We start from the raw sequence: 69,423 nt of genomic DNA on the forward strand, positions 1-69,423 counted from the left end.
ACTTTATTCTAATTGATTATTGAGAGGACCTTGATGTCGCCTAGAGGGGGGTGAATAGGCATTTCTAAAAAATATTAGCAATTAAAAACATGCAGCGGACTAGCACACTGTGGAACCTCTGGGCTGAAACATGGAACCTCTAGGACACAGAGCCTCTGGGCTAAGTCGCGGACTTCTGGGCAGCACAGAGTACTCAGCAGCTGCTACACCAAGAGATCAAGAACTTAAGCCAAACTTGAAGGTGTGTTTGGTGATGCCCAGTGGCAAGTCCACGAAGTACCTGCACTCACAAACACGCAAAACCAAGTAGATCAAGTGGAACACAAATAATGCAATTCAAAACATAGGGGGCAAGACACACAATTTATCCCGTGGTTTAGCTCACCACCAAGGCTAGCTTAGTCCACGTTCTTAAGGAAGCCACAAAGGCTTTGGGTCTCTTCCAACCATATCCTCTTCACAAGTTCAACACCGAGGTTGAGCTTGAGGTTTCCACTATGATCTCCGGGTAATACAAACTTCTCACGGCTCACCACAAGCACGGGAGCTTGCCGAGCAACACCTAGCCGTCTAGGAGGCTTCACCTCCAAGAGTAACAAATGCGCAATGAATGCTTGACGCAGCCCAACAAGTGCTCAGGGGTTGATTTGCTCTTAATTGCTCTCTAACACTTGATTAGCCACTATTCACTCACTCTCAAAAAGAGAGGGGTTAGAGAGAGCTCTCACAAGGCTTGGAATAGGTTGGGAGTGAAATGGGAGCCAGCAGCTCAGGTAGAAGACGTGGGATGGGTATAAATACTCACCCCCACAAAAACTAGCCACTGGAGGTCAAAACTAGTCGTTATGACCTACAGACCCTAGAACCTCTGCGTAATCATGCGGAACCTCCACAGGTCTCTAGGACAGCACAAGTCACCAAATGTAAAAAGTCATAACTTTTTACTCTAAACTCCGTTTTGACTGAACTTGGACTTTCAAGAAAAGCTTGTTTTGAGGGCTATCCAACCTAGCAAAGAACAAGCCCTAAAACCAACAAGTGCAAGTGTTGTGCAATTGTGTTTCTCTCATGTTAGCACTTGGGTTTAGTTAGTTTGAGCACTTGAGACTTGTCTATGATTCATATTGCATCCCCCTTGATAGTACGACATACCTATACCGAAGATAAAGAGAATATAACTATTTCAACCACTTAAGTCTTCAATGTCTTCATATGTTATTTCTTCTCAATATCTCCTCCTAAGGGGTTGTAATCATCTTTGTTTCATCTCTTTGAGCAAACTAACCTTGAGCATGTGACTTGAACCATTTCCGTACATATGAGTTCAACTCATGGCTTCAAGTCACCTCAACAAAAGATTTGATCCTCAATATAACATGACTCCTCATAGCTTGATTAGTTTCTCGACTCAATGCAAGTACTCTCTTCTTCACCTTAGCCATGGTACCTCAGTGCTCAAGCCATCGCTTGCCCTTCACCTTCACTTAGTCCCTCGAAGCCCTTTCCTTGCTATCTTCACTTTATCAAGCTATACTTAAGTCACATCATACTAAGCATCCATTGAAAACCATTTATTCAATATTGTGATCCTTGCTTGAATATCTTCTAGATATGGATACTCAGATCAATCAAGCTTCAATTTGATTCACATAGAGACATATATGAATCAACATCAATATGGTCAAGCAAATTCACGATTCCTTAGATCCTCTTCATTTTGTTTGACATTTCCACACTCACATCAATCTCTATCTTCATACTTCTAGCTTTATCAAATCAATGCAAAGTGATTTTCCAATCTTTGTCCATGCAAGCAAACCAATATAGTGACCGACTAATATCCAATATGAGTTGTATCCTTTATCATTTGACCTTTGCTTTATATTTTCTCACTTATGCATTATTGATTCATCTTCAACCTTGATCAAGGATTATTCACTATCAAACTCTTCTTGTTAATATAAAGCAAGCCACACTTGAGACCAATCTAAAATCATTAACTCATGTCTCTTTTGTTATTTTCCAAATATGCTTGCTTTCTCATGATACTATGATGTCCCACAATATAGAAGCCATTTCATCAACTCCATTTACATTATTGTCTTCTTCTTGACCTAGATTGTTTTCATAATCTTCCAACACAATAATACTCAATTTTGGCTTTTATTTCAACACTATGTGGAATACCATCAAGCTTGCCTTCTTGTTGAACCTTTGATACATCTTGTTATGCATTATACTTAATTTCCTGTTCAACACTTAGCAAACTTATTAGACCTTTAATGGTGTTGTCATTCAATTCACCAAAACCCACTAAAGGGCTAGATGCACTTACAATTATTTTACTATTTATTATGTTTCTAGTTTGCTCTAGTTGTATATTTGATATAGTCATGATTGATAATGAATGCATATATATGTTCGCAAAGCGCTTAGTTCTCATCACGAGGGAATTATGTGGTAGACTAAGTTTAAGCGTGGTGCTTACATGTCATTTACCTGTGGATGCATCCTATTGGTCGTGCCTTGTGGTATATCGCAGATATAACAATCTTGTTGAGTCATCTATAGTCCACACCCTGTCAATAACAATAATACAATGATATTACAAGGATTGTCTTGCTCTGTTCATGGTTTTTCTTGTTAATGTTCCTTATACATGAATTCAAAGTCATTATGCTATATATGATTGTAATATGCTAAAGTAGATGAAAATACTTAATAACTTAGTTGCTACTTAAGAATTTAATATCTTGACTAATCTCTTGTTTGCCTACCAATATGATGAGTAGTCTATTTCTAATCTCTGGGTTATGTCATTATCATTATTATCATTAGATTATTGGCTCACCCCTACCTTAGCAAGTGACTATGTGATTGGTTTCCTCATTAGTAATCATATTTGACAAATCCATCTCTGAGCCTGCTCCTTAGCTCCTCTCTGAGTTAAAATATAAATAACGATACCTAGAATACTCCCAGTGAAGTGCTGCAATGGTATTTGATCTGTGCGCTTTTGGATTACTTTTATATTATTTATCATATCAAGAGTTCAGTTTTCTAAACACCAACCCTATGTATTTCTGACGTCGCTGCTAGAGATGACAACCTAGTAACTAAAGTGACGTTAGAGATGCCAACGGTAGACACATGATGTAAATCTATAATAGGTGCCCACCACTGCTAGTTTTTAGAATCGATAATGGGAAATTGACAATGGAAGAGTTGAATATCACTGTTGGGTAAATAACCAACAGTGTGTTACCCTTTTTTTAAAAAAAGGCTCCATCAGCTATTGTCGTCGTCGTCCGTAAACTCGCCGCCTCCACAGAAATCGCGCGCTTGTAGCTAGTGCAGTTGTCACCATCGGACCCATAGTCCCTTATGTGTGCCACTTCAGTTGTCACCGCCCGCACATCATTGTCGCTACTAGGTCCACCACCTCAAGATGTCAACGGGGAATTCTGCGTCGGGGAGTGCTTCCCCATCCCCCGTCTCCACCAAATGTCACGGGGGAGATTTTCTCCCCATCTCCGCCCTCGTGCGGGGAATAATCCTCGTGGAGTTCCTCGTATCCGAGTTAGTTCATACCAGTTTATGTGATGTCAACTATTCATATGTTCATGAATTCATATTAATGGTATACAAACAAAATTCCTTCTACAAAGATTCACATTTGAGACTGAGAAAAGTGAAGGATTAGGGTTTCAACTTGGCTTATATATCACAGTTATTGGACCTTCCAAGTATACGAGCCTTCAGAGTGGGGTCCCCATGGGGAGCGGGGACGGGGGCATGCATACCATCCCCAGCCCCGTGAACTTCGATGGGACAACTTTAGCCCCATTTAATTTTCCATAGGAGCAAAATCTATACCATCCCCATCTCCTAATGGGTGAATTCCCTGCGGAGAATCAGAGAACGGGTGACATCTCTACCAGCACCCCATGCGCCTCTGTGCCGCTACCATCGAGCCCATATAGCCCCTGCTTGCGCACGTTATTGCCGACATGTAGAAATCATAGTCTCGATAGTTTTTACAAAACAATGTTTTATCAAATCATATATACATATATATATATATATATATATATATATATATATATATATATATATATATATGTATATATATATATATATGTATATATATATATATATGTATATATATATATATATATATATATCCATTCGCTACTAATTACACCCATTCATGTCTTGATTCTTGTATAGACATGGTTTCTAGTTTAGATCTGATTTCTATGATTTTTGCTCTTTTCTTCAATAACTATCTTGCCGCATCAGCAAAATACTTAGATGATAATATAACTAATGTCTATAGAAACTATGGTGGTTTCTATATTAGAAGTGCCCTTAAGCCCACTATCCCAAAAAATGATATAGGAGACAACCTCTCTAATTAATAAAGACGAGCACACATCTAGTGATGGTCGGCCTCTAGAAAAATGTCTACCTCTGAAAATCATTTTACAGAGGTGTAGGTTACTGCCTTAGGATGATGACCTAAATCATTGATTAATAGAGGTAACGCCTATAAATTGATTTTTAGAGATGGACATCTTAAGATATTCGTCTCCGAAATTCATTATTAACACCGTCTCTAAAAAATCGACTTTGTTAGAGGTGTACATCATAAGATTTCGTCTGTATACATAGTTGCACCAAAAAATAATTTATAACTTTTTTACATAAACTCAGATTAAGACAAACTTTATATAGAATTATAGCACTCAAAGCATCTAGATCTATGTAGTTGAATTTTTGTATATAAAATTGTGTTTTAAGTTCACGGATTTTAAAATTTAATATTTAAAATTTTCAAACAACTTTGTATGCTGACATGGTCTATACCAAAGTTCTACTTCTCAGTACAATCTACAACATTGTAGTCGAAATTTTAAGCTCATACACTTTGAAATTAATTTATGTAATTTCTAAACAACCTTAATTTTTCTCACCTAATCTAAATTTTTTCTATTGATAAGTTTTTGATTTGAAGTTGTTTACTGTCTCAAATTTTTGTTTAAAACTTGTGTATTTTGAGATTCAAAAATTGAATTTTTTTGGTGGGTGGTGGGTACAATCTCGTATGGAGACAGACCCTATATAAATTTTATAGTGCTTGACAAGAGTTTAAACTTTGCAGTTAAATTTTTTTAAATTAGAGTTCATTAAGTAGTCAAAATATCCAATATAAGACTATAGAATATTTGTACAAATGATAGAATCAATCAAGTGATTCTGTGGTGCATTACTAAGGATTTTTTTTTTGAGATATGGTGCAGTTCTAAGGATGTGATAGTGCTAAACTGTAGGTTGCGGGTTTGAGTTAATTTATTATTGGTTTTTTTTTAGGAAAAAAACATTAATGGAGGCGGGCTGCGAAGGTGCACGCTCCCGTCGCGGCGGACGGTGAACGGGCGGAGTGGGCTGGGCTGGCTAGTTGGGCTAAAGCCTGCTCGCATATTCTTCTCTCGTTTACCTATAGTTCCCCCCTGTACTCTCTCGCGGCCTTGTTTCCTGGCGGTGACGGCTGGTCTTCGCTTGGTCCTTCGCCGGCGACGAGCGTCCATCTGGTACGCCTCTTCCTTCCTCTCCGCTTCCCGGTGCTGTTTGGTTCGTAATCCATCGCAGCGGGATCGGTTACAGGCCCGTGGGATGCCGATACCGATCCTCCTCCGCTCCTCTCCTCTCGGCTCCGCAATCTGTGCTCGCAGCCTCTCTTGTGCACGAGGTCGCACTGCCACGCGACGCCAGGAACCTCCACCAGCCGGCGACTCCAGACTCCAGTAGCTAGCGCCGCATCCTCATCCTTACCGGTGAGGGCCACCCCTCCCCCCTTCTCGACCCCAATCTTTTCTGAAAAACCCTAACCTTGGGTGTCGCTGTCCGTGTTCTTGATTTTGGTCTGATTTCCAGTGAAAAAAACAAGCTTAGTGGATTGCGAGAGGGCCTCGGGGAGTAGGCGACCTTACATCAGTTGGATCGGATAGGATCAAATCAGGTTAAGGTGCGTTACCATTGTTCCCAGCCAAACAAAAGCTGTTTTCCATACAGTGTAACAGTTAGCACCGCAACTGATTTATACAACGTTGGCTTTGCCACCATTGAACCAAACAGCACCTTATCGCATCCCTTCATGGTCTGCTAAACCAAGCCCTAGAGTAAGCTATTTGTGTCCAGGTCATTTACATGCACATAATATGTATTGGGGGGGGGGGGGGGGGGGTTCTTTTTTTTTTGCAAGAAAATTATCGCATGTATATATTTAAGCACATATCCTATACCAGATCCGTCAGCTCCTGTCTTCTAGTTGAGAGAATAAGGGGGAACAGACTTTTGCCCTGGTCGGGAATTTGGGTGCTAATTTTGTTGTACTGATTTTCAGGGGTCGACTGAACTGAGCAGGCAGTTGCAAGAGCCATTATGGTAATATTTCCTCTTGTATGTACTGATGATTTGTTTCTTGCTAGAGCTGTGCCAGAGGTCTATTGATGCACTTTTCTTCTTTTGCAGTTGTTCTTCTCCTACTTCAAGGAGCTCGTGGGGAAGGAGGTCACAGTGGAGCTCAAGAATGACCTGGCAATACGTGGGACGCTCCACTCTGTTGACCAATACCTCAACATCAAGCTTGAGAACACCCGTGTTGTCGATCAGGACAAGTATCCCCACATGGTATGCCTGTTGTTGTGTCTTTTTTTTTTGTGTCAAATTGTTATGCTAGCACAGTATTCATGCCCTTCATCTTAATCCTATCGGTTAGAATTTGTAGGTTACTATATTGTTGCTCCTTCCTTGGTTGTTTAATGTTCATCCTTGTTTGATATCGACTTGGTGGGAAACTGCAGGGGAAGGCCATAGTAGTAGCCGTTACTCTCCTTTTCTAACATCTTTGAGTGTGGTGGAAGGTTCCTATTTCTACAAACTAGCTAATGCCCCGTGGGCAAAAAAGAAAATAAGAAAATGGTTCAGTACTAAGGCCCATCCATAGAGCTAATAGTTAGCTGCTATTAAATAGCTTTTTTTTTTAATCCAAACGGGTCCAGGTAATAGGCTAGCTAATTGTTAACTGAATACCAACTAACAACTGTCTCACTGGTTGGACCAAACCAACTAACAGCAGAATGGCAGCTCATGACTCCAAACAGGGCTTAACACAACTGCTACCATGCTTTGAATTAAATGATCTAGTTCACATGCATTGCAAAGTGAGCCATAGAAAATGTCAATGCTTTGCTCTGGTTGAAGAGACCTCATGATGCCAAAATCAAGATGCAAGGATTAATGTTAATGTGCGGCTTGATGTCTTTCATGCAATTTTTTTAAGAAAAAAAAAATCAGATCCAACAAGATTAACCCAATTATATTCTACTCATTTTTGGAATTGTTCTTGTTGGAATAACTAATTATAATTGTGTCCACCACCGAGATTTGTTCTTGTTGGAATTAGTAATTAATTGTGTCCATCACCAAGATATGAAACATCAGCCTTTTACTTTTCAGTTAAAAAAAATGAGAAAAGGGAAATTTCCTCCTGATTTTGATTTAGAGTTGAGTGTTACAAATAAAGCTAAACAGTCTTGTGAGGCATACCTAAAGAGTTGCCCTTATCGATTATCAACAAATAACTACCTATCAGTCCATCATTATACAAGCTGATCAGTAATATCATGCTAAATCAAAGGAAATAATGCAGTGAGAGAAACAATGCCATGCTGCAGGAATTCATGATTGCAGCTCTCATTTTGCTTTTCGTCTAGGATATAAAAGCGGCTGACGGAGTTATTAGATCCTTCCACTACTACATGGCTCCAGGGATACCGATTTCAACTGAGATTGCTCAATCTGATGGTTCAAAAACAAATACACTTTAGTAGTTATCAATGTTTTGGTAAACATTAGCTTGCAATTTAGAGAGCTAGACGGCATATGAACGCAGTTTGTTACCCTTAAGGGCATGTGCTCCCACATTCTACACCACTGGATTCGCATTGAAAAGTGTGCAAACACACATCTCAATGCACACACATCTCAATACATATTCGCATTGAGATGTGTGTTTGCACACTTCTCAATACAAATCCAGTGGTAAGAGAGAGTGGGAGCACATGCTCTCAAGGGCAAAAATAACTTTACCGACGGCATATCCAGTGAATATGCTAACGTAACTATGTATTGGGATACATGCACAGGTAAAGATTCATGTGTCAAAAGGTAAAGAAAACAATTACTCTTGCTAGCACATATTATACAATTTTCTTCACTTCACTCAAAATAATAATCATTCCTTTGGAAAATAAGACACCAATGCTAGTTCATACTTTGGAGATGTGATAAAACCATGATGTCTTTTTGCACAATCTTGAAATACTGAGCACTCTAGTTGTGCATGACAACCTACCTTCCAGAACAAACATATTGACTGATAGTGCAAACAAAATATGTATGAAGTGAAATTCACATATAACATGCAAATACAGAAATATTTATTTTGCAAAGCTGAGAGTCCTCTTACGAAGAGTCATTTTCCCACTACTTTTCATGCCATGTTTTTTTCCACCCACGACATTTGATATCCAATGTTGTCAGCATGTGCTCCTGCAACCAGGTCCTTCTAATCCCTTCAATTTTTCAGAAGTACCAAGACAGCGAACAGCGTCACATGCTAGCAACCAGCCAATGTTCCTAAAAAAACAAAGAGTTCACATATTATGCAACTCCCCCGAGCAAATATAGAAATTCCAACATATTGCACAACTGCAATTTTATTTTAATTGACCAACATCAAAATAGTCTATGCTCCATTGGTAAGTAAGAAAATATGTTAACTTATGATATGCTCAACTGGTAAGTAGGAAAATTGTACCAAGCTTCAATTGTTCAGCACATCCAAAATCAAAGCAAATTTATAGATAGTTTCTTCCTTTTCAATATTTCACTAACAACATAAGTTATACATTCGATCAAAAAGTAGCTTGCATAGCAAGAGAAGGTAACTTGCCCAGTGCCTTTTAGATAGAGATTCATCAAGAATATGTTGGAGGGGAAAATGATTTGTACTGTCCTTGAGTTAACAAGAATATGACAGAAGCAGTGGCCTCGATGGAGGCGGCACCTCGGTTGCCACCCCACTGTGCCCTCCACTTCCTCCAATGGACTGCTCATTGGGGCCTTGCTAACTCATAAACATCATCGTCACTCCTGCCACCTTCTCTGCCAGTGCCAATCACCCCCAACACTGTCCTTCTAACCAGCTAAACAAATAACTCTTTATTAGTAGTCACACAATGATATATTTATCTCTATTTGAAATATTATATTTTCTTTGAATGTGCTTTGTCAAAGTTTGACTTTGTAAACTGTGTCTATGTCCTAAGTGATTTGCATTTGAAATATTATGAGAACAATGGTGATGTGGGTTGCTGCTCAATCGGCTTGTAGCTACTACTTTCTAGACACTGTAAAGTTGATATATGTGCTGGATTCTCCTTTTGACCCACTGTGTGGGACCTTCCACCCAAAATCCAAAAACTTTTCAAGATTTCTAGTTACATCGAATCCTGCGGCACATGCATAGAACATTAAATATAGATAAAAAAACATATTTAATTGCACAGTTTGTAATTTGCGAGACAAATCTTTCAATCCTAGTTAGTCCAGATTTGGATAATAATTGTTAAATACAAACGAAAGTGCTACAGTGTTCAAATCCAAAAGGATTTTGGATCTAAACAAGGCCTTAGCCTTTTGTTTGGGCTACTGAAGTTGATTGGATTATATTTCTGCAGGTGGGTGTTTGTTGGGAACAATACTGTTTTGTCATAAACACATACTAGTATGTAGTATCGCTGAAGTGTGGTTTTCATACGTACAAGATGCTTGAAGTATTCTCAAAGCAAAGCAATCTCCTGTACCATATTCTGTGGGCAGGCATTTAAGAATGCTTACACTAGTGCTGCATCCTTTTGTGAGTACGCTATTGGTAGCATCCATTGTATTTGTTTTCTATACAAGGGAAAAAGTAGGCGCACTAACCAAACTGTAGCAAGCAATGGTGAATTATTGATGTTGAACATGCTGTTAACGCTCAAACCAATTTCCTTTGGCAGCTATCAGTGAGGAACTGCTTCATCAGAGGCTCGGTGGTGCGGTACGTGATGCTCCCACAGGACGGTGTGGATATCGACATCCTCCATGACGCCACCAGGAGGGAGGCGCGCGGAGGCTGATCGGCCCCGCCTGACCAGCGCTCACCACTCACCAGCTGCTTCCCTGGGACCCTGATCTGATCTGATTGTACGGAACATGCATGCATGGTGGTGTTGTAGACACAGTGCTGAGTGGCCGAACACCCCAACTTATTTTATCCACTAGTTATAGTTCCCTGGTACAGTGATACTTGTCGTGACAGACATTCCACAGGTTGGGTGACCTATAAGAAAATTTTTGATATTTAACCCTCGATGACAGACATTCCCTTCGTGCAATGACTGACCCATTGTCGAGGCTCGGGATGGAGACATTCCCTTCGTGCAATGACTGACCCATTGTCTGAGGCTCGGGATGGAGTAATATCTTGTTTTTTGTCCAAAAAAAAAACTTATCTTGTTTCGCTCCGCCTGCAAGTCATTCCGCAATGTTTTTCTCTCACAACAAGTCATTCCGCAATGTTTTTCTCTCACAACAAATTAGCCAATAGTATTTTTTATCATGCTTATCAGCCAAACAAACAAGGTGTAGTCGTGGCTGCCGCGTTCTTGACAGCCAAGAGGACGAGAGCAAGGGGGTCAGCAGAAGCGGGCCTTCGGTAGAAGGTCGAGATGGAGGAGGGTGATGAGCACGAGCTAGAGGTGCATGGTGGGGGAGAACTCGAAGAGTGGGCGGAAGTGAGGATCTAGACACTACTACAATAAACTTAATTGAGGCAGACAAAATTGATTTTCAAAGGCAAGCACACAAAACGCCTCGGATGAAAGGTCGTGGCTAATGAGGCGGCCTTTACCAAGGCCGGTTTAGTGCCCGCCTTGATAAATTGAATAAAAAACAAAAAAAAGGCAAGCGAGCCCGTCCATAGGCCCGCCAAGCTCATCCACGCCACCAGATTTCGCTAGCCGATTCTGCCGCCGTCGAATCCACGCCGCTCTGCACCGGGAGCGCCGCGCGGGGAGGTGGCTGCCAGATCCACCGCCCGGGAGGAGATCGGGGTTGGATCCGCCGCCAGGTAGGAAGTGGATCGAGGCTGGATCCGCCTCCCCACGCACGCCGCCGAGCAAGATGACCCAAGCTCACCGCTTTGTTGGAGTCATGCTGCCATGATGCAAGAGAGGAGGGGCGCTACCATGGTGGATGGAGGCAAAGGGATGAGGGAGAGGGAGGGAGGAGGGAGCTCGCTGGATCCTCACGGGGGAGGAGCACCTGCTGTTAGATCTGCTACTGGGAAAAGAGCAACAGCTGTTGTTGCACAAATCCACGTGCCCATGACCGACATGAGCACACCCTGCGCCGTTGGGGCCTCCAAGTGCGCAGGGAGAGGGTGGGGAACGCTGTTGCAGTGAAGACGGCGGGGGAGAGCGCCGCCGCGCTAGGAGAGCGAGGGGGGAGAAGGCTACTGCGCTCCGGAAGAGGTGCGTCGCCTGCGCGCTGCGCGCGGAGAGGAGGGGGAGACCGCAGGGAGAGGAAGGGGCACCACCTGCGCACCGCTAGCTCGGGAGAGGAGTGGGGCAACCACTGTGAGGGAAAGGCGCTCGTGAGTGGAGGCGCGGAGGGGGGAGGCAAATGACTAGAGAGTGAGAAACCATAAGTCCTACTTATATATGGAGACAGTGGTGAGCTGATGTGGGCTCATGGGCTGAGCTTGATTTACTGAGGCGGTTATTTCATAGTACCCACCTCAGTTAATGATTTACTAAGGAGGTTATTTTACAACGCCCACCTCGGTTAATATGTATTAACCGTGACGGGTGTTTTTAGAATACCCGCCTCGGTTAATCAATTTTTGCTAGGTGGTTTTTATAACCGCCTCGGAGGGTGTTTTTAAAAGGTCGCGATAAATATTTTTTGTAGTAGTGAGAGACCACATCTGTCCGCGATAGAAGTCCTATCTGATGGCGTGCTGCGTCCAGTGATGGCGGGAGTCATCACGATCGTGAAGAAAAAACACATGGAACCGAGCAATTGTGTAGGGGTAATTTGGTCTTTTCCCATGGCTCGAGTAGTGAGAAGCGAATATTGAGCTTATAAAATGAGAGAAACATCTAAAAAATCACATGGGTCAAATTACTAAAGACATGTGAATTAGATGTTAGAGGACAGCGTATTGAGGGTTGAAAATTGAAATTTCTCGTAATGTCAGATGTCATGGCCCTGCATGTTTCTTGTGGGTTGCTGTGTCAGTAATGTTGTTTGATCAAAGGCACCCCACTGATTAAGCTGTGGTGTTCCGCCCTTCTAGCCATGTTTTCCCTGAGACATACTATATATTTTATCATGCCTTGCAAAAAGCATTGTTAATTGACCCGTTGGAGATAAGTGATGCTAGAGTTGAATGTATGGGTGAGTGTATCCTGACCGCTGAAGTTAAAACGATGGCAAAGGTCCATGCTGGAATGGATGTAAACTTTAATGGAATGTACGGTACACAAAGGCAAATGGGATTAAAGGTGGGTTTAAAGGCAGAGCGTGTTAGGGTCACCGGTGCGTCTAACTTCTGAGAGGATGATCTTAAGACTAGGTCGCATACAAGATATGAAGATTCTGCTTTATATCATTATTGGACATATGTTTTCTAACTCGTATGGATATAGATGGTGAGTCCACACGAACATGATAGAGAAGGATGCGAGAATATTGTGATTTTGTAAGTAAAAAAGATGGATGAAATAATTATTATGCTATTTAATAAAGTATAGATACAAGTTAGATATAAAATTCTAGATATAAATTAGATATATTATATACTACTATCTATATAAATAGACATTCCCTCCAATCCAAAATAAATAATGTTTTTGCCTTTAGATTTTACGTTTGATCATTTGTATTATTTAACTTTTTATAAAAATAAATAAATAAATATGTTATTATTAAAATATTTAATTCGTCATAAAATAGATGTCATTCTCACTTTCCGAGAAGTTAATTTTTTAAATTTGATCAGTTATATATTAAATAATATTAATATTTATAATACATAATTAATATCATTAGATAGATTGTTGAATATACTTTCATAATAAAATTATTTGGAGATATAAATATTGCACGTGCTTTCAATAAATCTAGTTAAAGTTAAAAAAATGACCGATAGACATCCCATAACGTCATCTATTTTTAGACGAAGGAAGTATCTCTAATATTAAAATAAGACATAACAAAAAAATATTTATACAAAAAAATTAAATAACATGGGCAATCAAATAAGATATTTGAAAAGTAACAAATGTCATACATTTTGGGACATAGAGAGTATATATAATATAAAATATCAATATACTCTCTCAATTCTAAATTATAAGATATTCTAAGAATCTTGGAGTGTCAAAGTATCTACCAAAATTTATATGATAACATAATAACATTTATTTTATTAATTATATTTTCATAGTATAACTATTTAATATCATAGTAAATATTTATAATTCTATCTATATTTTGGTTAAATTTGAAATGTTTTGACTCTCCAATATGTTAAAATGCCTTATAATTTGGAATGAAGGGAGTAAATTAGAAGACTGCTTTGCTTTGAGATATGTGCTCGGAAATCGGTCGGCACCCGGCAGTTCGATTTTCTCTGAGAAGCGTCTCCGTCACGAGCGTTTTGCAATTCATCCCCAAAGTTCGCCGGTGTTCGGGATGCCGCCCCCCTCCTCCGCGGAACGCCTCGCCGCCCACTGGGTCGCTGATGCCCTCGCTGCCGATGAGGCCATCGATTTCTCCGTAATAAAGAGTAAGCTACAAGCCTCGATCGCGTGTGTCGCGCGTTCGGTTCTCCTTCACTCCTTCGTTCTCTCACCTAGGGTTCCTGATGCTCCGCCAGCGCTGGTGGATCTCTCGCCTGAGTACCTCATCGGCGCCCCAGATTCCGTGCGGGAGCGGGTGGCGCTCCGGGGCCTCGAGAAGCATGGAACCTTCGCCGACGCCGCCGAAGGTGCTGCTGCAGTGGCGCCACCTCCGTCGAAGATTTTTAGGGTTGACGCCGTCCGCTCTTGCGAGGACTTGCTGGTTGAGCTCACCGAGCAGGTATTTAGAGCCTATGCAACCATGTGCATTTTCGATGTGGGTGTTTCTGACTTCTGATTTGTCTATCCATTTTATTACGTGAAGAGCTTGCATTTCTGTTAATGTTGATTATTTTACCCCGTCACTTTTGGAACAATTCGAAGGAAGCTATATAGTTATTTGTTGTAGCCACTTGGTTTCTGTTTCAGTTGAAACTGTCCTGGTTTAGTTGTCAATTGTGATTGGTAGAAACTTTGTGCTAGGGCAGGGAAATTCACTAAAACTGTGAAGCCTGTGTTTAGTGAGGATAAACGAATGTACAGATATCATTTTTGTTTTGAAAACTTAATAATCTGGACAGTGTATCTGTTCACAAGCTATTCTTGTTGACCAATGTCATCTGTCACAATGGGTTGAAAGAAAAACAATTGGAATAGATCTGTAGCATTTTCATTCCATGATAGAAACTGAAATTATCCATTTTCATCTAAACTGATTCAAAGATTATCTTCAACAAGTAACTGAATATGTAATTTTTATTGATGATTCAAGAGTGATCATATGATGTGTAATCATTTTTTGATTTGTTCGTCATTATGATATTCAAATTGTGGAGTGTACTTCATCAAAAGTGCGGGTTCGATCTAAAATTGTGGAGTGTACTTCATCAAAGTTTGCCGATGCCCATCTTGCAGCTCTCGCTGCCATCTTTGGATGTAAAGCTGATGACAGCGTGTAAGTTCATTCAGCAGAGTTGTTGGCTGGTCTTATGGACAGCCGTGTATTGGTCGGGTCTTTCATTTTATTTTGTCTCCATGACATGGTCGTTTAGTCCTATATAGCAGAGGTGCTGTTAGTGGTTGTTTGTAGTGATTGGTGGCGCGTCTTTAGCTAATCCCCTGCTGGGCATGCATGTGCTGGGTTTGGGAGAAGGCATTCTGCATCTATCCCTTGTATTATTCACCTTTTTCTTCTTAATTAGTGAAATGACACAGCACTCATGCATAGTTCGAGAAAAAAATACATGATTCCGATTTTTAAAAAGAATTACTGCATTGCTTTACCAGGAAATTGTTTAAGTGCTCTGTTTAGTGCCTAAAGATAAGGATATCATCTTATTTGTAATTCATCGCATAAGAAGTCATGTATACCTACCGTGGAGATTTTACATGTATGTGGCTACCGGCTACTGCTTATTGGTGCTTCTTTGTGATTCAAGTGTAGCTTGTCTTGTCATTTGTGAAACAATCTTCAAGCGTTTTTTAATTTTGTTTATTGTCTTCCAAAACTACGTCATTTTGCAATTTGGTTGTCATTAAGTCATTCCCAGTTTCCAGATTCAAGGTATATGTTACTTAGAGTGTAAAATTTGCAGGTTGGAAGCTCTGGAATTCGGGATATAATTATGCCTTTTAGACAAGATATTCAAAACTTTATTTGTATCAAGAAACCTACACTACCAGAGTCTTCTTTGGAATTGGTAAGTTGCAAAGGTATTTTTAAAATGAAAAATTGGAGGTCTCCCCAAAATACTACCAACCTGTTGTTTTACATGCAGCTTAGAGAAGTGGACCCAGAGATCCAATCTATGGCTGCATCATCATCAGTGGAGCAGAATGGTATCAAGAAACACGACAATCATCAGTCCTTATGCAATGTCCACCATCTTAACTCCAATATTGATACACCTAGGCCCACTATTGCCAGTACTGAGCTTCAGCCTGGGAATTTAACAAATTTAGTCAACAACCTTGAAAAAGGTAATTTCAAGCAGTGTCCAGTCGAATCAACTGTTGATCTTGATAAGCCACTTGAAACAGACAGAAGGTTCTACAATCAAGCACGGGAATATGCTATAAATGCTGCTACTGTTGGCACAAGGGCTTCAGAAAAGGATCCTTCTAATGTGAACAGTAACATGTCAGGTTCTTCTACTAGCTGCAATACGACTTTGCAGGGAAACATTGCAGAACCCTTATCAAAGAAGAGTATGGTAGATGAAACCACTGTGGTTCAAGCACAACCTTGTAAAGGAAAATCACCAAATCCACCAGATTATAATAATGTGATAAAGAGACCAAATGATGATAGCATCAGTTATCAATCATTGAAGGATCCCAGATATGAAAGCAAAACCTTGCAGGCTACGATGACTCCATCTTTTGACAAAAGCAATGATGTTTTACCAATCAATACATCTGAAGCAAGCGATTTTCCTGAGCCTATTGGTACAGAGGATACAACAATGGTTCAACAGCTGAATAGCTGCAAAACTCACCTCAATCATTTGCAGCATGACAGTGGTCTGAAGGTAAACCAAGATCTAGATGGCACTGCCAGCATTCAGCCTGTTGAAAAGTATTCCATTCATGAGGAATCAATTCTGCGAGCTACTAGCGTTATACCCTCTGTAAGCTGCAATGGTGCTATGCAAGAAGACAAATCTAAAAGCAATTTTGCATCAGGCAATACTACTGAGCATCCTGCAATTTTTGAAAAGCAGAAATGTGACAAGTCTCAACTGCAAGTTAGTTGTGCTGACAAAAGCAAACACGCTCTGCACGATGATGCCACCATGTTGGGAAAGAACAAGGACGTCTGTGGTGGTCTGAATGTGCAGGGTGCTCCAGAGTCTCATAGCCGCAATCTAACCTTGCATGATAAGATTTCAGAAGCCCACTGTTTATCTGATCAGAACATTGGAAAGAGCACAAATGACATCCAGAAACGTAGTTGCAATATATCTATTTCAATCTCTTGTCAGGATAGATACAGAAAAACAGCAAAACAAGATTCAAACAAGCAAACCATTGGGAAAACTGTGGCAGAAACATCACATGCCCATTCCTCAGATGATAGTATCAGTGGATTTGCTGCTGCTTGTCTGCTGTCAATGAGTGGTGAAATTCCACTATGCAGCCAGGATCAAGAAGCCAATGATTCCCACAGGGTCTCACCAGAACAAGATTTATGCATAAAATGTGGAAAAGGTGGCCACCTGCTTCAATGTAGCAGCTGCTTGTTATCTGCTCATGACAGCTGTTTTGGTTCATCATTGACATTTGAAGACCCTAGACAGTTACATTGCCCAGTATGCATCTATGCTAAAGCCACTGAAGAATACAAAAAAACAAAGAAAACATATATTGAAGCTAGGAAGAGCCTAGCTGCTTTCCTTGGTGCAGAGCAATTGCTCAAGCAACATGAGCAGCAAACTAGACCGCTTCCAAGAGCCGTCTACAGCGAGGGCCAATTGAATGGACATAGTAACTCATCAGAAAAGCAAACTAGCGTCAGTGAAACCACAATTGATGACCTTGCTCATCAGGGTGAAGAGTCTAATCGGCAGCGGAAGAAACAGAAAATAGATGTTACAAGTGATGTTTGTAATGAGGTAGTCATTGAAAAGGCATCTTCTGTTGGGAATTCTGATGTGGCACCCATGAATGCTTCTGTACTCCAGAACAAAAGCAATCAACTTCAGGATGCTGAACAAGACCATGCGGAAAACACAGAGGCTCATGAGGGAAGTTCATCCCAGAACAGATGCAGTCCTGCTGCAAATCCAGAAATTGAGACTGACAAAGAGGATGGCCCCACACATTCTCATCACCAGTCTAAAGACACTGATGAAATAGAATTTACATCTTCAAGTGACTCTGGCAAGCCATTATCACCCCCTTGGCGTACTACTAAGCATCACAGAGCAAGACTACAAGAGAGGGAAGCAACAGTATCAAGTAATTCTACAAAAGCGTTTGGGCAGAAGGATCAACACGAGCCTTTACCATCAAGGAAACGGAAATATGCATACCCACCCAAGCGTTAGTAAGTGTTTGAATGATGCCACTTCTTTCCCTACTTGTATGCACATTTACTGCAGTTTGCATAATGCAAAAGGTTCTTATTTTTTTCAAGAACGACTCTAATAAGCTTAAAACCAAATGACATTAAGCTCACTGATTTAGATGTGCGATAAATAAACCCCTTGTAGATAAGGCTCAGCCATGGGCGTTTGCTTAAACCATTTCCACAGTTCCACTATTTGGCACTCTGAGTTTAGCCTCCTTGAATGGCATGAATAACATGCTACTGCTCCACTTTTAGATTGCTTCAACTTGAATGTCTTAAAATGTTTCTGATATGACATTATACAATGTCATCATAAATTCATAATGATATGATGGAGTCATTTTTATTCTTCGTGAGTGATTTCACATTCGTGTAACTATCTACATGAGTTATTATGAATCGACTCTTCACACTAATGGAGTAAATGAGGAGTTTTTGTGAGTTCACCAATCATTTGGTGAAACTTTGTTTAGGCTACTGAAATTAGGTTGCATATGGGGATGATATAGGCATATAGCCAATGCATTTTTGTTCACTTAGTACTTATGGAGTGATGAATCAGCACATCTGCTGCCCTCTGTTGGGTGTCAATAATTGCTTAATAAAAGTATTGAAAAATGACACCTTTAGGACAGATTTATTGTCATTTTTGAGTGATCTGTTTATATTATGATGAAAAGTATGTATATGAAAATGTACCATTTTACTTGTGTCAAAAAAAAATACACCATTTTAGTGTGTACTTTCTCCCAATAACTGAGCATGTCCATGTGGCAGTTCCAATGCAACTGGAAGGCGATCCAGGCTTTGTTGGACAGTCAAGGAAGAAGCAGCTCTAAGGGTAATAATGATTCTTTTGTTGTGGGTTTGTATTTGATTTGCTCGCTCATACTAGATATTTACTTTTCATTGTGCTGATCCAGGAAGCAATGAAAATATTCACCCCAAGGGACAACGAGCCTATTCCGTGGATTCAGATACTGGAACACGGCAGAGACGTATTTGACGAGACACGCCTCCCAAGTGATCTGAGGGTCAAGTGGAGGAACATGAAAAATAGAGGAGACGTGTGACGCTGACAGTTTCCTCACCTCATTGAATATCCTCATGTAAGAATGTTTGTGCTATATTCTCGCCAAGTAGGGACCAGAAAGTTTTCGTCGTCCCCAGTTGATTTTCATGCATGCTAGTCGATGATATATTTTGTTTCGGATCATTAGGAAACTAAGAATTCTGGGAAGCTCGTCGGACTGTCATCCGAGCAACATCAGACAGTTGACTTTTTCCAGTCTTTTGTGCTATTTTGATCTAGTGGTATCGTTTTTTTTCTATAACTTAGAAATATTTCCGTGATCGCTGCCAGTTAAGCATGGCGGGTTTTAGTGCGCAACCAGCATGCTCTTACTCAGCAGGAAACAACGGATAACGGTGCCATCGTTGTGGACGATGATGTGTGCCTTCGACGTTAGGCCATCTGACAGTCTAAAATTTACGATGGAGAAAGGAAAATACTTTCTCCACTTTGGAATTATAAGATGTTTTGGTTTTTATAGATATATTGTTTTTATTAAGTATCTAGGCATAGTGTATGTCTTAAGTGTATAGAAAAAAGTTATGTATGTAGAAAATTCAAAATGCGCGACTCCTTTGGAACACAGGCATTTCATAGAAAATGTACCTGAATTTCACAGGGATTAAGTTATTTTCACAGAACAAGCACAAGAAACATAAAAATGTCTTCATTCCTAGGGTCTTAGAGCATGTCCAATATATGGAACCGTCTTGTTCCTATAATGTGACTTCACATATGTTGACTCTATGCATGACATGAGACATACACCCAAAAAAAAAACATAATATGCTCAACCACCTCTTTTCCCTGTCTCCCACGCCCACCAATACACATGGAAGGGGAAGGCGGTGTCCTCGATAGCCTTGAATCCCCCGAAGCTCCTCCAACTTCCTTTTGGCAGCGGGAGCAGCAATGGCAAGAAAGAGAAGAGATGGTGAGAGAGAGCATAATTTTTTTTATTGGGCCCGGTTCGATTCATGATAGTAGCTCTTTTTTTTTAAGGCCTTGTTTACTTCCATCCAAAAACCCAAAATTTTTCAAGATTCCCCGTCACATCGAATCTTTAGACGCATACATGAAGTATCAAATATAAACAAAAATAAAAACTAATTACACAGTTTGGTCGAAATTTAAAAGACGAATCTTTTGAGCCTAGTTATTCCATAATTGGACAATAATTACCATAAACAAACGAAAGTGCGAGAACTAAACAAGGCCTAAGTCGAGCGCACATTGTGAAGATGCAAGTCCTATCCTCGCATTAAATGTATGGGAGTGACATAGATACACCCATTGCAGATGCTTTTATCTTAGGGGTGTTTGATTTATGGTGTTAGAGTTTAATAGGTACTGTAACATTTTCGTTTTATTTGACAATTAATATCTAATCATAGACTAAGTAGATTTAAAAGATTCATTTCGCAAATTATTCTCTGTCTGTGTTTTTAGTTTCCATGCATGTGTCCAAATATTCGATGTGATGAAAGTTAAAAAAACCAGAGGCAACCAAACAAGGCCTTACTTTAATATTACACTTATCCTATATTTCATGTGCCGATTTCAGACAACCTTTTATACCACCGATAAGTATAAAATGTGTGTCATAACGTATCAAATGTGTCTCCTTATCTGATTGTAGAAACAATTGTTAATTGTTAATTGTCTTTATGTCAACACAAATCAAATTTTGTTGGGTTTGTAGTTTTGTCTAAGGGCACTCCTAATGCAGAAACCACTATAGTTTCTATAGACATTAATTATGATGCCACCTAAGTATTTTGCTGATGTGATAAGATAGTTATTGAAGAGAGAGAGCAAAAATCATAGAAACTGGGTCTAACTTAGAAACCATGTCTATGCGAGATCCAAGACATGAAGTGATATGATTGGTTGAGAATTGAGAGAGAATGAATATGATTGGATAATAAATTATTGTATAAAAACTATCCATTGGGACCATAGTTTCTATACATAATGTCTATAGAAATTAATAGCTATAGAAACTACATGTAGCATTGGGAGTGCCCTAAGTATTTCTAATGAGTTTTTTATTCACAAAACCAAAAAAATATAGATCGTGCTTACAGAAACTGCAACGAAGTAAAACTATAATTTTAATATAAAATGTTTGTAATAACCATCATTTGTGAATGAAGGAAACTAAAATTCAGGAACATAAATCTTAGCAGAAATTGCATTTCACCACTCTTTACCGCCTCGCATTTCCCTTTTCAAAATTTTAGCAAGTCACCTCTCATCGTCCCGGAAGAACTAACAGAAGCAAGCAGCTAGAAAAAAGCACGAACAGCAAAGGATGGCTAAGCCACCAAACGATAGACGACAAAGCTTTTTTTCATCATGATCACCAGGCTCGCATACCCTCCTGCAGCTCTTTTTATTCACAAAAACTGAAAATTATACATCGAGCTTACAGAAATTGCAATGAAGTAAAACTATAATTTTAATATAAAATGTTTGCAATAACCATCATTTGTGAACGAAGGAAACTAAAATTCAGGAACATAAAATTTTGCAAAAATCGCATTTCACCACTCTTCACCACCTCGCATTCCCCTTTTTCCAAATTTTAGCAAGTCGCATTTCACTTCACCCCGCTTCACCGTCTCGCATCTCTCTTTCCCTCCGCTTCGTCCCGCCAAAATCGAGAATCTTTGAGCTTCCCTCGTCTTCATTGTTAGCTAAATTGTTGCATAGAGGTAGTTGAGATTATGTTCCTAGTCATCTAGAGTCCAGGTGCAGGTTGAGCTCGGCCAAGGCGTGCTTGAGTCCGTGAACACAACCTGGGTGAGTCAGTTTGGTCAGGCGCCATGTCGTGCGCTGCAGCACGTGGTGCGCGCCGCAATGAAACGGCGTCGCACACGGTGTTCGTCATGGCGTGGGACTCTCGGAGCCTGTTCCGAGAACCCATTGTATCCAGCTATAAATACAACGAATAAAGGATGTTTGGGGCTGCGATACGGCAGCATAATATTCTCGTGTTTGTTCTTCTTTTGCATCTACCAATTGCCCTTGCCGCGGTGACTGCGTCCCCGGCGAGCCACCATAGCTACGCGCACTCGAGCTCTAGATCAAGCCTGGTTCCAACACGTGGTATCAGAGCCGAAGGTTGTCGAGGAGGAGGCGTGAGGCGTCGGTGAGTAAGTTGTTGAGGAAGATCGGAGAAGAAACTGCCAAGATCCATCGCCGTTCGAGATGGGAACATCAGGCGAGAAGGAGACCATGGACCGGGCGTTCACGCAGGCTGCAAACAATCTGATGTGGCCAATGCTTACCCGGACCAACTATCAAGAGTGGTCCTCGCATGTTCAGTGCAACCTGGAGGGCATGTACCTCTGGGATGCAATCGAGCCCGGGAAAGATCCGGAGAGACGGAGAGATCGGTTGGCTCTTGGGGCCATGCTCCGCGGTGTTCCGCAGGAGATGCACTCCATGCTCCTAAACAAGAAAATTGTGAAGGAGGCTTGGGAGGCGATCAAGACGATGCGTCTTGGTGCTGATCGTGTAAAGGAGGTCAATGCTCAGAAGCTCCTGGGAGAATTCGAGGCAATCTCGTTCAAGCCCGGGGAGACAATTGATGACTTCGCCATTCGGATCACGAAGTTGGCGACAGATCTGAAGGGTCTAGGAGAAACAAGCGTGGATGATTCAAGGGTGGTGAAGAAGTTCCTTAGGGTTGTACCACCTCGGTACAGCCAGGTCGCAGTAGCCATTGAGATGGTTAAGAACTTGAAGGAGCTCACCATTGAAGAGTTGATCGCTCACCTCCGTGCAGCCGAAGAGAGGTTTGAGCCCTCAGTTGATCAAGTCGCGGACAAGATGCCAAAGCTTTTGCTCACCGAGGAGGAGTGGGCAGCAAGAAGCAAGAACCGTGCCGGGTCAGATTCCCCATCTGGATCCGGCAACAAGGGAAAGAACCGGTACGTGAAGAAGGAAAAACCCAGAGCACGCGCCGACGGTGATGGGCGTGACTCAGGGCGAAAACTGACGTCGATGGGAACTCCACGTCGCAAGGGCCGCTGCCGCAAGTGTAACATCTACGGACACTTCGAGAAGGAGTGCAAGACGAAGATGGATGGGGAGGAGCGGCATGAAGCTGCTCACCATGTTGCTGGTGACCAGGAGGGAGCGTTATTGGTGGCACAAGTCTGCGACGTCGTGCGGGCGGCCACGTCGAGAGCACAACGTGTGTTCCTTTCCCAGGAACGCGTGTTTCCAGCGGAGCATGAGGAAGGAGCGTGGGTACTCGACACGGGCGCCACGAATCACATGACGGGGTGTCGCGAGGCGCTGGCTAGCTTGGACGATTCGGTCCGAGGGGCGGTGCGGTTCGGCGATGGCTCGATGGTGGAGATACATGGGCTCGGGGCTGTGACTCTCGCAGGGAAGAACAGCGATCATCGTGTACTCACGGAGGTATATTATATTCCATCCCTCAAATGCAATATCATTAGTCTCGGACAGTTGGAAGAACGTGGATGCAGGGTTGAGATTGATCGTGGTGTAATGACGGTGTTTGAGAGAAGCAAGCAAGGGACAGACCAGCTAGGAGTCTTGATCCGCGCTGAAAGGAGGAATCGCCTGTATACGTTGAAAGTGAAGGTGGCCTCACCTGTCTGTTTGCTGTCCAAGATGGACGATGAAGCATGGCTGTGGCATGCGCGCTATGGGCATCTGAACTTCATATCACTTCGTGATCTTGGCACCAAAAGGATGGTGGAAGGGATGCCGTTGATCAAAAGAGCTGAACAGGTCTGTGATGGCTGTGCACTGGGTAAGCAACACAGGACCCCGTTTCCCCGAGCGTCTGAATATCGTGCAAATGCAGTCCTTGAATTGGTGCATGGTGATCTGTGTGGGCAGATAACACCACCTACTCCAGGTGGGAAGGCATATTTTCTGCTAATTGTGGATGATCATAGCCGGTTCATGTGGCTGGAACTGCTAGCAACAAAAGATGAGGCGCTAACTTACTTCAAGAAGTTCAAGACTGCAGCAGAAGTTGAATCTGGGAGGCGTCTAAAAGCTCTCAGAACCGATCGTGGGGGTGAATTCAACTCTCAACTATTTTCTGCATACTGCAGTGAGCAAGGCATAAGGCACAACCTCACCACAGCTTACACACCTCAGCAGAACGGTGTCGTTGAAAGGTGAAATCAAACCGTGGTGGAGATGGCGAGGTCTATGCTGAAGAGCATGAATGTGCCAGGGCAGTTTTGGGGCGAGGCAGTGAAGACAGCGGTCTACTTGCTGAATCGATCTCCCACAAAGAGCTTGGAAGGGAAAACTCCGTTTGAGATGTGGTATGGACGGAAGCCTTCAGTCCGGCATCTACGCACGTTCGGGTGCAAAGTGTTCGCGAAACGAACAGGGCCGGGTATCACAAAGCTGGCAGATCGATCCACACCGGGTGTGTTCTTGGGATACGAGCCCGGTACAAAAGGATACAGGGTTTATGATCCTGTCAACAACAAGTTGTTGGTGACCAGGGATGTGCTCTTTGATGAGAAAAGCCAATGGAATTGGGGGGTGAAGACAAGTGAAACAGGTGACCGTGACCGTGCTGCGCTGCTGACTCCAGATTTCATCGTGGAGCTTGAGCTTGCTGACGATTTTCAGGCTGTTGTCGGGGCTGCCGATTCAGAAGATGCAGAACCTGCTGTTGCTGTACCTGAACATGTTTCTCCCGGGACTGCAATTCCATCGGGTGGTGGAGCGTTTGAGGGTTCCCCGCATACACCTAGCTCGACAACAGGACCCACACATCAGATACAGTGGACCACCCCTCCAACGGATGCGTCAGTTGGCACAGATGAGGCACCAAGAAGATACAGGACTTTGCCTGATCTTTTTGACAGTACAGAGGAGATTCAGAATTTTGAATACTCAGGCTTGTGTCTCATGGCAACCGAGGAACCTGCTACAGTTGAAGACGCACTTGCAGAGGACTGTTGGAGGGAAGCAATGGAAGCTGAGATGAAGGCAATACAGGACAACGAGACATGGGTTGTCAGTGACCTGCCACCTAATCAAAAGGCAATTGGCCTCAAATGGGTATACAAGGTCAAGAAAAATCCAGAGGGGAGAATTGTGAAGCACAAGGCTCGCTTGGTAGCCAAAGGCTATGCTCAGCGTCAGGGAGTTGATTTCGAGGAAGTCTTTGCACCTGTTGCAAGAATTGAAACAGTAAGGGTGGTGTTAGCACTAGCAGCTCAAAGTGGATGGGAGGTACACCATATGGATGTCAAGTCGGCATTCTTGAATGGAGATCTAACTGAAACTGTATTTGTTCAACAACCTCCTGGTTTCAATGTTGGCAGCAAAGGAAAAGTGCTTAGGCTGAAGAAAGCACTCTATGGGCTAAAACAGGCACCAAGAGCCTAGAATGCAAAACTCGATAAGGAGTTGATCTCTCTGGGATTTACTAGAAGTAAACTTGAACATGCAGTGTACAGGAGACAGAACAAGAACTCATTCTTGCTTGTGGGGGTGTATGTTGATGATCTAATCATCTCAGGACCAAATGTCCAGACAGTTCAAAGTGGAGATGAAGAAAAGATTTAGTATGAGTGATCTCGGGCTTCTCAGCTATTATCTTGGGATAGAGGTGAAGCAAGGTAGAGATGGAATCACCCTGAGTCAAAATGCTTATGCTATGAAAATTTTAGAATCTGCTGGTATGATGAAGTGTAACCCATGTGGTACACCAATGGAAGCAAGGCTCAAGTTAAGCAAGAAGTGTGAGGATGAGGTGATAGAACCTACTGCATATAGGAGTGTGATTGGAAGTCTCAGGTATTTGGTCAACACCAGGCCAGATATAGCTTTTGCTGTTGGGGTTGTCAGTAGATTTATGGAGGCTCCAACAAAGGATCATTGGGTTGCTGTGAAGCATATCCTCAGGTATTTGAAGGGCACAATTGGTTATGGATGCAAGTATGGGCGAGACACTGAACTGAAACCTTTCTTACTCGGGTTTAGTGACAGTGATTTTGCTGGGGATTCAGAAGATAGGAAGAGTACCACAGGTGTGGCGTATTTTCTTGGGAAGAATCTGGTGACTTGGGCATCTCAGAAACAAAAGATTGTGGCACTTTCGTCCTGTGAGGCAGAATATGTGGCAGGGGCAACAGCTGCTTGTCAAGGGATTTGGCTCAGTCGGCTTGTAGGTGAACTGATGGGAATAGGAGAGACGCCGGTGAAGCTCCTAATGGATAACATGTCTGCTATTGCACTAAGCAAGAATCCTGTGCATCACGACAGAAGCAAGCATATTGATACAAAGTATCACTTCTTGCTTGAGTGCATTGAGGAAGGAAAGGTGGAGGTGGATCATGTAGGCACTGCAAACCAGTTGGCCGACATCTTCACGAAGTCGCTTGGGCGAGTCAGATTTGTTGAGTTAAGGAGAGCGTTGGGCGTCGTCGACGTGCAACAAGTTTAGGGGGTATTTTGTTAGCTAAATTGTTGCATAGAGGTAGTTGAGATTATGTTCCTAGTCATCTAGAGTCCAGGTGCAGGTTGAGCTCGGCCAAGGCGTGCTTGAGTCCGTGAACACAACCTGGGTGAGTCAGTTTGGTCAGGCGCCATGTCGTGCGCTGCAGCACGTGGTGCGCGCCGCAATGAAACGGCGTCGCACACGGTGTTCGTCATGGCGTGGGACTCTCGGAGCCTGTTCCGAGAACCCATTGTATCCAGCTATAAATACAACGAATAAAGGATGTTTGGGGCTGCGATACGGCAGCATAATATTCTCGTGTTTGTTCTTCTTTTGCATCTACCAATTGCCCTTGCCGCGGTGACTGCGTCCCCGGCGAGCCACCATAGCTACGCGCACTCGAGCTCTAGATCAAGCCTGGTTCCAACATTCATTCCTCGTTCCCCGCCAAAAAGAAACCCTGCAATATAAACTCTCCCTCTAAATCCCCAATCCCCCGTCCCCTACTGCCCTCCAGTCCTCCATCGCCTGGCCTCTCGTCTCCCGCCCGCGCTTCAATCCTCTTCGCCGTCACGTCTCGTCCTTGTCCTCACCGTCGATTGGCCGCTATGGTGTGTGCTGCCGGCGACCCCCGCGACCCTCCGGAGATGCCTCTGAACCAGCCCGCCCTCTTCGTCGACGACCTGGCCGCCTTCCGCGCCGTCCTCGGCGCGGACCTCCCGGTGGCCGCCGCCGTCGACGCGCTCACCCGCTGCAGCGGTGACACCGAGCGCGCCATCAAATGGCTCCTCGACGATGCAACCGCCGCCGGCGGTGACGGCGGCCGAAATGGGATCCGAGAAAGTGGCGTCGAGGCGGAACCCGGCATTGGCGGCGCCTCCTGCCCCTCGCCGCCTCCGCCTCTGCTTCCAGTGAAGGTTGAAGCCGCCGACGAAGGTGAAGTCAAGGTCAATGTCAAGAGGGAGCCAATCGATGCTACCGACACCGACGAGGCGAAGGTAAAGGTTGAAGCCTGTGGCGAGGCAGAGGTGAAGGTGAAGGTTGAAGCCCCTGGTGGGGCCGAAGTCAAGGTGAAGAGGGAGCCAATCGAATCCGATGGCCACTTCCAAGAGCAATCTGGTCGTCGGGTGAAGCAGGAGGAGGTGGCCGACGAGGTCGATGTCAAGGAGGAGCAGTCGCGCGATTCGCCAATCAAAGGACAACTTTTGTCGCGGCGCCGTGTCAAGGAGGATCCGGAGAGTGACAGCAGTGAAGATGAGGTGGAGATCGTGGATCCCGCGCCGAGGTCCAAGAAGCGGCCCCGCAAAGACGACGGCGTGCCTTTCATCGATCTGACGACGTCTCACCCGGTGCCGTACCTGAACGCGAAGCCCATCCGCGCGCTGCCACCGCAAGCGGCCATGCCGGTGAGCGAGTGGAGGATGGTGGTGGCGCCGCCGCCGCCGGAGCTGGACGAGTACCCGCCGGACCGCCACGAATGGTGCTTCTTCAAGAAGTCGTACGCCACCGGGCTGTCGACTTGCCGCGGGAGAAAGCTGCTGGACGCCGGCGAGGTCGTGCACTTCGCGTTCCCGTCGTACGACAGGCTCCACGGCAGCCTCAGGGTGTCGGTCAGGCAGGCGGCTGCTCTGGCGGAGATCGTGCGCTTCTCGACCAACCGATCTGGAGAGGTTCGCTCTTGCAACTACATTCACTCTCATTCTTCTTACATTTGTGCATATCTCAGTTTTCATTATCCGATTGATGGTTAACTGCAGATTGGGAAGCTATCTCCCGTGTGGGCAAAGTGCCTTGCTCCGCTGGCAAGTTCTTCAAGGATTATGGTCCAGGGAAAGATAGTGTTCCCCATGATGGAGCTGAGGCTGATGCAGGAAGTTTTGCTTTATGTCAGGTAATGAGCTGAACTGAATATTCATCTATGTTTTGCTGTTTGATTTGTTGCTTCAGGCCTCCGATCCATTTTGCTGCTATGCTGTACTGATTAATGCTGAATTTGTTGGTTCGTTGCAGCTTCTACATCCATCGCTCCTCCATGTACCTGGTTGCTCCTGAAAATGTTCATCATCCCAACAATCCTCTCCGTGTGCTGTTCAAGTTACTTTGGCGATTCGGCGCTGAAAACTGAAGTCCTGGTGTGGCCAGAAGGTACCCAATGGACAACGGTAGCCGCTTGGAAGGTTTTAGGAGCTCACTAGGAATAGAGCAATGCGAATCGCTTCACTGTGTTGGCTAATTTTGCTCCAGGGAAACTTGGTTGTAGTCAATCCAGTGTCTATATGTGGTGCCATCGCTATTAGCTGTTCTTGTATCTATGCCTCACCCCCTAATCTATGATTTGTACTTCTACTTGCGATGCATGTGCATGTGCATTGCATCCTTTTGAGTCTGACTTGTAGACGGTCTAGCTGTGACCTGTGAGCCTATGAGCGATTCTTGTTTGGGTGCCCTGTACTGTTCTTGCTCCTTGAGAAATTGCTCTACAAAATTTGGCGAATTGAGTGCATCGATTATTTTTCTGTGATTTTTTCTGGGTCTGAATTGTTGAGGTGTTCTTATCTGTTCTTCCTGGGAAGCAGATGCAGATCCAGTGAATCTTTTTGTTGTTTCCTTTTCTGTTTTGGCTGATCGAGCTGTAAAACAGAGGAACCAAAACTTAGAAGATTGCAAGAGTGGTTGTTTGGATGTTCGCAGACTTTGAGTTGAGAGGCGCGGTTAATCGTTTGCGCTTCTCGATCAGGTCATCAAGATGGGATGCCATTCCAGAATGCTGTAAGGCTTCGTTTGGATAGGGCGGGTTAGGCGTGGATTGGGGGCCAAACCCGGCCACTGGTGGATCCTATCCACGCTGGGAGGACAACCCACGTGAGTGCAAAATTCGCATTTGGGAAGACGTGGACGGGAGCGAATCCAACTCTACCCCCCTCAAACCGCGTGGGTGTCGCGCATCTCCACTTATGGCCGGGAACGTCTCCGCGTGAGTCTCGCGTCGCTCCTCTCGGCGCCGACGCCGACGCCGACGCCGACGCTCCGCTCCGCAACCGAGACCGGCAGCGGCCAGTGGATCAGGTGCGCCTCCACCAGCCCACGTCCTCCATCTCCTCCTTCCAATCCCTTTCCCTTTTCCTCATCTCTTTTCTTCCTAGGGTTGGAGTCAGATCGAGACGGTGGCAAGATTCTGGGGTCTCCAAGATCGTGTGGTGACTGACACGGAGTGCATCCACGAGTTCGTGCCCTACGAGGGTGACACAGTGTCCAGAAACTTCGCCGTCGTCGACCACGACATCTTCTCGAGCTCCGACCTCCCAGGCATCGACCTCACGGTACGCACCAGATCCCTTGCCCCAGCCATACTCCAATATAGCATGGTTAAATTTGATGGGTGGATTAGTGTTCGGTTGGATTTGTGGGTTGTTTTGATGGGGATCTGGCCATCAGGTGGATTGAATTGGGGATCAGTGCTGCAGGTGCCTTGCGAGTAGTCTGGTTTGGATGATAATGTGCTGTTTTGCTGCAGGTTAGGACCCTACGGTTGTTTGGATTTTTGGTTTTGTGGGAAGGAGTATTTTTTGGGGTGAAATTTGACGTCAATTTCATTTCTTCCCAATTAAAAATAGTGAAAGTGTTAGTTTCATTCAGGAAGTTCAGTCCGGGTTCAGAAGCTTCAGAGTTTCAGAAGCTTCAGAGTTTCAGAAGCTAGTGTTATTTTTATCTAATAAAACTGAACCAGTCTGTACACCAGAATCGCACTTTGTTAGCTGTGCGGCAAGTCACGTAGTTGCAGTTTTCTCCTTCTGGGGAATTGGGTTTTTTTTGTGCGGCAAGTCACGTAGTTGCAGTTATTTTTAGCTAATAAAACAGAACCATGTCTGTTGTGGTGATTAGCTGCTCAATACCTGGTTTTCTCCTTCTGGGGAATTGGGTTAGCATTATATTAATCAAAAGCAACGTTGTGGTAACGTGGAGTACTGACTTCCCCCCACATGATACTCTGGTCCTTTTAAACGAGGAACAAGCGAAAAAAGAGATCCAGATGCTTTTTCCTCCTGTGCAGCAACAGATAGAGATACAATAATCCAGTACCGTTCCAAATAAGATAAATATGTGCGCTACAATGACCAGTGCAAAAATCAGTACCAAGATCAGAGGGAAACATCGCACATTTCACATATAAGTAACCTCAATTTGGACATTTGTTTGGACATTTGTTTTGAGCTAGTAGTTTCACTGTGCTATACTTATTCTTTGCTTGGATATGCATCTGTGCCTGAGTAGAAAGGAGGGCTGCCCTCTTGCCCCATATTTGGCAGTTTGGGCCTTTTCTGTTGAACTTTTAGATGTGTACTTCTGTGTAGTCCTTTCACATGTTTAGTAGTGAAGAATTCATTTTTGAGTGGAAACCATTTATTTCAGATGTGTGATAACTTGTTTCTATACATGTGTTTTGGTAGATTATCGGTAGCTTCTCCTTTCTCCTTTTTTGTGATGCCTTCTTTCAGAATCATAGATTTAGTTTCCTTCTTGTGTGATGCCTTCTAATGAACTACATGGTTTCATCATTGTATTAGTTATGGATGCTCTAGCTAAGAAAAGAAGGGATGATGATGATGATGAGATTATGCTTTTCCTTCTACCTGCTTTATATCTATTGGGTAGTACAAGGGAGCCCCGACAAAAAATACCTAGGCATACATCAAGGTTGTCCGGAAAGGAGCGTCTTGAAGAAGTACTCAATGGACATGTGAAAGATTGTTGTGTTGCCTTTCGTATGGAGCCTAACATCTTCAGAGCCATTGCAACCTATCTTAGAGATGAGCATTTGTTACGGGACACTAGGGGTATTAGAGTCGAGGAGCAGTTTGCGTTCTTCATGTATATGCTGTCTCACAATGCAAGCTATGAGGATATGCAGTATCAATTCAAACATAGTGGAGAAACCATCCATCGGCACATTAAGTCAATCTTCAACATAATCCAAAATCTTACTTGTAAGTTTGTGAAACCTATAGTGGCAACTGAAACTCATTGGAAAATCAGCACAGACCCTAGGTTCTTCCCTTACTTTAAGGTGAATCAATTATGACTCTCTACTTATCCATATACACCTCTTTTCCTTACTTATATATATAGCTAACATACACACTTCACTCTTTCAGAATTGCCTCGGTGCCATTGATGGGACCCATATTCCTATTACCATCTCTCAAGACAAGCAAGCTCCATATAGGAATAGAAAGGGCACACTTAGCCAAAATATCATGTTGGCTTGTGATTTCGATTTGAACTTCACCTTCATCTCATCAGGTTGGGAAGGGTCTGCAACTGATGCAAGGGTCCTTAGGTCTACTTTGCTTCATGGTTTTCGTGTACCTGAGGGCAAATTTTTCCTCGTCGATGGTGGCTATGCTAACACTCCATCATTCATTGCTCCTTATCGTGGTGTAAGGTACCACTTGAAGGAGTTTGGGCGTGGTCACCAACGACCAAGAAATTAGAAGGAACTGTTTAATCATCGTCATGCTGTTTTGAGGAATCATATAGAGAGAGCAATTGGAGTTCTAAAGAAGCGTTTTCCTATTTTAAAAGTAGGAACCTTACATCCTATCAAGAACCAAGTGAAGATACCAGCTGCTGCTGTGGTGTTCCATAATCTTATCCGTATGCACAATGGAGATGAAGGGTGGTTGACGAACCAGCCGGGTAACATCCTTCCTAGTAGTTTTATCGATGTCCCTGAAGGGGACAATACATACAATAATGATGTGCCATCATTTAGTAGCCAAATAGAAAATGGAAATTCCCAAAGAGATGCAATTGCATTGAGTATGTGGGCAGATTATACCCACAACCACTCATGATGCGTATGTAATTTTATTTCAGCCCTATGTAAGAGTTTCCCATGTGTAATACTGGATGCTTGTTTCAGTCATTTGTATGGATGATTATGTAATGGTTTATTTGTCCACCTATTTAATTTTCATCTTGACTATAAGTTGTTGTTGTGATGCCATCTGCTTATGTAATGGTCTATATACTCTCACTCAACTAAAGCAGGAATCAAAGCTATGCTTGGAAGGGGCTCTCCTAAGTTGCATCTAATGCAAGCTGCATCTTTAAAGAAGAAGAGACCATCACCTAAAGCAAGTGGAAAAGGTAATTAGCCATATAGTTTAGTTGAGATTGTTGCACTGTCTTGCATGCACCTTTTGTAATATCTTCATGTAAAGTGATGACCTTGTACATGTGCAGTGGACCGCTCAAGAGCGCATTGGAATTTAGGACTTGAAAAAGCATTGGTTGAGTTGCTCCATGACTACAACAATGATTGCTATAGGGGGCAAAATGGATGGTCTACAGATGCATGGAATAGAATAGTGAAATCTTTCCATCAGAACTTCAAGCATGTCTCATTTTCCAGGCAACAGATTCAGGACAAGGAGAAGGAACTTAAGAGGGAATATCGGATGCTCAAAGAAGCGAGGCAGCAAAGTGGGGCATCATGGGATGATAAGCTGTGCATGATTGTGGCTGATCCACCTGTCTGGGCAAACATCATCACAGTAATTTCTAAAAATACTTTTCTGTTACCTCCAAATTATGTTACTGCTGCTGTTATTTTGCCACTTATATCTCTGAAATATGTTGAATTTCAATTTTAACAGTCACATCCAAAGGCTGCCAAGTTCCAGTCCAAGCCTTTTCCTCTATTTGAGAGATTAGGAGAGTTATATGATGGCCACACAGCTGAGGGATCGTTGAACATGACATCTCTTGCTGACCCAACACCATCTGAGCCAAGTATCACACAAATGAGTGGTGGTGACGGATTACAAGCTGAAGAATTTGAATCCCCACTGGTGCCTCTTCATGATGAGGATGAGGATGATGAGGATGATGTGATGATATTAGACCAGCCCAGTAGACCTACGGCAACAAGAAAAGCAAATGTTCCTGCTGTCCCTAATGGAGGAAATAAGGTTCAGAAAAGGCAGAAGGAAGCTGCTATCTCTCATGGAGGAAAGAAGGTTCAGAAAAGGCAGAAGGAAGCTGAAGTAGCTCACATGATGGAGAAGTATCTGGAAGTAAAAACTAAGCAAGTTGAAGGTGAGGTTGCAGAGAAATCAAGGACAGGATCAGGAGCGGATGAGTACTCCATCAAGCAATGCATTAGTGTCATCAGCACCATGGTAGAACTCACCGGCGAAGAAAAGGCTGAAGCTTTTGATGTTTTCAAAGATGCTCAGAACCGGGAAATCTTCATGAATGCAGATTCACCAACACGTCTGATTTGGATAAGGAAGAAATGGTTAGTTTTTTAGTTGTCTTTGAGTTTGCTGACATCTTTTAATTACTTTCAAGAACTCACTAGAAAACTTTTGCTTTGAACCAGTATGCAGACATGAGGGAAACAATACTGAGTTTTGAGTGAGAGGTTAGTCTTTGTTTTTATCCAGTAAGAGCTTAGACAGTTATTGCACAAAATTTATATTTTGTGATGCCATCTGTCTAAGCATTCAGCAGATGGTTTCCCAAAGTTTATATTTTGTACTAATATATTATAGGTTTCTAGGTGTTGTGCCAATTCGACCAAGATCACTTGAAATGTTAGGCTTGAATCTATAAAATGCATCAGTACTTGAAATGTTCTGGCTCAGATTACATATTTTTGTACTAATCTATTTTGGAGCACACATTTAGCATTACTGCTGGTACATCATGACTAGCTATTGCACAAAATTTGCTGGAATTATTTAAGGATCTGTTTGCATGTACTAGTCTACTGTTACTTGAATTTTCTGTCTTTTTTGTATCAAGTACTAACTCTTGGCTGATATCTCTTCTCTGTTTGCTCTCATGGCTTAGGCTCTTAGCAACTAATCTATTTTTGGACCCTTCTTTAATATAGAACATTAGTGCATATTTGATTTTTTTGATGATGATAAAATGGCTTAGTAGTTGACATTGACATATATCCATTGGCAGTTCCTGACACATATGTTCACTGTGACTTTACAGGTCTGAGGAGGTCGAGTTATGAAAGACACCCTGCAACATTTACCCATGAAAAAAATAGTTGAATGTTCAGTCTTGTAGTTTTTAGATTTAAATTTCTAGAATATTTGATAATGATATTGGAGAGAGATAACGATATCCATATAGTCTAGCACGTTAAAACTATTATTTTATATCCAGATAAAAGAACATGTGCGCTGCCTGTATCCGACATGGACCGGCATGATAAGTTGTTCTATATCTAGATGTTTCTTGCTGGATTGGATTAAATGGAGCTTATCCAACACATTTCAGATTAGTAATTTGTTTTTTTCTGAATTTTTTGATGATTTTTTTGTTGTTTTGAGATTTTTTTGTTCATCTTTCAGTTTTTCTAATATTTTTTGTGATTTTAGAGATGAATTTTAGAATTATAGTTAGCGCTCTTAGTTTTCATGTCTTCAAATCTGTTTGCTTCAGCTTGTTATTGCTCTAAAAAGACAGCAGGCCTAGTTTTTTCTAGCCAACAGATGAAAACCCTGTCAATCCACTGTCTTCATCCAAATAGTCAATTAACCATTGGGGGTTCAAACCTCCGCATACACTGGATCGGGTGGCCCCCTTGGATCAATCCCACCCATGCGGGGGTGAGGTCTACCTTGGGTCGGCTCCACCAGTTGCCAAACGAAGCCTAACGGATAATTGGCCTTTTGGCTTTAGTTGAACAAATGGAGCTTTAGCCCTAAAACTCTAAAAAATGCTACTTGTTTGGGAGAAAACAGGGCAAAGAATCTGAACGTAAAGAGGACACAATCTCAAGTTTAGCACAATATTATTCCAATTCGGCTATTTAGAAGTTAGCTTTTTGATAAATTGGTGAAACAGAAATCATCAGTAGTATTTCTAGCCACGTGATTCATTCAAGGATTGTTGTTAGTAAAAATGGAGTGCTCGTTTTTTTAGAACCAGTGAATTACATTACAACTAATGGTTAATTCTTACTAGCTAAGTGTTTTTGAGGCAGCCATGTTATCTTATTCAGTTTGTTATCTGCCATTTTCGTGAGAATTTTGTAGTTAATATTTTTCAATCAGATGAAGTTGTCTTTTGGCTTTTGCAGAGCTTAGTCTTTGAATAATAGCACTCGGTTTTCTTTAAGTGATACTTTTCTTGTTTGTTTTTTTATCAACATGAAGGGGAGGTCAAATGTTTTTTCTTTCTTTTTTGACTGAGGAATCATTGTTCACTGTTGTCTTTCTTTTTAGAGATCTTTTATAATGGTTGAAATCGCTTCCTATCACTTCTCATCACCTCCGTAAAATAGTTATTTTTATTGATTTTATTGGTCGAAGGGCAATACGGTCATTCAATCAACCCTCACTCTCCCACCCCCGCCTGCGCCGCGTCTCGTCCCCCCACGCCGAAGCGGTCAGCTCGCCAAGCGTGCACCTCATGCGAGGTTGCTTCTCTCCCTCGCCCTAGCCGCCGCCGCCGCGGCTTCGCACGGCGTCACAGCGGCCACCCTGCCCTCCCCCACGCCGAACCTGGAGGGGATGCTCGCGCGCGGTGGGGCTGTACAAGGCCATCTCCCATGTCCTCGAGAACTTCGACGTCATCACCCACACCAATTCCAGTGCCTCCCCAAGTGGTAACTTCATCCCAGCCCTATCCCCTCTTATTGGCTACTGGTTGATGGCCGCAGTGGGTTCTAGGGTTTAATTAGGACGCATATGCTCATGTGGTGTTGCCTCTTAGTGGCTACAGGTTGATTACTGACTGGTGTCGTATGGCTGCCTCGGTGTGAATTGCAGGCAGGACGTTCTCAGGCAGTTCTCGATGGTGAGTATGGAGCTGTTCAACATTGTGGAGGACATTAAGAATGTGTCCAAGGTGTTTGTTGTGTACCTCCGAAATGTCAATGCTGAGAATGCTACAAGTATGTTTCTGTATTTTCTTCTTATTTTCCCCTTTATGGTTGTGCATATCTTCTGTTTATCTTTGTGTCAATTTAGTTATCACGTAATGGGATTTGTTTTTTCAGAAATCATAATTTTAATATGTAGTTTGATCTAACATAGGAGAGTTTAGCATCTGTTGGTTATGTTCCAGTTGCATTGTTTACTGATTCAGGTATGGAATAGAGCATCTCCAGTTCAGGGATACCAATTTCTAGAGACATCTTAAGAGTTCGTTAGCCTTGTCTATAAAATTTTGGTTCATTCATATAATATCTTTCTTTGCTTTCAAGTCATTTCTGTACCTTTCAGTAAGGCTAGATGTGGTCCGTCTCATCCAAGTGGGATTTCATGACCGGACTGTCCCTGAACGTATATTTATGCTCCTTTCACCGTATTCAAGGACGCCTAGTGTACTATTTAACTGAACAAAGGCACAAAGCATTGTTTCCACTCTACCATTAAATTTCAACCCAACAGAATGTAATTTCAGTCCATTTTGCAACATGAAGTTTTTTAAGAGACACATTGACTTGACAATCTGCTTATAACTGTTCGGAATGTTATTTGCATCCTGTAAATCTGTTGCATTAGTAATTTTTATTATCAGCAAGTGGCCTTAGTATGACCCTTCCCTACCATTTCATTGTGTTGTGTGCTGGCTTTTGCATTTTTTGTTATTCTTCTGCTATTTTTCACCAAGCATGTTACATCAGCTTTCTTTGTTACTGAATACTGAGTCCATACCTAAGCTTTACTCTCTCTGCATTTAATCCTTTTGGCCTTGTTCTTAATGATCCTTTTCAGTACAACACATTTTTTGTGTGGCTGCAAAGTTATTAATTCTAGAGGAGCAAGATGGAGGTTATTGTCATCATCTTAGTTGTCATTCTTTTGGCACTAGGAGCTCTCTTTGTGATCCCAAAGTCCCAAAATAAAGGTACAAATTGCATAACTTATTGTAGTAGCTTGACCTAGTTATATCTGAGCAACTCTTGAATTGCAGATAAACCAAAGGTAACTGATTCAGGAGCTGGATGGTAAACTCTTAAATTTTAGTTGGCTAGTCTTCTTAAGCCTACAAATGCGCTACAAGATAACTTTTTCTCAGATTTGCACCATAATACTTATAATACTTTTTGTATTTCTACATTCAGACATCTAGGAGCTTTACGAAGGAAGAGATATCTAAACATAACACAAGGAAGATTGTTGGATAATCATCAAGTACAAGGTTGTATAAACGCAGTGGCCACCTCAGTTTGTCCCTATTCAGTGCCCTATACTTGAAAATAGGGAAATTAAAATATTTTGGTCTTCTAAATTTATCTTTGGTGGTTGAACCAGGTCTGTGATGTCACTCATGTGTGAGGAACATCCAGGGGGAGATGCCATTCTAAATGATGCTGGTGTTGATTCCACGCAGGGTTTTTTTTGGGTTTGTAACTTCTTATTGCTTCTTATGCCTCGTAGCATTCTGTCATTGGTTCAGCACTTCAGTGCCTTTCATGAAATTGTTTCTTTAGAAATTAGAAATTAGCAATTCAGGGTGACATTGATTAACCTATGGCACTAATACATCATCAGTTGTTTAACCTATGCTTTCCGCTAGGATATCCAGAGATGGGCTGCAGGCGCTTGGGCCGGCCCGTTGAGGGCGGAAGTATGGAAGATGGCCGCAGCAGGGCTGGCCCAGGCGAGTCTTTGAAGTGGAAAATATTAAAAAATTAAAACACTAAACAGGAGTTTGAACTTGAGACCTCAGGGTTTGGAGCCATATAACACTACCAGTGACCTATAAAGCTTATAGTGTTATTAGATGCAAATATTTCTTCCTAATGTACTTCAACCTTGGCAGTTTTTGTTTGTTTTAAAATTTGTTGCAATCTTTATTATACAGAAATGAAATATATATTTTACATTTTTTGGCATGTAGTTTTTATATCATACATTTTCACTCTATCCTATGTCCTAGATTTGTTGGAGAAAAACATTTCTTTGCTAGGAATAATCCATCCTTCTATTCCTAAATTACCATAAAATAATTATAATAATTCTAAATTTTGTCAGCAAATTCTACAAATTTACATGGTTGCATGTTTTTGGTACTTACATAAAGAAGCTCAAATTATTTTAACAAAGTGACAAATACACATCATTCATGATTTGATATATCTCTCGCATATTTAAAATCATTTATTATCCAAAAAATATGTTTGAAGTTATCATATTTTGAAATTCAAATTTTGAATTGTTCAAACAAAGTCGGATAGAGAACATGAGTACATGACTAAAATAAAAGTTGTATATCTCGACGATTTGTACAACTTTGTTGTTGTTGACTTTTCCATTTGAAATCATTTTTTACCCCCAAATTTTATTTGAGGTTGTACTATTTTGAACTTCAAATTTCGAATGGTTCAAGCAAAGTTAGATGGAGAAACGAACAAAACAAAAGTTGTAGATTTTGATAAATGTACAACTTTGTTATTGATGACTTGCTCAATTGAAGTAATTTACTATTCCATTTTTTTAAAAGTTTATTATATAAATTTAAAATTAAAAACTTCAGACTATATTGGGCCTCAAAACAATGGTCAGATTTAGCCCAAATTAAGTTCTCTTTCTCAGCCGTTGAATAATGAAATGGATGGCTGCCATATACCTCCTGAAAACCCTAGGCCTTGTTTAGTTCACCCCGAAAACCAAAAACTTTTCAAAATTAGATGAATCGTTTAAACCTAGTTACTGTATGATTGGACAATGTTTATCAAATAAAAACGAAAGTGCTACAGTGTCGAAATCTAAAAAATTTTCGGATCTAAACAAGGCCCTACTCTCCTCTACTCCTGCAGATACCATCGCCCCCCTCCTGCGCCTCTTTCCCCATTCTCGCCATCCTCGTATCGAGCGCATCAGCGGCTTCCTCGGTGAGTCAAACCCTAGCCTCACACTCCAGATCGAGCCCCAAGAGGGAGAGGTCCAGAGCCCGGGGTGAGGCGGCGACTGCCCTCACCCCTGCCCATAACAGCGACGGATGCCTGACCCGAAAGCTGCCCTCATTCGGCTTAGGGCGATGTGGACGAGGCCGCCTAGCCTCGATCCGGGCTAGGGCTACGTGGAGGAGGCCGCCTGGCCTCGATCCAGCCTAGGGTTGCGCGGGGAGGTTGGAGCCGTGCCCAGGTCTTCTTCGGTGACGAGCACCCACCAGGTTTGCAGGCCCCTTCTCTTCCCTTCTTGCTATGCAAAACTGAGAATCTAGGTATTTTGGACCTACTTTTGCCGTTACTGGTAACATGTGTTGGATGAGAGGCATCGAGGGAGCGATTAGCTCATGAGAATTTTGCCTATTTGGGGTAGGGAAGCACTGTTCATGGATATTAGAAGGTTATGTTCAAGATTCTCGTATTTATGTGTGCTATTATGTGTATCTTATCCTTCAATAGTTTTCCATGACTCGCTGCCATTGGAGTGTTACAATGAATGATCGGTGCAGACCTGAACTTTTTGTGTGAAGGTGCCATGACTAATTTTGCTCTGAATTCCCATCTTTAGTATGCTCTGGACTATAAGAACCTGCAATTAGTCTAGAATAGTTGGGGTTTGCCAAATACAGAAGAAGATGGGCTAAAATTAGACTGGTTTGCTATTACTATGACAAATCACATGGGTGTCTGGAGGGCATGGGAAACACCTTCATTTTTCTCTACTGGCTCTGCCAAACAAAGTGCAAGCTCATAGGAGGGGCAAATATGCTGCTTTGTGAGTCTGATGAAATGACCTTCAGGATAGACAAGAAACCTCTCCTTTTGAGCAACATTTTTCTTCTATTCATAACACAACAGAACATGGTGAATGTGTTTGATCTCAAATGAGACAGGCCACCTATTTTTGGTAGGTCTTGTTTGCTTATGACTTGTCATATTGTTATGCATTTACTTGCATTGTTTCCATATAGTATCCAGTGGTTTCTGGTTGCTTCATATAATGTTTTGTACTTTAGAAATTCTTGGTTATGCTATGAAGTCTATGTTAGTTCCATTTATTTCACTCTTATGGCAAAAATGAACTTTATCTGGGCAATCCACACTCATACATGAACTTTATCTAATTAATGAACTTTATCTTCCAGAAGTCAGGTATTCCAGTACATCGAAGAGCTTGAAAAGAAGGTGGCTGCCGTGGCTGGGCAGATCAAGGACCTCCTAAAAAAGGTGGTTGCCATGTCTGGGCAGATCAAGGACCTTCAAAAGAAGGTGGATGCTGAGCCCTAGAAGCTTAACAACAAGTGATGTTTTAGGGAGCAGTGATACCTATACCCTGTCTGCATGTTAACTAAGTCAAGTTTGGTGATTTAAACGTCAGCTTTATTTAAACGTCAGCTCTATCAAAAAAGCGTTCTTTGTCTGATATAAACGTCAGCTCTATCTATCAGTATACTGGAGATTGTTTGTAGTCAACTTTGTTATCTTTATGTGTCTGATATAAACGTCAGCCCTATTATCTTGAGCTGCAAGTGTTCCAGGTCCGTGGACATGTATTAGATTACTGATTCTGAGAAATGTGTTTGTTTTGAATGGAAAATTGTGTTGCTCCCATCAGCATTTCCTAAGTTAACTAGGCCAAAATCAATAACCCTCGACGAGACAGGTGGTCAAAGTGTTGCTATGTATATTTGTAAAAACAATGGGTATTTTGGATTGGAGTATACTCTTTGCAGTTTGCACACTGGTCCATCATGTGAATTGTAATCTCAGGCAGTCGGGCTAAAATTCAATTCCTAGAAAGTATGTAGAACACTTTTTTGATAAGAGAAGAAGAGTCACACCATCGATATGGATGTCTGAGTTTTGTCAAAAATTAAAATTGTAATAACTTTAAGTTCGTAACATTTTTTGATTGGGAGATAACAAATGAATAGATGGCATGCGATCAACTAATATAAATATAATGGAACTCTAAAGTTCGCTATCATTGTTGTTTTCTCCCGCGGACGAACGACGATGCAGGAACGGTGTATGACAGCGGCAGAGACGAGAATGAACTCTAACAAGAAAATATACATCTCACTATACTACTTAATTATACACTCTAACTATACTACCCAAAATATTCTTTTTCATAATTATGGATTTACCCTTTTACCCTTCATTAAATAAAAGACCTACGAAAAGGGAATTACCACTCTTGTATTTAGGGTCCTAATCATCTCAATTTTTAGAGGCGATCAGAGGCGATAGGAGGTGACTTGACACATATAGGCCCACCGTCCATAGATACACCTATCGCCTTCCATCGCCTTACTTTTATCGCTTCTCATCGCCTCTCATGTTCTGGATCCACTGATCATAGACACATTTATTGCCTCTCATCGCCTCTCCAACCATTGTAAAAATATTCTTCTTTTTAATGTTCCAATGTAGATGGTTCTAATATGCAGGTTACCAAGTCTGCTGTCAAGAAGAATAGGGACCGTGTTCTTGTTATTACCCCCTCACCTCTCCCATGTCGTAGAGTTCTTGAATTGACAAAGGCATCGGCCGACCTCTGCGGTGAGGCAACGTTCTGCCCGTTTCTTCCTATCTTGTCCAGCGGCCAATGCTATGATGCTAATTGGAGAGCCAGATCTGGATTTTTTTTAGTACTGAATTTCATGCTGAAGAGAAAATCACTTGCTGCATGTTATAACTTTTTCTTTCTTGTCTGAAGAGACAAACTATCATGTACACGTTCTGTACCATGGCTTTTACCTACATGCTTGGTAAAAATATAGCTACTTGTTCAATCCTTTGTTTTGTTTTTTCTGTTGTCTTAGCAAATAGCAAGCAGTGGTTTAGATCTCTGCACAACTTTTTATTATAAACTAAGCTGATCTCTCGTGTGTACCAAAATCTGATTGTTGAGGGAAAATTAGTGATTACGAGGTGCTATCTAATTTGGTAACAGTTAAGCTAAGTTACCAGAATCATGTATATATACATATATAGGGAATGTTCGGTGTGGGAATTTGTATAGACTCTGTCCAGTTCTGCTTCCTTGCTTCTATTAGGCAATTCAGCAATTGCATGATAATACGCTCTAACTTGTCCTACTCTTGTATTGTATCACTGATTTGCCTATATATGCAATTAGTTAATGCATGCATCAATAGTTTGTCCATATCTAATACCTTGCCTGCAAGTTTTTGTTCATTTTTACTCATTTTTATTCAAATAGGAACTGAGGCATCTTTATGCTTGTAACATCTTATGCAACTGCATCATCGAAGTTCTTTGTTTATACTTGTTGTAAGGCTGCTAGCTGCTTTGTTTCAACTTCTGTATTTTCCCTAGCTCCTATTGCTCTAGTATTTTTTTGATTAATCAGAATGTGCTGTGCACAGGTTCTAGGAAATAGAAAGCTGGAATATGAGATTATAATCTTGGAGGAATTAGAGTTGCCATTTTTTTAACAGTTTCTTGCCCCTTCTTTTCTTAGAAGAAAATGAAGATATGCATATGCTCTTTTGGGACCGGACAGAATCCCTGCATGTTTTAACCGAACATGACAAATCAAGAGAGGGGATTAGAGGAAGTAATGGAATTTAATTCCCAAGAGGTTTGAGTGACATGGTAGGGATCCATTCAATCCCTCCATGGATTAGTCCCCCTTGGGGATTACATTCCTGCTAACTGAACATAGCCTAAAAATGGCCACAAGAAACAAGTAATTTGATTTATTAGGTTTTACTCCCTCCATTTATTTATTGAAGTCATCTTACCAAAAAAATTTCTCCAAGAATCAAAGTCATCTAAGCTAGGGACTACTATTTTCACATTTTCCCAAGCACATGCGGCTCCTTTTACTGGTCTAATTAATTCAATTGTCTACATGCAGCTTCTTTTACTAGCCGAGTTAATCTCTTCTTGGTCACTGCGTACAACCCTAAAATGACTCCGATAAATGGATGTGGGGAGTAACATCTTTTATTTTCTTTATTCTTTTTTCTTTCACCCAAAACAGATGCTAATTAAATAAATTATATGCTAAACGTGCCAACATGTCCTGGAATAAAAAAAAGTTTTGGATTTTGTGTGCTCACCACACCAGTCACCACTCACCAGTAGTGAGTAGTGACAGTAGTATCCTTCTTTTCCAGCAACAATTACATTTGGGTTTGGTTGGCAACATTTTGCGAGAGTAAAGGAAATTCCGCGATGCTGTATGTCGTGGCCCACTTTGCAGCAACTGATGACACCCAAACACTCTGGGCTGAAGCGCTGTATGGCGTGGCCCACTTTGCACGCTGGGCTGAAGCCTGAAGCGGAGAGTTTCTTGTGTTCCCCTACTCAGCCGTGCCGCCGCCGCCGCCGCCGGAGTGTGTCATCGCCGATTCGCCTGGTATGGCGGCGCCGCCCGGCGGAGCGGGGATAGTGTGGCAGACGCCGGCCAACCCGCCAGAGTCGCACGACTACATCATCCGCAACGGCAAGTAACCGCAGCCTCCTCTCGTCTCCTCTCCTTTCCTGGAAACCGCGCCGCACTAAACCCCGCCTGTGCTGATGATTGGTCGGTTCCCTCTGAAGGTCGGCGCTACGTGAGGCCTTACTACTTCGAGTTCATCTCCCATGTAATTTCCGGACCGCTTGTTCCTATACCTTATTTCTCTCTCTTGTGCTTCCTGTTCGACTCCAGACAGATTATCATGCTTATTAAGTGAGGATAGGGATACAGATTGAGGTAATCAGATGTTGTAGCTGTAGATATGCTCTCCAACCGAAATAATGGTGCTATATTATTGGACATACCTATCACACGTGCAATTTCTGAAGTTTGATCACAGTGCTTTGCTTAACCTGTCACATATACATGAGGGCAAATCCTCTCTGTTCTACACTGCTATGCCATACCATGCCAGATAGTTCATCCTTGGACTAGTATCAGGGCTTGTTTCTGTTCTTATGGAATGCTGGTTCAGTTTGGTTTGCTTTGCTCAACTATGGATAGGACAGATACATTACATTCTTAGCATTTTGTAAAATTTCTTGTTAATTCCTCATTTGGTTTGCAGGTGAAGAACAGATGGGCTGGAAAGACCATTGTTGACCTCTTCACTGATGAGTTCAAAGGGCGCTCCCGCGATTACTATGTATGATGCCATTATTTTCTTTGAATTTCATGTACCATACTGTTTCTTATCATCACGTCTCATTATGGTTATATCATTGTCTGCCATCCAGTCCTAGTTGTAGAAATATGTCCATAAGAGGCTTGCTACTGAATGGAGTTTCTGTTGTTTCTTGAATCCCATCATCTTGAACCATGTGTCTTCCTTTCATGATTTAAACCATGTGCTACAGATTTTGATCTCTGTTTTATTCATATAACTACAGTAACATTTGCATAGCTGCATCTAAGTGAAAGGTGAAATTGCTAGGTTCATGCAGTGAAGTGTGGGAGGCTTCAGGTTGATGGGCAAACGGTTCACACAGACTATATTGTGAAATCATCACAGAAGATAAGCCACTTCTTGCACAGGTCAGTTGTTTTGATCAATTTTGAAATTATCACCCCCACTAGACAAATGTTCGATAATTTCGCTTCATAAATTCAACATAGATTGCTCAATTACAAACAAATGTTCCAAAGTTTAGGAGCAGCATAACTGTTTACAATTTACTGCAGATACATTATCCTTTGCATGCTTGCTTATATCATAAAAATGGCAAGTGAATCGGCACGTAACTAACAGATATTTTGGTTAATGTCTCAGTTTGCTCTTTCTATTGGGATTATTTTTAGCTAATAAACCATAATATAGATAAAATGTTAGTTGTACTGATGAACTGTTGTTGCTTCCTTGACTTTTAAGTTAATGATGCCATTGAGTTTAACTTTGTGTGCCATCTTACCTTCATGTAGTTCTCTAGTCAACCAGATGCTTCCTGTGGCATGCCAGGATGGCAGGAACTTAGACTCTCTGTGTTCTGATTTAACAAAAATAATTTACATGTCTTTTTCTCATTTACAAATTTTAGTTCAAGGCTTTTCTAAAGGGGATTTTTTCTTCCAGGCACGAGCCACCTGTCTTGGCAGGTGATATTTCAATACTTCAGAATGAAGTTGATGTCGTAACTATTTGCAAACCAGCTTCCGTTCCAGTAAGTTTATATTCATAATGTACATGAAAGTTGTTATACTAGTATACTGCATGATGTATAAACATTTATGGATCTGGTCTTATTATATGACAATCCTATGTTCTTCAAATTGTTTCCTTTTTAAGTCTAGAAAATTTCCTGCCTTACTTATTGTTATTGTTACTAATCAAGTGTATTTGTCAACATGTCACATGTTTATTAAATATGTCACCTGAACTAAAATGCATTAGGTTTTTGTAGCAACACAAATTATATGTGCTAGTAAATAGTCAATACAGCACTCTTAAAGTTGTATCTGATGAGGCTTTTTCAGGCATTTGTACTGGTAGAATCTTAGAATTTTTTCTAGTAATTTGTTATTTGATCTGATGATGCCCGAGTTATCAAGTAACCATGAAGGGTTCTCCTGGATGAAAAGTAAATGAAGTTTGTTTGAAGATGAAATCAAATCTTGATTTTAGAAGTAACTATGGGAAAACTAGAATTCCTAGGTTGAATCAGTATCATTGTTCTCAGAAGAAAATAGCCTCCCAAATGCTAACCAAAGAGGACATGAACTTAGGTGGTGTGTACACGCATGCCTTCTGCTAACTGAGCTAGGTACCTACAGAAATACTTAATTGCTAATTAGTGTATGTTTGGTTGAAGTCAGAAGTCAGACGTTATATACATAAATCTAGTGGTTCCAATTTTGTAGGTTCATCCATGTGGCCAATACCGCAAGAATACTGTAGTCGGGATTCTGCAGGCTGAGCATGGGTTAACACCCCTATTTCGTATCCTTTTGCTTTAATTATCTGATTATTTGTCTTTTCCTTATGGTTTCTACCATTCTTCATAGATGTTAGAATTCCTTGACTACCATTTTATTTTTGCAGCGGTGCATCGGTTAGATCGTTTGGTTTCAGGCCTCCTTATATTTGCAAAAAATGCCGACAGAGCTGAATGTTTCAGGCAACAGGTAATTTAGAGACCATGACAGTATTCTTCTTTTTATCATATTGCTTATTATGTGCGTCTGCACTCTAGTATGTGGTTGTGTCCGCTGTATGGAATAGAGCCGGTTGCAGTGAATGGGAACAGCTCAATGGGAAGGCGAGGTTGTTCACTTAGCCACCCTGGAGATAAGAATGCTAGATAATAGAATGAAGAGATTAAATGTTTCTTTCTTGATCTCTCAGACAAGGGCACAAGGCACTCACCTGGAGGGCGCCAATTACAATCCATTCAAGCTAACTGGCTTGCTAAACAACTGATTTCTCATTTCTTGTATAAACAAACCATACCTGAGCCTAACAACCAAACCGAGTTAACTTGAAAGCAAAGCAAGTGACACTGATGGAGCCTATCATTTAGGGGCCATTAGGTCGAGGTTCACCGAGGATACTGCAGAAGCTGGCTGTCCAGTCCACTTGACCAAGAGCTGGTGAACACTGTGACAGAGGTGCACTTGACCGTGTTCTGGCACAATAGCACTGGGATGATAACACCATCCAGGGCAGCAGGGTAGCTGGAGGCAGGCAGAAGAACTTCTTGACGGCTCACATGGAACATGTCATGGATGTGTGCCCCTAGAGAACTCTCCAAGCGACATGCCACCGACTTCACTTGGGCTATGATCTTGTACGTCACAAAGAAGCGTGGTCACAGCTTGTTGGTGGATTTGATCATTGATGCCGAGGTGTGGTGACAGTCAGGTAACACGAGCGCAATCTGATCTAGTCTTTAAACAACAAACTCCGTTGTGATGGCCACGGACGGTAGTTCTTGGTGATCTGCCGAGCCTGCTACAGGTGGTGATGCACATGTGCCAGGAATTTCTCGTGGTCCTCCAGGGATTGAGTCACAGCCTCAACCTGAACACAACAGTTCATAAGAATGGGTTGATGCTGGGTCGTGACTGTAGAAAAGTGGGAATAGGTCTCTTGTAGCATCATGTGGTATTAAGTGTTGTAAAAGAGCTCTGCCCATGGCACCCAGCACACCCAGTTTCGTGTCCGATCCCCAATCATACAACAAAGATACATAGCAATAATTTTGTTAACCACCCTAGAACTAGGAACGACAGATAATAGATTGAAACAAATTGAATGTTCTGGCTTGATCTCCTAGATTAGGGGCTCCTGATATATATAGAGTGCCCTGTTACAATATATTTAAGTTAACCAACTTATTAACAAATCAGGTTCTTATATAAACAAACAAACCTGAGCCTAATAATGAAGCCTAGCTAGAAAGCAAAGCAAATAGCGCTGAAGGAGCATATTGCCTAAGGGGCTGTTGTGGTAGTCTTCTTGTGATGATGTTCCTAAATGCAGCTCCACATGACATTCACTACCGGATTCCAGTCCTTTGCCGAGAGCTTCGAGCGCTCGGCAAACGTTTTGCCGAGAGCAGCTCTCGGCAAAGAACCGCCGACAATATTGTCTGTCTGCATTCATGTTATGATTTGCTTGTTGATGTATTTCATCCTTTTACACATTATACATTTTTCTAATTTAAGCACTGTTATCGCAGATTGAAGCTGGTCTGCTGCAAAAAGAATATGTGGCCAAGGTTGTTGGGGTTTTTCCTGATGGTGAGGTATACCGTTTGTGTAATGCCTACATTTCTCCGGCTCCAAGGATAAATAGCTATTCTGTTGTGAAAATAAATAGTACAGGAAATTTGTAACATGTCAGATCTTTATTTTAATTTACTTTCTACTGATGCACTACGTCTTAGATTCCAAGTTGTCCAATGTTGCATAAGGTTTCTTTTTTCTGAAAAAAAATTGAGATCCAACTAAGTTTAGGAGCTGTGTATTTTGTATTAAATTACTGTATGATGATATGATCCAGCCAAAAAAAAGTTGAAGGTGACGTTTATGTGTGGGCATGCACATACAACTAACTAGAACTACTGATGGTTCGGACTTGGACACACTGATTTGAAATGCGTTCGATTAGCCTGACTGAGAACCACCTGGACGCCTAATTGGGGATTAGAGGCATGTTCTATACCGTCACTGAATCTTCTGTAGGAACTTTGTAAAGAGAATCTGCTTTGAGAACCATAATAGATTGCTGGAAAGTTTTTGCCAGTGTCCTAAGCATTTCAAATATATTTGTTTCTCATACATAAGTGCTAATGTATATCTATCTGAACGAGTTTTTTTTCAGCAAACTGTCGATGCCAATGTGAATTTCAATGCACGGGAAGGAAGGAGTACTGTGGAGGTCTGTAAGCAATTAATAATCTTATTGTGCATGTTTTTCTGTGGCAATATGTTGGAGCAATTGTTCAATCCCTCCCTCCTTTCAAACAAAGCATATCGCTGTCAGAGCAATTCTAGGCTGGTACAGATTGCTTTGTAGACGTTAACCATGTCTATATTTTGTCAGATAATTTGTACCATATTTAATGTTACTTCATTAAAACCTTGTATGTTCTAAGTCAGGAATATAAAATAAGAAAGAAATTTCATATTATCCCTGTAGAGATATCATTCTCTTTTGTTTTTCCCAAATAGCAGGTCAAACAATATACCACTATTTACTTATGCAAACCACATGCAAGATTTGATAGAACTACATGTGCACTTAGCAAAAGAAATACTGTTCTGAAGCACTAATCTGAGTACATTTTTTGAAATGCAGATTAGTGGTGCTGCTGGTGAAGAACCAAATGGAAAACAAGCACTCACCAGGTTTCAAAGGATTTGCACTGATGGGACACACAGTATTGTCTTGTGCAAACCTGTGACTGGTCGAACTCACCAGGTATTTTTCTCTGAATTGTGTTCTTTGCAATGCATTTGAGTATTAATAGATATGGTGCATGACATGCTATGTCCCCAGTCCCAAAATATTAAATTTCATGGTAAAATCAATATGCAGATATACACCTTGCCTCTACAGTACAGATGAAATAAATATGCATATAATGGATATGTGTCCTTTTGGAGAATTTTGGAACAGTTGATCATAGTTCAGGGATAGGGATGGTCCCATTGCGGCACCAGAGTTGCATTTTGAGAAGCAATTCCGAAGTTTGAATTGTTAAAACCATGTGAAGTAATTTTTATTCATGCTCCCAGCTCCAACAATAATGCACAAATGGTTATTTTCTCAATCGTAAAGGCTATATCTTGGGAACTTGGTATTGCCTATCTGTCATGTGGATGTGATCCTGTGGCCTCTAATTGATGCTCCCACAACACTATCACTAGTCATTGTAGACATATTTAGCCTTCCAGTAAAACATGAATAATGTGTTTTCACATACTATCTAAAACACAGGTCTACCAATTGTTATTATAGGCACTAGAATGGTAGAACCATGAAATGGCTCCTATCGTGTTGACTCGTAGTCCTCATTTAAACTAGCTGCTTGCCCAATGTATCGCAGTATTGCTTAATTCACTGGCATGCACCAGTTTGCCTTTTTTTCCTTTTCTTTTTGCAAGGGATGATGCCATGATGGTCTTGATACTAATCTGGCTACTGAATTCTTTTTTCCTATAAAATTGTGTTTTGTTATGTTTTTGCATGTAACTATATATATGCTGATATATTTGTATTGTTTGCCTAATGCCCTGATATGTTAAAAATGTAGATAAGGGTGCATCTAAAGCACGCTGGTTATCCAATAGCTAATGATGAGCTGTACCTATCAGGGAACTTCTGTCCACGATCAACAAAAGGAACAAGTGCCAGTAAAGAAATTGCACCATCAGATCCAGACAATAGTGCTGTTGATCATGGCAGCAAAGATGCAGAAACAGATGTGGAGTTTGATATCGACCCGATGTGCACAAACTGTCCAAATCTTGCTCCAGTAGGGTGAGTGCTTACTGTTGCTAAACAAGTTTTTTTTTGTTACTAAATGTTTAGGGTTGCCAATAAAGACTTTGATTAGAGAACAATTTTTTCCAAGAAGTGCTTTATGGTAGGATGGTAGATTGTGTACTCTTTGTTGAAATGCTTTTCTGTTTGGCAGTTATGATGGAGATGAGGAAGGACTATGGTTGCATTGTGCGCGGTACACTGGTCCTGATTGGAGCTACGAATGCCCTTATCCTGACTGGGCGTTCCTTGGTAGCGTGTCAACAAAGAAGATGAAGTCATGATGTAGTTCATGGTGAACTGTAAGCCCATCAAACTGAACAAGCAAATAGTTTTGGCGTGCCCTATGATTGGGGATCCGAGGTTTTCATTTAAAATCAAACACACCATGTCCGGTTTTCCTCCCCGGCTTCTCATTCAGCCAATCCACGGTTCCACTAATTAAAATTCAATATACATTAGCGCATCCCGCCTTTGATTGGTTCCGTGTCGACGGCGTTCCTGTGTTGTGACGTCCCTGCTTTGAAAAAATTATATTGAAATTTAGATACCATTGTGTGAGTGAAGTGATACCACAGACAGGATAGACGTTGGAAGTTCTGAACTTGCATGTGACCAAGCTGCAGGATGTATTTGTTAGCAGCATAGATGAAGACTATTGCACAGTCTACGCTACAGCCAAAGAAGATGAACCGACAGGGTGGGTCCTTAGCTTCTTGCACGCATATTACCGGAGTACACAGAATTCCCTTGACTTTTATAGATGCGTTGTTTTTGCTATGTATTTAGAGTTTTAGCCATTCAATATATCTAAGTGCATATTAAAAGCTAGTATATAAATCTAGAAAAGCCATAATATCTTATAATTTAAAATGGGGGGAGTAACATGGAACGTAACACTGCTGGTGGCAATCGTAAAAAGGGGTCTTGAAAATCTAATCGTTTTTAAGCTAACTACCGCCCGAGCTATGTACCGAAATAAAAACTGATGCAGAAAACTTACACCCCTCTTTCACAGTATTTGTTCATAGCACAAATATGTTCTAACCAATGCATTATTAGTTCAAGTAAAATTATAAAAATGAATGTGAAATAACCGTTCATACCATATTCAAAAAAGAGTAAAACCTATGTCTTATTTTGGGTGTCATCTCATCAAACTTGTAAATTGTTCATCTAGATCCTTAAACTTGTTTGTTCGTGTTATCTCAGCATAAATCACTTGTTTAGATCCTCAAACTTATTTGACCATGTTATCTTGGTCCTTAAATGGGGACTCGCCAAACTCGCTAATCACCTATTTAGGTACTCAATCTCTATTTGTGCCTGGCTTTAAGACCTGAACATAGATCTAGAAATCGAAAAGGTGATTTGCAAGTTTAGGGATCATGATGACAAGGGCGAACAAGTTTAAGGACCTAAATAGGCAATTTACGAGTTTAAAGATTGCGATGACACAATTGAATAGGTTTGAGGACCGCTGAATGGTCTTTACTTTTAAATAATTATTTTTAAACATTCACTTAGGGTTATGCTTGTAAGTAATTTTGTTTTTTCTTGCTACATAGCTTTTACTATGTATCGAGATATATATACTATGTCTAAACACCTCATAAAAGTTATGCTTGAAAAGCGAGAACAACTTACAGTTTAAAATAGAGAGGTATTAGAAAGATGAGGAGTCGTTTAGCTTGAAGTGTGTCATGGTTAAAGTTGAAGGAAGGGAGTGAGGAAAGAAGAGCATGGCTGGCGGTTTCATAAGGCAAATGCCGCCAATATGTAGAGCACTGGGTGAGCTTCTGCTTTGGCTTACTGGTAGAATTAATGGTGATAAAAGAGTGTTGGTTCCTAGGGCTAAACTTCAGCCTGTTACATCAGGATCTTTGGATACCAATTAGGAGAACTAAACATAGACTAATTACAAAACTAAGTAAACAGATGGAGGCTAATTTGCGAGATGAATCTATCAAGTCTAATTAGTCCATAATTTGATAATATGGTGCTACGGTAAACATGTGCTAACGATGGATTAATTTAGCTTAATAGAATTGTCTCACTAATTAGTCTACTCCTTTGCAATTAGTTTTATAATTAGCTCATGTTTAGTTCTCCTATTTAGCATATGAATGTCCGATGTGGCATGAACTAAATTTTAGCTCCTGAATCCAAACACCCAAACATTATTATTCCAAATGGTCACATTGTCACTCAAACACTAGAATCACTTAATGGTCTATGCAAGGTGCCATTTTCCTACACACCTGATTCCAAGAAAAAAGAGCCAGAAGAGCAATGAATTTGAACCCAATGCAAAATCCAACACATCCAATGAAATCCGGTGCGAAAATGACTCACCCTTTTGCACAGGCACGTGAAGTAGCGTCGGCTCGGGTTCCCTTCACTCCATGAGATCAAATGCTGCCTTCACGTCGCATTAGCACATCATCGTAGGCTTATACTTCATTGGACCCTACCTATATGGGATGGGAGGCGAGGATGCGTCACCGCCATGGCGTGGTGTAGATAGCGGAGTTGCTCAAGCTCTAGGAGGCATGATAGCCTGCTTGGATGCTCCACCCCAAACCCTAACACAATCTCTCCAGTGTGCGGACATTTTGGTCTGTGAGGTGTGAGCGAGGATAAGGGGGAGGGGAACCTGGCAAGTGGGCCTTGGCTGAGTTAGCATGTCCTTGGCCGTGGACGTCCTACATGGCAGTCAAAACCAGGGGAAGACAAAGTCAAAGGGGTGGCATGGCTATTTATGCCTAGCTCCCCAGCTTCCAAAGTTGGTCAAAGATTTTTGGTCTTCGAGTTGATAGTCAATCCTAGTGTCGGGTACCATAAGTCAGGTACCCTAATTAAACAAGAACAAAGGCTCAAGACAGCTCTTCAAGGCCTACAGACCTTAAGAAGCATCCCCAAGATGGGTCGCGATGACTCCCCATCAGCCCAGGACGGGCCTTGAGGTAATAGGAACTCCCCCGAATTGCTCGAGTCCGAGCCCAGGGGTCAGGATGCTTCGTCCGAGCCTGGGGGTCGGAAGATCTTTCTACCTCGCCCAACCTCGGTCTCGGACAAATTCTCCGCCTCGCTAGACCCTCGGTCTCGGCTAAGATCTCCTATTCCCAAGCTTCTCACGCACGATAACTGCGCCGTGGGCAGGAAGCAAGGCACACCCCTACCCATACCGCGGCAGGGAGAGGCGTTCACTATGCTACCTACTCCCGTCACTGCAGCACCTGACGTCTGTCACTATGCGTATGGCGAGTTAGGAGGGATGGGAGACATCAATTCTGAGGCACTGTGGCCACGATAATGTAACACCCAAAAATTTTATTTATTTAAAATAGATGAATTGAATTTAAATGAATTATTTTGTGAGCATTTTCAATATAGGAAAATAAATAAATTTGAGGAAATAAAAATTTAATATAAGTTTATAATAATATTTTTGTTGCATACATGGTAGTGCATTTCTTTTATGTGATGAGTGTTTTGAAAACAAATGTCAATTTGAATAAAAAAATCCAATTGGAAAATGCATTGAAAATTCGTTTGAAAAAGGAAAAAGGAATTTTTCTTTCCCCCCTTCCTTCTATTCGGCCTTTTGGCCCAAAACCTCCGCGCCCCCCTTTCTTCCTCTTGGGCCAGGCCCAGCTGGCCGGCTCCCCCTTCCCCCTCTCTCTCTCGCGGCTGACGGGTGGGGCCCACCCGTCACGTCCTTCCTCTCCCCCAAACCGCCGCCCTGCTTCTCTCTCTCTCCCTGGAACTGCCCAAGCCGAAGCCTCCGCTTCCACGTTCTCCCACTCCTCTCCCCGCGCCTTGGCTTCAAGTGGAGAGCCTCCGCGCACCCGAGCACCTCCCCCTCCCCCATTTCTTTTTGCCTTGCCTCTGCTCCACTCGAATCAGCGCTGAAAAACCATCGCCGGAGCGCCGCCGCGACCCTTCGCGCGAAGCCGCCGTTCTGAGCCACCTCCGCCTCCAATCTTCGCGCTGGTGAGGTCCATTCCTTCCCCGCGTTCTTCTCGACCAAGTCCCATGCGGTTTGGTGCCTTCTCGCGCCCTTGCTGCGAGCTCCGAGGTCTCCGGCATGGCGCCGCCGCGGTCCGCTCAGCGCGAGCCCTTCCCCGGCCACGAGTTAGCCCGGGGCGAGTTCGCCGTGACTTTCTCTTTCTCCCGGTGCGTTTGGATCGTGAAACCGAGCTCCATAGCGTGGTAGTGGCCACTCCGGCGAGCTCGGGCCGGCGGGCCATGGCGCCCCGCCGCCTCCTGCTTCTTCTCCGGCGGCCGCGCCCCCCTGCTTCTCTCTCTCTTTCTTATCTTGTAATCTGTGCCGCGGATCTCTAATCCGACGGCCCAGAACGCTCCGTACCCCTTTGGGGGCGGTTTTGTTAAAGAAACCCTCATCTTTTCCCTAATCAACCCGCGGTCCTCGGCCAGAGAAATTCCAGAATTTCTGAATTTATTTAAATCCGATTAAATCATGTTTTATTTACAAGTTTGCCACTGCATTGTTTTGGCCATAGAATATTCGTTCTAGCTCCGATTTGACCCGTTCGAATTGCGTTAGATTCGTATTTAAATTCTCTACATGTTAGTACTACTGTTTCTGTAGTTTGCAACTTTTTACTTTCATGGTTAGGTTTAATTAATTAAATGCCTATAGGAAATCGCCGTAAATTCGTAACTCGGTCGTTTTAGCTCCGATTTTCGTGATCTTCGTATCTATATGATCGTAGCGAAACGTAGGTTCTGTTTTTAAATAATTTATTTCATTTTTGATCCATTGGTGTACTGTTCTAACTAAAGGATTGTTTGCTTGTATGATTGAACTTGGAATGCATGTTGTTGTGCGGTATCGGTCGAGCGCAGACGGTGACGTGTCCGTGGGTGATCCCTTATACTCCGAGGAGCAGCAGGACCAGCAGCAGCTTCCCTTCACCGAAGGCAAGTATAACATGGGTTTCCCTTATACACCTATTCACTTAATTAATTACGCATATGTATGTGTCTAATTTTGATAACCCTAAGGACATCCTAGCTACCTCACTGTATATTTATGACACCTATGGGTAGAATGCATGTGGGTAGCTTTGCTAGTGCTTTATTTAATTGAGACTTTACTATCACTCTGACTTTAATGAATATGATGACAAATGTTGGAAAAAGGGCTATGGTGCAATTGACTTCGGTTAGGTTGACCTAGACCCTCCGTAAGGACTTCTCTGTAAGCGACTATCCGGGACATACAGTGCAACCGTGATGGTTATATGGCTCTAACTTTAGCTCACTAGTAGGATCTCATCTAGCTGGTTAGAGGTTACCCGAAAGGGCGCAAGAGGGGCTTGCCACTTCGGGTATAGAACTGCTTCTGTTCCTATGTGTATAGCCGTGATGGAAATGTGCCATAGGAAAGGAGGGTCCTCTATATCTGCCTGCCGAGGAAACCTCGCGGCCCTAACTGGTTAGACGAGGCCTATGGAAGGCTTCATAGTGTTCCTCGCCCGCTCACTTGCAAACCCCGGGCATATGGGTAACACGACTTACGGGAAAAGTGCACACCTCTGCGTAGAGTTTGATCAAACTGGTATACTAGCCGTGCTCTCGGACATGAGCGGCCTTGGACCCTTACGAAATAGTTGGGTGTGGATGGTTATGGGGGAAATAACTTATGAAAATCTGACACATTAATTGTGATGATTAATGTGGTTTAACCGTGATGGTGATGGTGTTAGCCGTGAAGGTTAACGGTGTTATTATCATGTCCTCATTTGGGCTAATCGGGAGCTTAAGCATAATTTATGATTAAATAGGATTAAAACATTGACCAATTAAAATGCTAACTACAGTAGCCAGTGTCTGACCTTTTTAAGCCGCATAAAATCCTATGTTATGCTTGCGGAGTACGAGATGTACTCACGCTTGTCTCTATATTTCTTTTTGGACAAAATCCCGGATGGGTAACATATGAAAGCTACTATGAAGAATTCCCTGAGGACTTCTAGGTTGGCGATCCACCAGTCGGTCGTCCCTGTGATTGGAGCTACCAAGCTTAGCTAGATATGTGTTTTATTTCCGCTTGTTGCAGACTTTGATATTTGTGTTGTAATAACGTTATGTAAGACACTTGTGATGATACATTTGTAATTTGTCGACTTGTGTGCGCGACTATTCCTGGGGCGCACATGTGGTTTATTGTACTCAAATTTATCCTTAAATTTGGGTGTGACAGATAATTACTACCATATCCAAGAGCTAGTCAAGGGAAGAGGCCTCGGAAGAGAAGGCCACGACCTTGAACAGACTTGACAAGGTGCGAACAGGATCAAACATCAAATCCACAGTATCAGGGATGGCTCGACATGATCAACAGAGACTGCCACACCGCGACTACAGCCCCGAGGATGGGGCATCCTGCCGCTATAGTGCCGAGACCATACCCCAACCTGTACACAAGTAGTAAACTATATCACAACACATGTAAACCCTGAGTTCCCTTGTGACTATAAAAGAGAAGGCAGGGACTCGTTAAAGTCAGGCAACAACACACGAACACATCACGACCACAACCATGGTTCACTCAAAGATATGCACACTCGTGCGTATTCACGAAAATATAGGTCCGTGTCATGCAAGGCCGGGAAGGTAAATATGAAATAATTATTGATGGAAGTACATGGCCTCAAGGGCCCAACTGCAAAAATAGAAAAGAATCTGCCTCTTCAAGGGCTTCTAAAAATATTGAGCCAATTCCACACTTCCCGGTCAAAATCCATTAAGTTTGTTGTTATGTTGATCTGGAAATGACCATTTTGCCCCTCCCAAGCAAATGATGTGAAAATTTGGGGGAAAAAATCATATCTTGGCAAGCACTTGTACGCGATTAGGAAATGACCATTTTTTAACTAACTTGTTTGGCCGCACCTAAATGAGAGATGATTTTCCCAAGGTGAGCGTTTATACGCGATTAATATGATGCTAAAATTTTATATTTATTTTTTTGAGTATCTTAATGTTCGTAAATAAAAAAACTTGAAACTACAAATTTGTAGATCCCATTAAAAGTATGACTTTCATATAAAAAGCATCTCCATTTCATACCATATAATAAGAAAGATATGATCTTTCCAAGGCGACAAGCGAGTGTAGCGATTAATATACTGCTGAAACGTTGTTTAATTTTTATGAGCATCTTAACGACTTCAAATAAAAATCATCTTCATATGAAAAAGATATGTTTTTTTCTTAATTTTTCCATAATTTGCTTGGGAGGGGCAAAATAGTTATTTCCATATCAATTTAACAGCAAACTTAATAGATATGAATTATTCCAATGGTAGCGAGGGAAGTTCAAAAATTTCAATGGCAGTAAGAGAAGAGATAAAATTTACAATGGCACTAAGGGAATTGGCCTGAAAATACTTGGCTCTGTTAATACGGGAATCTGTGGACTATAAATCATCTATAAAATAACTATAAATGCAAGAGCAGCTAGTACTAATTCGATAATAAAGGTGTGTTGGGAGGGCTCCTCCCCAAAGACTCCTCTCAAGGAGCCGTACAGATTTCGAAAGAGCCATAATTTGGAGCTCCTTCAAAATAGTCCTGACTTCTTTTTTATTGAAAAATGGCTTTGAATGATCCCTCCTATTAAATCATTTGGTAAGTGTGTAACGGAAGAGCCGAAACTGTAGAGGAGCTCTACTAAACGGGACCTAAAAAATCATCCCGAAAGGTCGTTGCTGTGATCTTAACCTAGATTTGGACATGATTCACCCTGGGGAGAGTAACGAGATGCATGACGAGGCAGCTTTAGTATACTACCCATTTGTGTCGAGGCAAAAGCACTCGGACATGCATTGCATGTATAGAAAATAAAAGTGCCCTAGAAAACACAAAGCGATCAGCACGCAAAGAGTCAAGCAAGTACAAGTACAAAAAAAAAATATAAACAGAACAAGTGAGAAAGGGAAAATCTGTGGAAGATACGTATCGCCGCCCATGGGAAAAAGCTCGTGAGAGACGCATCAGATCACCTGCATGCATGCACTGCCCGGACGCACGTCGTCGTCCATCTGATCCTCGGCTGGGGTGCTCAGCCCTCTCTGGTTACTGCGACGCATGCAATTAGCTTGGCACGGTGCTCGTACAGGTCCCATGTTACCCACTCACACACGCCTGCTTTTTTCTCGTGCGCGAGGTGACTTTTTCGATCCGACGGCCTGCATGGAAAGTGCATGCGCATGGAGATCGGAGCCTTCGCTGCATGCATGCAGAAAATTTTGGAATGCAAAAGACCCTTCCGAATCCGAATTAGTTTAGCTTGACGTCAAGTACGACATCACCGTCGTGATCTGCTCAAATGCTTTTCTTCGCAGAGGGTTGAAGAGGTTCCCATTCTTGCAGCCTTGCAGGCTACATGCACCTCAATTACTTCTTCCCACTTTTCCGAGTATAATGTGTGTGTGCTGCACTTTTGAAATTTCTAATACATAATGTTAATATTACTAAATAGAGGTCTACACCAAACGATGTTTGTCTTTTTTAATACTTTCTACTTTGAAATAGAGGAAGTAATATTAATAGTGTTTTGATGAGCTTGCAAAAAAAAAAAGAGAGGCAGAGATGATGTCAAGCCTTCGTATGTGTGGGCATATATAGAGGTGTGTCTTTACGGGGCCGGCAGTTGCACGGCTGAATCTTAACAACATCTGTTCCATCATGCAATGCAATATGGTCCAGTCCAAACATTGCATCACCAAGAGCCAATAAATATGTCTCATACGAATCAAGAAAGAGGCAGACATTATCCACTGTGCAAGCCCTGGTGTGACGAGGAAAGAACAGGACACGCATCATGCCTCCATGTTGGGAGCTCCGGAAGAAAGTGCGTGGTCGAGAGGGGCCGACCGGATCCATACACGTACGTACGTACTGTGACGACGCCTCCAGGCACAGGCACCAGCTAGTAATAGCAGTAGCGGCATGTAGTGTACGTATAAGATATATACAAGTATATATATACAGTGGACGTCCTTAATTCGTCCGGGTTGGGTATTGGATCCGGTCCAGTGGAGGTCCACCAAAAAAACTGTTGGCCATACGCCGTACGTGATTCCAACTCAATGGACCCACTGTCCGACAGGAAGGACGAGGACACCCCACGTACTCGATCGTTGCACGTCGCTCAGTCGCTCTTAAAGTGAGCCAGCTCGAACGAGCTTCTGGCCTTAACCTCGAATTTGTTTCAAGGTCGGACAAACTTAGGTCTTGTTTAGATACGAAAAGATTTTGGATTTCGCTACTGTAGCACTTTCGTTTGTTTGTGGTAAATATTGTCTAATTATAGACTAACTGGGATCAAAAGATTCGTCTCGTGATTTACAGGTAAACTGTTTAATTAGTTTTTATTTTTATCTATATGTAATGCTGCATGCATGTGTCGAAAGATTCGATGTGACGGAAAATCTTAAAATTTTTTTGGTTTTTGGGGTGGTTCGCAAAAATTTTCAAGATTTCCCGTCACATCGAATATTTGGTCGCATGCATGGAGCATTAAATATAGATGAAAATAAAAACTAATTGCATAGTTTACCTGTAATTTGTGAGATGAATCTTTTGAACCTAATTACTCTGTGATTGGACAATGTTTGTCAAATAAAAACGAAAGTGCTACAGTAGCCAAAAACCAAAAATTTTGCGAACTAAACAAGGCCTAGTAGATATCAGTCCTACAAATGCTGGAGCTTACACTTAAGCTTGAGTTGGTAACAGACTCACTTCCGCTATCGCCCGAGCAGGGACAGTCACAGGTCAAGCTGTTCACTTGACTCTGTTTGCTGATTTATTGTGAGAGAAAAACACTATTAAATAGTTGGCAATCGACAGATAAACTCAAGATACATCTTTTTTTGATTTTATGCCTATTTCATTAAGATGAAAATGGTTGAATAGCTCACACAAGTAGCTGTTAGGATCCCATAGTGCAAGTTACAAAACCATATAGAAAGTGGTTAGGAACCTAAACGACAATAGAACAGAAAGGAAGACGGAAAGAGGAGGCTCTTCACCACAAACTTAACTGATTGAACCTACAAGAAAATAAACATTGATGCAAAGACTGCCAACCAAGATGATGAAACCGCGGTGGCAAAAAAAATCACCAAAAAGATATGAGACTACGGTGGCCAAGTATCTGCCCGAGCAAGAACACCACGTGGCTAAGTATCCGCAAGCAAGAGAGGGTTATCACCACTTAGCAGCAAAGCATCTACCAGAGTGGGGAGACCAAGACAACGTCACGACAAAGTATCCGCCGAAGCAACGATGATGACAAAGCATCTGCAAAAGGAGTGCAAGTGGCCAAGCATCCCCTTCAAAGAATCAAATGACTGTCGCAACATGAGAAACCAGAGCTAGACACGAAGAGTATGTTGAAACACACACAAGCACAACGCAACCAGGAGCATCTCCAGTGAGAGGAGTGGAACGACAACAGAAGGGCCCTAACGAAGCCTCTGATAAGGGGATCACATCCATAAAGGCCAAGGACATTGGAAATAGTGCATGAGAAGGACTTTTGCCCTTAAGGTAGCCCCAATGACAAACATGACGAACAGAAACTTCGATGATGCCTTCAAGAAGGTATATGGCATAGGCTTTGCCACTACTGCTGGCCTAACGTAAGAAGCTAGGCACAGTTTTCACTTAGAGATTGATCGTCCATGGTCATAAGTGGAACCATCCCATACACAGGTACCAGACTACAAGGGGAACCTCGATAGCCTTTCGAACCATCGCCCAACCTTGAGGTCATCGAAAGACCAAGGGCCCCTGCCTAGGTCGACCTTTGAAAGTGCCTTGGCCTAGGTCAGCGTTGCCACCACCACACATGTTTTCAGCCTCTACCGACCTCAGCTGTAGCACCATATATGACCACCAGCACCAGCCCCTTCGAGGCTAACCCATTGGCCGCTAGCCATCGGCCAACGTAGCCTCTGCCTGCTAGTAGCGATCACAGCCTTGAAGTGGTAGATCTGACCACCGACACTAAGCATGGCTAGGCTGACCACAGCTAGACCAACTACCTTCTGGCATGGGCACTCATGCGGCCCAGCCGGGCCACCAACGCCCCCAGCCCCAAGGTGCAGGCCGTCATCCACCAGTCACTGACCTAGATTTGGCAGCTCGTTGCTTGTAAAATAGCTGATCATCGAGGGGCTCCTGCCTAGGGGTGCGGGAGTGCAAGCGTCAGATCAGGCTATGAGGGGCCTAGATCCACCGGAGATGAGATGGAGACGTTAGAGGTGGGAGGGGTAAAGGAGAGAGGGGGAGGGAGGGGGTTGCGATTGGACTCTCTTTTGGGGGCTACCGCTGGTCACCGCCGCCATGCACGAGAGGGTGATGATGGTGGCTGAAGGGGACATGGAAGGGAGGGTGATTAGGGCACAGACGAGTTTGCTCCTAACTCACTCATTGAGGGTGCTTGAGGGGGAAGGGGAGCTTTCGGGAGCTGATATATCTACATACAGAGGGACAAGATAGGCTATCCCGTAGGCTTTGGTCTAGTCAAGCCCATGGTGGGCGTTAACCTACTCAGTACGCCATGCGGAGAGACCATTCGGACGAGGACAACGACTACTCATTGCATGCTATTTTAAGAGCTTCACCAAGCAAGTGTCAAAAAAGGTGGCTTAGAGCCTCTGTTGGGTGCCTTTTTCCATGCGAGGTGAGGTCTTTGTCATGTAGTGTATGGGCTTGGCCATGGGTCTATCCAAAGTTCTGCTAGGCGCTCGCCTAGGCGCGACTAGTCGCGAATCGGAGGCTCCCCGCCTCGCCTATGGGGGTAGGTGGAACCTAGGCGGCGGCAGCGCCGGTGGGGGTGGAGAGCATCTAGGTGGAGCTTCGGCGAGGCGGAGCATCCGTGTGCAGACAGCGGCGAGCGCCGCGGGCGCGGGCGCGAGGAGGAGACAGTCGCCGGCGGGGAGGAGCAGCGCGGGCGACGCCGTGCGCAGAGAGAGGGAACAGCGGGAGAGGGCGGCGGCGGTAGTGGGCAGAGTCGCGACTCGCGACGCGGGGACTCGCGACGCGGCTTGCGGGGAGACGGGGGGTCACGGGGGCAATGCGGGATGAGAGAGTTGGGCTAAAGTGGGCCGTTAAATGGGCCTTCTATTCTTTCTCCTTTCCATTACTACTACTTATCTATTATTTTTTTCTTTTCTTTTATGTGTTTATACATGTATTAGTCACCGCCTAGCAAAACACCTAGGAACGCCTAGGCGCGATTACTCCCGACTAGGCGCTAGGCGGAGGGTCAGCTCCTAGATTCCGCCTAGCGCCTAGCTGATCTTTGGGTCTATCAATGCCAATTGTGTCAGTACGTAAGGCCTACGAGGGACTCATCGACGCTGGGACGAACTGCCTGTCTTTGACGTTGGGACAAACACAATGTCAAGCACCGGGCACGCTCTTCCTAGATGTTAAAACTGGGTCACACAGCAGCAACAGAGATGTAAGGTAACCTATTAGGTTGCATCACCATCTAAATCTCGATCGTCTATCATTTGTGTAATATCAAAACTCAGAGTTATGCTAGGGCGGTCCAGTCTCTGGTTGTAATCCTATAGACCTCTTAGAGCACTCACCACAAGCACATCATTTATTTGGTTAAACTCTTTCACCTTAGTTACAATGATGCACAAATCTTGAATCTTAAATCTTTAATCGAGGCCAAGATGGGTCTGTAATAAAACTAGTTTGCGATCCTTAAGTTGTTTATCAAATAGGAGTAGTATAATCTTAGCGAACAAGTGTCTATATAATAAGGCTGTCTCCAACAGCAAGGAGGCAAACACGAGACCTATTCTCATATTCAAGTCACGTACAGGAAAGGGTCACATACTAAAAAACCTTCTCCAACAGCGAACCCAAAATCTCGTCCGGTGCCGCCTGCTCCTCTATCAAGCCTGTGGCCAACCACCAAGCAGCGAGCCTGAGCTAGGAAGCCACTGGCTGCTTTGTTGTCTCTGCCTCCTCCGTGGGGGACGGGAGGGTGTAGAGCGCCGCCGCCCTATTGCCGTAGAAGATGGTGAGTGGCACCACCGCCACGCTGTCGTCGTGGATGCGGGTTGTGCCATCTCCTCGTGCCTCGCGGCGCTCGGGCTTGACTCTTGCTCAGCGATGACATCCTCTATCTAGCCTATAGCCAGCCACCAAGCAGCGAGCCTGAGCTAGGAAGCCACCGGCTGCTTTGTTGTCTCTGCCTCCTCCGTGGGGGACGTGAGGGTGTAGAGCGCCGCCGCCCTATCGCCGTAGAAGATGGTGAGTGGCACCACCGCCACGCTGTCGTCGTGGATGCGGGTTGTGCCATCTCCTCGTGCCTCGCGGCGCTCGGGCTTGACTCTTGCTCAGCGATGACATCCTCTATCTAGCCTGTGGCAAGCCACCAAGCAGCGAGCCTGAGCTAGGAAGCCACTGGCTGCTTTGTTGTCTCTGCCTCCTCCGTGGGGGACGGGAGGGTGTAGAGCGCCGCCGCCCTATCGCCGTAGAAGATGGTGAGTGGCACCACCGCCATGCTATCGTCGTGGATGCGGGCTGTGCCATCTCCTCGTGCCTCGCGACGCTCGGGCTTGACTCTTGCTCAGCGATGACATCCGTGTTGGGCATGAGGCTCAGCGTCGTGGCAAATTGCACCCAATCTGACCTGCCTCTTAAATTTTCTCCGTGCTTGACCGACAGCTTGCCCAGGTTGCTCACACCTTCGTCCTTCTCTTCTATAGACCCATCCTATCGCTCCTCTTGCTTGCTCGCGTGATTTGTTGGCCGCCAGACTCCTCCCCGCGGCTCGTGCCACCGCATCCCCACGCCTCGCCATGGGCCCACCATGCGCCTAACATTTGGGTTGCCCCATCACGAGACACTTAGGCCGTGTTTAGTTCCTTAAGGAAAAAAATTTGTGACACTGTAGCACATTCGTTTGTTTGTGGTAATTATTGTCCAACCATGGACTAACTAGACTCAAAAGATTTGTATCGTAAATTTCGACCAAACTGTGCAATTAGTTTTTATTTTCGTCTATATTTAATACTTCATGCATGCGTCTAAAAATTCGTTGTGACGGGGAATCTTGAAAATTTTTGGGTTTTAGAGTGGAAGTAAACAAGGCCTTATTTGCCTCTCGTTTTGGTTGGTACCCAAAATGAGTCTTGTTTGGGTTTGAGGATGTTTTAAGAGACCCAAAGCACTTTGCACTACCTATTTTGCATTTGGGGTGTGTTGTTGGAGATAGCCTAACTGAGCTCAACCTTGAGCAATTATCTGTTTTGTTGGCTCCAATCGAAGATTTGCATTGGACAACAAATTTGAAATACATACATTTTGCTTGAGCTCATGATGAGGCTAGTGACTTTTAGCTTAAGTTTGAGCTTGACTCATTTATAATCGAGCAAATCTCAAAACAGAAATAAGACACATAAACAAATTGTTAATGAACTTTGAGGTTCTTTTTCATAAGAGTTTAGAACAACTCGTATCTAGTAATAAAGGATACGAAGCCCAATTCCAATACGTATTGGATCGCACGTCTGTACCTCGTATGTGATCTACGCTCATATGAGTTGGAACAACTCGAGTTTAGTGAGTATACGAAGTCTGATTCCTATATGTATATTAAGTTTGTTGCAACACATGTATGTTTGCTAGTCTCATGCTAAATTGCTAAGATTTATATTTTACAGTTTGGTGCTCAAATGCAACATCTGAACCAGTGTTAGACATTGTCATTTTCTTAAAAAAAAAGAAGTATCATTATTTGTTGTTATGTCATTTTGGGATTTTTTTTGTAACCTGAAATGACTCGTCAAAGATAGGCTGAAGACTCGTTGAAGTGAAGTGGAAGGAAAAGCCGGTCTTTGCATGGCTTCCCACTCCCTCTCGCCATCAAATCTTCCAACAATTTTTCAGGAATGCCTTCACTTTGCAGTGATAAAGACAGGCTGTGCCACGGAAAAGTGGTATGCGCAAAGGCAAGGGGGACAAAGGGACATCTACGTGATGTAATACACTTGCAGTGTTCCGGCAATGGCATGAAAAGCCTAGCGTTCGATTCATCCAGTTGCCTGTCTCCATGCAGCACGACATATGGGATTGGTGAAACAGTACTGTTAGATCAATCTTTGCAGATGCTGGAAATACAGTTGTTTTTTTCTGGATTATGAACTCAACTAAATCATCTCAAACAAGGGGAAAAAAGTCAATTAAGAAGGCCAGCTGAAAGCTACCACTACAATGGACCCTTTTTCTTAAAGAAAAAAAAGATGATAAATCAAATGTTGTAGAGCTTGTTGCCATATTGTACACTACACTGCATCGAGTATAATTTTTTACATTTCTCACAATGTTTTCCATTGTAATTTGTCACAAAATATACATATTCATCTGATTGAGTGGTGACGAGCATAACCAAAGCTGTAGCTTAGAAAAGTTAAACAAGATCCCAGTTAAACGCGCCACGGTTGATGGTTCCATAGGAGCCTCACCCGTTTTGGCTGAAGCTGACATGTTTCGCTTCTTTCCCAGCTACTCCATGCATGTTGGCTACATATCCAAGCATCAAAGGTAAACTATAATTACGGCCAAACCAAAGATCATTACTTCTCGGTGACTGGTGCGTGGTTACTATAACTAACTACAGTATCAAGTTACTGCTCCTCCTGCTAGTCTGAAATCATCACATCATCAGACATTGGACAATAAAATAAGCACTAGTGGCAAACAAGAAAGAGATGGAAAATTGGCATTGGCTTAGAACCCCAAAAAGACCTCATTGGCTTGGAAGTGCCTATCCTTCTTTCCCTGCCTCCCCCAAATTACCAAAACACCCCCCTCCCTCCTCTATATATACATGTACACCTTTCACTTCCTGCTCATCACCGAAGACCTCAGAGCCCATTGCCAGCCTTTGCTTTGCTTCCAGCTAGCAGCCGGCCAGCCAGCAGAGACTAGCTCTTCTCACACCTGCTGTGCGTTGCGTGTGCTCGCCTTTAGCGACCGGCCCCTTTCACTTTGAGTAGCGAGCGACAATGCAGTACGCGGCGGCGGAGCAGGCGTGGTACATGCCGGCGGCGACGACGATGGCGGAGAGCGCGGTGGCGCGCGTGGAGCGGCTGGCGTCGGAGAGCGCGGTGGTGGTGTTCAGCGTGAGCAGCTGCTGCATGTGCCACGCCGTGAAGCGGCTCTTCTGCGGCATGGGCGTGCACCCGACGGTGCACGAGCTGGACCTGGACCCGCGGGGCCGCGAGCTGGAGCGCGCCCTCGCCCGCCTCCTCGGCTACGGCCCCGCCGGCGCGCCCGTCGTCCCCGTCGTCTTCATCGGCGGGAAGCTGGTCGGCGCCATGGACAGGGTCATGGCCGCGCATATCAACGGCTCCCTCGTCCCGCTCCTCAAGGAGGCCGGCGCGCTCTGGCTCTGAGCGCGGCGCCATCGCCATCGCCATTGCTGGTGTCTGGTGACTCGTGCCAACAAGCTACTACGCAGCTTCCGTTGTTCTTGCATTGTACACGTTAATTTAGTGCGTTGTTGCTGTACAACTTGATGTCACGTACTTGCTGCGAGCTAATCAAACTAAGGTACGGAGATAGGGGGAGGATACATCCATGGACATGAACAGGACAGGGTGATGCATGCATGGTAGATCAGTGATGAGATTGAGCGGCTTAATTAGTGCGTGCGTGTGAGTAGTGTGTGTGTTTGTGTGCAAGAGAACGAAGAGAGAGGCTGCAGGTACCGTGTGTGTTTTTTTCTCACTACCTACTGCATGCCTCCGTCCGTGTGTGTTTGTGTGGAGTGCCGGTGCGTGCATGTGGTGTTTGACGCATGCGCTGGATTTGCTTTGCTTGGTGCTACGCTGCTACCACCCTTGTTCAATTTGATATCCTTTCATTTTAATACCTTGCTTCCTCTCACTTTTATGCATGCATGGTCCCTTTGCCTACTGATGATATTCTGTTTTGTGTGCTCTTGGTTCTGGATATTGTTCGATTGCATGCCAGTCGTGATGTGTGATTGGATGGCTGAGACTTAGGTAATGTGTGTTTTACTCATCTCTTATTGATCTGTTGTTGGTCACTTGTAAATTAATTATAGAGTAAAGTTTATGGCTGATCTTCGAACTTGAAGAGGTGTGTTATTCCGGTTCCCCCAACTCAGAAAGTTCACAACTCAATTCGATTGTGTCAAATGATGTCAGAAACATTTTCTTCACCATATACTCCTAGTATACTCTTGGTTTGTCTCTAAAGCTAATATATGGTACGCTGTGTTTTCCAATACATAAGTATGTGTTATAAAAAACGCCGTATCGCTTGAAGTCAATAAATCCTACATGCATGACTCTAAAGTTGAAGTTGGTTGGAGGGACAAAACTCATAATTAACAATCCCTCTCTCCGATTGTAAGGGACTGTTTAGTTGGGCTTTTTTTTCTCTGCTTTCCCTCCGCACTTAAAAAAATTGTTATTTTCTTCAACACTACTTCAACAATATTTTTAGCGAATAAATAATATTTTTCTCTCACAATAAATTAGTATAAACAGCAGCATAAGCCAAATCTCAGCGTGCTCGCCAAAGAGAATCTTGGTGAACAATGCATGAACAATGTAGGAGCTAGAGAAGCCGAGCTGCCGAGAGCCCTTCTAAAAACTAAAATAGGGTCTAACCTAAGGTTATTTCGTGGATGGTTTTACCAATTCTCGTTTTCCTTTTGGTAGTCATCCTTACACTTCTACACCTAGAGATTGTTTGGTTCCACAGTTACTGTCGACCATGTGTCTTGCCCACTGAAGAACTGGATGGGATCACCAGGATCACCAGTTATTGTCAGTTCAGCTGTGTTGGAATCTATGCTAGAAACTTTGATCTTACTTTGGCTAGAGAGTAGTTTTGGCTCACCTTGGCTAGCAAGGTGAGCCTTGCTCACGCAAGGAGTCTGGCTAACCTAAACCAAGAATCCAAAGCACTCTTGTCAAGTTGCTTGTTCCTCTCAACTCTTTGGGCTTCCTCTCATGCTAAAGTAGATGGAGAATTAGAGATGGTGAAGCTAGAAAAAAAATGGTTTCACCAGCTTCTAGTTTATTTTGGAAAGAGAAAAAAAAACGACTCTTCCGATAGTACGTGCTACACAATGTGGTGTTTGGATGATCCCCAGTAATGACAAGTTGTCCAAATTAGACCTAACTCACATAAATAAGTAAAAGCCATGGTACATGGAGTCACATAAATGTGTATGACATATTTTTCTAATATTCCTACACAATACTAATATTGACCATATATAGGAGGGAGTAGGTGGATAGTTAAGTACTTCATGCAGTCAAAAAGAAACGTTTGAGGGCGGTTCCAAACTTTAGCTGCATATTACATTTAGGCCCTGTTTAGTTACTCACCCAAAAAATTTTCATCCATCCCATCGAATCTTTGGACACATGCATGGAACATTAAATGTAGATAAAAAAATAAACTAATTACACAGTTTGGTTGAAAATTGCGAGACGAATCTTTTAAGCCTAGTTACTCCATGATTAGCCTTAAGTGCTACAGTAACCCACATGTGCTAATGATAGATTAATTATGCTTAACAGATTTGTCTTGTTGTTTCCTGACGAGTTATGTAATTTATTTTTTTATTAGTTTTTAAAAACCCTTCCCGACATCCTTCCGACACATTCGATATGACACCCAAAAAATTTTCGTCCTCTATCTAAACAGGGCCATAGTGTATTGAGTTTTGATATTGAAAATTACACTCTTATATATTAAACTATACAGAACCATTTTAGAGGTTGCTAAATATGTTTATAGAGGTAGTCAGAAAAACCATCTCTACTTATGTCCCAACAAATCG

General features: G+C 42.8%; 7 protein-coding genes and 1 long non-coding RNA gene across 22 annotated transcripts; all 8 read left to right on the top strand.

The window, feature by feature from the left end:
- Positions 5,479-10,505, top strand: LOC110435111 (sm-like protein LSM2). 3 transcript variants are annotated; one of them, XM_021460474.1, is made up of 6 exons: positions 5,483-5,594; positions 5,668-5,837; positions 5,938-6,028; positions 6,407-6,447; positions 6,535-6,693; positions 10,128-10,505. In XM_021460474.1, exons 4-6 carry the CDS (start codon positions 6,445-6,447, stop codon positions 10,245-10,247), a joined length of 282 nt encoding a protein of 93 aa, XP_021316149.1. In that variant the 5' UTR covers positions 5,483-5,594; positions 5,668-5,837; positions 5,938-6,028; positions 6,407-6,444; the 3' UTR covers positions 10,248-10,505. The 3 variants fall into 3 exon arrangements, with proteins under 3 accessions (XP_021316150.1, XP_021316149.1, XP_021316151.1); XM_021460476.1 differs by lacking the exon at positions 5,938-6,028; XM_021460475.1 differs by lacking the exons at positions 5,668-5,837; positions 5,938-6,028 and having other exon boundaries at positions 5,479-5,594.
- LOC8056090 lies at positions 13,803-19,412 on the top strand. 2 transcript variants are annotated; one of them, XM_002452109.2, is made up of 6 exons: positions 13,803-13,963; positions 14,054-14,256; positions 15,611-15,715; positions 15,794-18,063; positions 18,865-18,928; positions 19,011-19,412. In XM_002452109.2, the coding sequence occupies exons 1-6, from the start codon at positions 13,870-13,872 to the stop codon at positions 19,158-19,160; spliced, it is 2,886 nt and encodes a 961-aa protein (XP_002452154.1). In that variant the 5' UTR covers positions 13,803-13,869; the 3' UTR covers positions 19,161-19,412. The 2 variants fall into 2 exon arrangements, with proteins under 2 accessions (XP_002452154.1, XP_021315462.1); XM_021459787.1 differs by lacking the exons at positions 13,803-13,963; positions 14,054-14,256 and adding an exon at positions 14,282-14,970.
- Positions 25,701-26,621, top strand: LOC110434806 (uncharacterized mitochondrial protein AtMg00810-like). The gene has a single exon (XM_021459533.1). The coding sequence runs from the start codon at positions 25,701-25,703 to the stop codon at positions 26,619-26,621; it is 921 nt and encodes a 306-aa protein (XP_021315208.1).
- Positions 26,898-29,136, top strand: LOC8056092 (DNA repair protein RAD5B). Its single transcript, XM_002452111.2, has 3 exons — positions 26,898-28,285; positions 28,373-28,506; positions 28,626-29,136. Exons 1-3 carry the CDS (start codon positions 27,224-27,226, stop codon positions 28,738-28,740), a joined length of 1,311 nt encoding a protein of 436 aa, XP_002452156.2. The 5' UTR covers positions 26,898-27,223; the 3' UTR covers positions 28,741-29,136.
- Positions 29,624-34,927, top strand: LOC8056787. The gene is made up of 7 exons (XM_002452113.2): positions 29,624-29,681; positions 29,759-29,935; positions 32,667-32,765; positions 32,862-33,172; positions 33,275-33,918; positions 34,003-34,044; positions 34,629-34,927. The coding sequence occupies exons 3-6, from the start codon at positions 32,678-32,680 to the stop codon at positions 34,013-34,015; spliced, it is 1,056 nt and encodes a 351-aa protein (XP_002452158.2). The 5' UTR covers positions 29,624-29,681; positions 29,759-29,935; positions 32,667-32,677; the 3' UTR covers positions 34,016-34,044; positions 34,629-34,927.
- Positions 35,971-41,269, top strand: LOC8056788. 11 transcript variants are annotated; one of them, XR_002452465.1, is made up of 8 exons: positions 35,971-36,252; positions 36,416-36,540; positions 37,367-37,499; positions 37,566-37,576; positions 37,717-37,793; positions 37,907-37,997; positions 38,172-39,770; positions 40,692-41,269. It is a non-coding gene; the product is annotated as an uncharacterized LOC8056788 (long non-coding RNA). The 11 variants fall into 11 exon arrangements; XR_002452460.1 differs by having other exon boundaries at positions 35,972-36,252; positions 37,566-37,599; XR_002452461.1 differs by having other exon boundaries at positions 37,367-37,793; positions 38,172-39,489; positions 39,632-39,770.
- LOC110435137 (RNA pseudouridine synthase 7) lies at positions 43,823-51,010 on the top strand. 2 transcript variants are annotated; one of them, XM_021460544.1, is made up of 12 exons: positions 43,823-44,026; positions 44,125-44,168; positions 44,610-44,687; positions 44,976-45,076; positions 45,612-45,699; positions 46,397-46,475; positions 46,578-46,660; positions 48,217-48,282; positions 48,861-48,917; positions 49,338-49,460; positions 50,357-50,522; positions 50,680-51,010. In XM_021460544.1, exons 1-11 carry the CDS (start codon positions 43,942-43,944, stop codon positions 50,519-50,521), a joined length of 969 nt encoding a protein of 322 aa, XP_021316219.1. In that variant the 5' UTR covers positions 43,823-43,941; the 3' UTR covers position 50,522; positions 50,680-51,010. The 2 variants fall into 2 exon arrangements, with proteins under 2 accessions (XP_021316219.1, XP_021316218.1); XM_021460543.1 differs by having other exon boundaries at positions 43,825-44,026; positions 50,296-50,522.
- Positions 66,452-67,472, top strand: LOC8056789 (glutaredoxin-C3). The gene has a single exon (XM_002452115.2). It carries the CDS (start codon positions 66,605-66,607, stop codon positions 66,992-66,994), a length of 390 nt encoding a protein of 129 aa, XP_002452160.1. The 5' UTR covers positions 66,452-66,604; the 3' UTR covers positions 66,995-67,472.

Source organism: Sorghum bicolor, chromosome 4 (assembly GCF_000003195.3).
Source record: "Sorghum bicolor cultivar BTx623 chromosome 4, Sorghum_bicolor_NCBIv3, whole genome shotgun sequence".
Lineage (NCBI taxonomy): Eukaryota > Viridiplantae > Streptophyta > Magnoliopsida > Poales > Poaceae > Sorghum > Sorghum bicolor.

Bases quoted from the DNA above. Each gene is read 5' to 3' on its own strand.
- LOC110435111 (XM_021460475.1), top strand. The intron at 6,694-10,127 runs GTATGCCTGTTG...TTCCTTTGGCAG, and splicing joins AGGACAAGTATCCCCACATG to CTATCAGTGAGGAACTGCTT.
- LOC8056090 (XM_002452109.2), top strand. From the start codon at position 13,870: ATGCCGCCCCCCTCCTCCGCGGAACGCCTCGCCGCCCACTGGGTCGCT. The intron at 15,716-15,793 runs GTAAGTTGCAAA...TTTTACATGCAG, and splicing joins CAGAGTCTTCTTTGGAATTG to CTTAGAGAAGTGGACCCAGA. The intron at 18,929-19,010 runs GTAATAATGATT...GTGCTGATCCAG, and splicing joins AGGAAGAAGCAGCTCTAAGG to GAAGCAATGAAAATATTCAC.
- LOC110434806 (XM_021459533.1), top strand. From the start codon at position 25,701: ATGTCCAGACAGTTCAAAGTGGAGATGAAGAAAAGATTTAGTATGAGT.
- LOC8056092 (XM_002452111.2), top strand. From the start codon at position 27,224: ATGGTGTGTGCTGCCGGCGACCCCCGCGACCCTCCGGAGATGCCTCTG. The intron at 28,286-28,372 runs GTTCGCTCTTGC...GGTTAACTGCAG, and splicing joins CGACCAACCGATCTGGAGAG to ATTGGGAAGCTATCTCCCGT. The intron at 28,507-28,625 runs GTAATGAGCTGA...GGTTCGTTGCAG, and splicing joins GAAGTTTTGCTTTATGTCAG to CTTCTACATCCATCGCTCCT.
- LOC8056787 (XM_002452113.2), top strand. From the start codon at position 32,678: ATGCTTGGAAGGGGCTCTCCTAAGTTGCATCTAATGCAAGCTGCATCT. The intron at 32,766-32,861 runs GTAATTAGCCAT...GTACATGTGCAG, and splicing joins ACCTAAAGCAAGTGGAAAAG to TGGACCGCTCAAGAGCGCAT. The intron at 33,173-33,274 runs GTAATTTCTAAA...CAATTTTAACAG, and splicing joins TCTGGGCAAACATCATCACA to TCACATCCAAAGGCTGCCAA.
- LOC110435137 (XM_021460543.1), top strand. From the start codon at position 43,942: ATGGCGGCGCCGCCCGGCGGAGCGGGGATAGTGTGGCAGACGCCGGCC. The intron at 44,688-44,975 runs GTATGATGCCAT...TGAAATTGCTAG, and splicing joins GGCGCTCCCGCGATTACTAT to GTTCATGCAGTGAAGTGTGG. The intron at 46,476-46,577 runs GTATCCTTTTGC...TTATTTTTGCAG, and splicing joins TGGGTTAACACCCCTATTTC to CGGTGCATCGGTTAGATCGT.
- LOC8056789 (XM_002452115.2), top strand. From the start codon at position 66,605: ATGCAGTACGCGGCGGCGGAGCAGGCGTGGTACATGCCGGCGGCGACG.